General features: G+C 37.2%; 3 protein-coding genes and 1 long non-coding RNA gene across 4 annotated transcripts in view; all 4 read right to left on the bottom strand.

The window, feature by feature from the left end:
- Positions 1–729: 729 nt before the first annotated feature.
- On the bottom strand, positions 730–12270 carry LOC121413622 (lambda-crystallin homolog). The gene is made up of 7 exons (XM_041606525.1): positions 12120–12270; positions 10861–10942; positions 10034–10186; positions 8346–8507; positions 6891–7085; positions 2070–2175; positions 730–1033 (listed from the first exon to the last, which is right to left on the bottom strand). Exons 1-7 carry the CDS (start codon positions 12149–12151, stop codon positions 813–815), a joined length of 951 nt encoding a protein of 316 aa, XP_041462459.1. The 5' UTR covers positions 12152–12270; the 3' UTR covers positions 730–812.
- An 8424-nt stretch (positions 12271–20694) lies between these two features.
- LOC121412601 lies at positions 20695–25005 on the bottom strand. Its single transcript, XR_005969641.1, has 3 exons — positions 24748–25005; positions 21802–21921; positions 20695–20710 (listed from the first exon to the last, which is right to left on the bottom strand). It is a non-coding gene; the product is annotated as an uncharacterized LOC121412601 (long non-coding RNA).
- Positions 25006–55589: 30584 nt separating this feature from the next.
- On the bottom strand, positions 55590–64297 carry LOC121413623 (lambda-crystallin homolog). The gene is made up of 7 exons (XM_041606527.1): positions 64159–64297; positions 63320–63401; positions 62480–62632; positions 61381–61542; positions 59949–60143; positions 58106–58211; positions 55590–57058 (listed from the first exon to the last, which is right to left on the bottom strand). The coding sequence occupies exons 1-7, from the start codon at positions 64188–64190 to the stop codon at positions 56838–56840; spliced, it is 951 nt and encodes a 316-aa protein (XP_041462461.1). The 5' UTR covers positions 64191–64297; the 3' UTR covers positions 55590–56837.
- Positions 64298–66131: 1834 nt separating this feature from the next.
- LOC121413624 (juvenile hormone acid O-methyltransferase-like) overlaps positions 66132–72089 on the bottom strand; it is a 6319-nt gene continuing 361 nt past the window's right edge. Inside the window, exons 2-5 of the mRNA XM_041606528.1 lie at positions 69799–70026; positions 68334–68434; positions 66805–66940; positions 66132–66356 (exon numbers count right to left, since the gene is read on the bottom strand). Of these exons, the coding sequence (XP_041462462.1) occupies positions 66181–66356; positions 66805–66940; positions 68334–68434; positions 69799–70026 (641 nt within the window). The 3' untranslated portion in view covers positions 66132–66180. The remainder of the gene's footprint in view (positions 66357–66804; positions 66941–68333; positions 68435–69798; positions 70027–72089) is intronic.

Consider the following 72089-nt stretch of genomic DNA (forward strand, 5'->3'; position numbering starts at 1 on the left):
GAATTTTTAAAAATTGCTCCTAGCCAATCATATGCAAGGATTTCAGTAGATTAAAACACTCAAGATCACTAGCTGTTTCATGACATGCCCACCAGGAGCCAACAATATGGTATACAAATAATGAATGTGTATGCGTGCAATGGGCAGAATATTTTCATGAGATGAAAGATGTAAAGTTCCATTCAACGAGGCGTTAGCCGAGTTGAATGGAACTTTTAACCTTTCATCGAATGTAAATATTCTTTCCATTGCACAAATATTTACATTCATTATTTGTTTTATATAACTCATATAAGTTACGAAGTTTTTAAAATGTAAAAAAGGAATAAAAAAGATTAGGTTGGCCTATTTCAAACACCTTTCAACCAATCATATGGCAAGAATCTCCGTTTGAGTTATATAAAAGTTAATCAAGCCTGCTACAGCCATTTAGATTTAACATTTTCACAGTATTCCCAACACCCTTTCTTAATTTGTCCTTTTTATTTCATAATCATGTAGAATATCATTGAATTATGGCACTAAAGTCTAGATTCTCTACAGGAAAAGATGATCCGAAATCACTATTCCATATTCATCACAGTGAATATAACAATTCATAAAATTTGAAATTCCATAGATGTAAAAATTAAGATTCTTCTTATTTTTCATCAGTTAATAATCCAATTTTGATTCTTAGGTGTTTTTTTAACAGCTTTATCCAAGCCGTCTTCAACATTTTAAGATTAAAATGGATTAAATGCTTTAAAAGCTCACCAATTATAAGGGAATCAAAGACTTTGGTAAGCAACAGGTTCATAATTTGATAAGGCTTATTTTCCTTCTCTTTCCAAGTCCTTCTTCAGCTTGGCAAGGGCGGCAAGTTTGGTATCTCTACCTTTGCGGTGCTCTTCCAGTTTATCCAGTGGAATCTTGGCATTCATTTCCTTCGCGATTTGTTCCAGGCCCTTCCCAGTGAAAGTTGGGGTGGGGCCGAAGTCACCGAGAACATCGTGCATGCCTTTAGTGTATCTGTCCATATAACTGTGCATGCCTATATAAAATTGAAATACAATCAATTTTTGTTGTTTATTTAATGACATTATACATAATGGAATTTACTGGGCAAACCCTTTCCTCAAGGAAAATGGTCTGAATAAACAGCCTAACATTCCTGCCAATGGCTTGTATAAAGAGGATCCCTCTCATTCAAAGAAATTGTATGAAGAAAATATATAAAAGAATTGGGAATAACGACTCATAGTTGCAACGTTTCGCCAATCGTCTTCTTTGGGCGAATGATGATCCAAATGGAGGGGAAGCCCTTATAATGTACGATATTCTAAACGTTATAAATGTATGCAACTGATTATTTATGTCTGGGACAGACGTCCAGACCTACAACATGGGGCTTGAACCTCAAAACTGTGGATCAATCTGTAACTTTCTTTAATTTAATCGAATCCCACCATGGCCTAGCGTCTTTTGGCAAGGCGTCAATCCACAATTTGCCACTCTCCACCCTGGTACTAAATGGGTACCCGGTAAAATGCGAAAGCCTATATAGTATGCCTAGCAATTGAGTCTTGGAACTCTCGTTGGAATGCTCCCCAGGGAGTGGAGAAGGTGCATACGTTGTATGCACGCATGCCAGGATCCGATGACCGGGGTAATAATATATCTGTAAAGCGCTTAGAGATGTCGCTCGCTACATTAAAATAAGCAAAAGTGGATTAATTTGTAACTTCCTAATGTAGCTTTGGCTTACAGGCACACACTACAACACCCTGTTTACAGAGACTAATACAACACATAATTCAGAATACAGATTGGTCTGTATTCTCAAAAGAGATTTCATTTGTACCTTGGTAGAAAAACATGGAGCATGCCTATTCCTTGCATTATTGTGCATCAATAAGATGCCCTTGCCAAAAGCCTGCATTCAAAATTGGACTTTTATTGAACTTTTCTTAAAAATATTGAAATAGGCGTAAGAATGCACACAATTCCGAATACTCCATGGCTTCATACCATCGCACAATTAAAACCTCTTTTGACAATACGGGCCATAATGTCTAGTTTCCGCTTACCCTCTGCATTGAGTTGCATGACTTCTAATGGACCAAGGAATGCATATCTTAAACCTAGACCAGCAGACATTACTTTATCCACATCATCAGCTGAAAGCACACCTCCCTGGAATGCAATAAGAAAATATCAAAAAGCAATGGGGAGCAGGGCACTTACATTGACGAGTGGATACCATGCGCGACCAAAAAAAAAAAGTAAAAAGGATGTCTTTTTTAAGAAAGGACATCGTACGTAGCAAGGGTAACAAAAACACTGAAATAATGAAAAAGGGTATCTATTTCGCTAGGAAAGCTACGTGTTTAGGGTAAGATTTTCGAGGGTATAACTTTTTGCCCCATCAACACTAGATGTTGACCGGGCATGTTGAGTCCGATTTCGCGCAAGGTGTGGGAGGTTGGGCCTACACCCAATGATGTTAAAACAGACGACCGACGTCGGTGACATAACTTAAGTATTGCTGTACTTGTTTAGGGGTTCAATTCAGGGAATATTTGCCAAGGGTATCATTTTGTTCCCAATACTTGTTAAGGGTAGGGTTTCACATGCCAAAACTTGTTACGGAGTATTAGGCAGGAGTAAGATTTCCAAAGAGGGGGGGGGGGGGCATTTTTTTTCAAAAAACAGATCGATAACCCACAAAACATTGGGGGCAAGGCCCCTCCCTCCTCACTTGTATCTGCTTCTTGCTCTGAGTGCTATTATGCAAACAACATAATCAGAACTATTTTGCAATCTTCAAGATGGATTCAAGTTTTAAAAAATATTAAAAGCATTCTAATTCTTGCCTAACAGACAACCATTATCTGAATTTGAATTATTTTGGATTTAGGCTTTTATGCTATAATATAAATTAGGGCAGCAGATAACTTGTGATCTGTTAATGTGTTTGCCTTGTATCTAAAGGGGGAATTTCACAGAGTGGGGAATGCTTAGGAACGTTGCACATTTTGAATTTGCCAACTTTTCTGACGAATGTGTCAAAGTCTTATAACAGTTTGTTTGCGATGTGCAAATTTATTTGCGAACTGCTTCAAAATAGGATAAATATGTCTGTCAGCATTCAATACACATTTTTGATCAGTGGGTCTAATTGATACAGGATCCATGTGGTCATTTGGTCGCTCTCAATGGAGAATAAAAAAGAACTTGTGTGATATTGCCTTACAACCATTTATCAACTATTTTGTGAATGCAAGTAACTGTTTATAGATTTGAAAAGAAATTTAAACATGTTCAAACTTTCTCGGTGAAAAGAAAAACTGTTTGCAATACTGATTACAGTTAACAAACTTTCTTGCAACCTTTTACGAACTCTGGTAAAATCTCAAATTTGCTGTGTTCGCAAGTGTTTCCCACTCAATGAGATACCTCCGTTAATCCTTTAATGTCTTACAACTCAAGTTTCAATTATGGTAAGACTCAACGTTTTAACGGGCATTTCGGTTCAAGATAATACAATGAAGACCAGGGTTCTATTGAAATTGGGGTAAGATTTCATACTCGTGTATCACATTTGCAACAAGAGCGCTTGTCAGCAGAGAAAATATCACAAACTTGAAATAGTGAATCGTAATTTTGTGATTTTGGAGACTGCTTATCTTGTGAAATACATCTCACCTCTGCTAACGGCCTCAGTGATATATACACAACAAAAAAAGTCCCCCCTAAATCAAATTGCTGTAACTTTTGAACCGAATTAGTTTGAGATATGATAATTCATAGGTGGTTTTCTGCACTCATTAAGCAACTCCTGGGGAAAAACGAGATCGATCGGTTGAGTCTTGCATGAGTAATTAATTAAAGATTGAATTAAAAATGACCATTTTTAAAAGTCACAAGAGTCATTTTTCAGTTTGTTCAAATACAAAGTTGGGCAAAAGTTGTTTTCAGGTGAATTTTATAGTGTTATGCAGGATAGGTTATGCTGTTTTACTATCCATCATTCCACCACTTCAGACCAGATTTTGATATTGTATGTTCATGGTTAAGTGAGCACAATGTATTGCAGGGGCTGCGGAAGCAGGGGGGGCGGGCTTCAGCCCCAACTTTTTTCCAAAAGCATGTACAAAAATGTAAAAATTACCATATGATTTGGATTTTTTTGCATGATCACCCCCCCTCACTTTTGGCTCAGTAAACCCCCCCCCCACCCACTTTGAAAACCGTTCCGCGGCCCCTGAATTGTGACGTATCATCATAGGGGTTTAAGGTAGTATCCTCTACAACTTGTTAGATCATGTTAAAATTTGAAAATGTTGGTGGCTCCCCCGAATATAGGCCCCTCCCCCATTTTAAAATTCTGGATCCGCCACTGATTTGTCCATTCATTCAACTGATCCTGCGAAATTGCTAGGAAAAGAATACATTTATGCTGTATAGAGAGTATTCATTCCTAAGTTTTCCGTTGTGCTCGCTCAACCATGAAAATGTTTAAAGTTCGGAAAGTGTGTGGTGATAGAAATGATGGATGATAAAACAACAGCAATTAAAGTCACATTTGAAACCGAATTTCTCCCCAATAATCACTTTATTACCCTTTAAAATGCGTCTGTGACATTGAAAATACCAATTTTCCCACTTTGATGCGTGCTCACTCATCCATAAATAAACAAAATCGATTTCATTTTTGCACAGAATTTTGCCCATAGGTTGATAAACAATACTGCCAAACGACATTGGTAAAGACAGCTTTGAAAAAAAGTTCCACCATATTGAATAAGAGGTTACTTATTCGTAAACATATGCATCCATAATGTACACAAGTCTATGAGAGAGGAAGTCAAAATTTTGAATTGAGGGTTTGTTTCATGGACGGTTTTTTTTACTTCTGTCAACAGTTATTTCATGAAACTTCGCACATGGCTTCAGAGTAACACTATCCAAAAGGTGCGCACACCAAAATAACCCTTCGATACGGCACAGAGTGGGGTCAAGGCCTTGAACTTTCTTCTCATTTGCATAATTTTCGAGTATTGTGTGCGCACTGATGCATCGGGATTTTAACAAATATCAAATTAAATGAACTATGCAAGGTGGTTTGTGGCAGATATCCATAGTTACAAATTGCATTTTTTCCAATCAGAGCTAATCACATTCAACATGTTCATTCAAGCGTGAATGTTTAATTAAACGCCTTTGAATCATTGAAGCATGTTAATTGGTCAAGAACACAACGAAAAGGTTGAGAAAACATCATTTTCAGTTACCAAAATGAAACAATACTTGCCTATATTTTAAAATCGTATTTTTTGTTTTCAATAAATGTTCACTGAACCGTGAAACGATGAATACTGTTGAAAAATCTCTCCCCCAAAATACCTGTCATCATATTCTATCATTTTTATTGATAGAAACGTGTAAAATATCCAATTATAGCAAATTTGGAATTGTGTTTATTCAACCTTGAAATTTAGCCAAAAAAGTTGTATCGTCTTTAAGAAAGTACCTTTTATAAGCCTTCTGACTATTTCCCAGGATGAGAATGCGGAATAAGTTCCAATAAAATGGAATCAAAGTCATGATACTTGGCTTGTGACTTTTGAAAAGTGACATTTTTGCCATTTGACGGTGCTCACTGAAGCATGACGTAAAATACGGCCATAACATTTACTCAGAGGGTAGCTTATAAAATTACCTTCACGCTCATGTAAAAATATATTAAAAACTCGCATTGGTTTGGAAATTATTGATGTTTGTTTAACCCTATATAGCCCGGGCTATTTTGAAATTGCATAGCCTCGTGATATATGAGCCATTTATCGACCGATTGCGACCAAATTTGGTGTGTGGGTGTCTCATTATGTATTTTACAAGAATGCGTTGTCAAATTCACTATCATTTTTTATTTATCTAATTAATTATGCAAATATTCCAATTTCTTCAAGGAATTTTCATTTTTTGTAGATTTCCCCCATTTTTTGAGAAAATGCAATGGAATCAAGCATGTTAGTAGCCAGTCATGTAATCTAAAAGACAGCTCACTCAACTGTATTGAAATTGTATAATTATTAGATTATAATAGTAATTAATTATGCGCATATGCTAATTTTTCTTGATAATATTCTTGTTTCCTTCCGTGTTTCCAAATTCTTATGTATTTCTTTGTTTTTGATTTATTACGTATTTCTTTGTTGAAAATTAAAATCTGAATTTATTTTTTTTTTAAATCTAGAATAGTTGGTTATAGCCCAAAAGAAAGATTCATCTGACATTCATCTGACAACACTTCTTGTAAAACCCATACATTGTACACCAAAAAGTCGATGGAAATTGCCATTTTCGTGACATTGGTCACGAATATGTGCTATATCTCCGCAAGTGTACCCCCGATTTTCGCAAACAGGGTCTCAAAATGTGCGGGAGATGTGAAAGAAAAAAGTCATGAAATTTCAGCATATTGTTTTTTTGCATTTAGAAATCATCGCGAAAAATGTCGAGGGGGGCCTTTTAGGCCCCCCCCCCCCCGGGGCTATATAGGGATAAGGGGGGACTTACTCTTTTTGTTGTGTATATAATCTATGGGAGAAATTCACATCTATAAATACTTATATAATGATGATAGTCAATTGCAGAGCATGCCCTATATGCACAATATACACACACAACTTGGAACTGAAGTGAAACTTCAACAGTGTTTCATGAAGCATCTAGTCAATGATTTTCAATGACAATTCTTTTTCTTAGCCAATCAAATGCAAGGATTTCAGTAGCTTATAATAATTCTCAGTGAAAATCATTGACTACTTGTTTCCTGAAATGCTCCCCAGTTCACACTTAATTCTTAAAAGGAAAATCCCCTGGGAAGACCGACCAAACCATACCTCAACAAGCCTCCACACCTCAGCAATAATAGCATACTGGATCCTATTGGCAGCGAATCCTGGGACCTCTTTCTTCAGAGTGACCGGTACCTGGCCAACGGCTTCCATGATGGTCCTAGTCCTATCAATCACGGACTGGTCAGTCCAGGGGGCAGGAATGATTTCTACCAAGGGTGCATAGTATGGTGGATTAACCTTTAGATTACATGAGAAAATCAAACAGTTAATTTCACTACTTCCAAGAATTATATGATGGAGAAGTAGAAGAAATAGGCTATCATTAAAAATAAATATTATACTTAATGGGCCCCTGTACCTGTTGCATATAAATTACCATAGTAACAATTCTTAACATCAAGTAAAAATAAAGGAATTCAAGAAATTAACAAGCTAATAACTTTGTGCAACAGGGCCCAGACCATGAAATTCATCCCACCACTACCACAAGAAAATCATCATTTCAATATTGCATAACTAAGATATTCACAGGAGATTGTGTGAAATTTTACTCATGACTTTTGGAGGAATTCACTCAAGATTTATGGTGGGTGCAACACAGAAAAGTTACTTTCCGACCAATGAAAGGCCGCTTCAAGCCACATACTACTGGATAAATAGCTGACATGTTTCTCATTGGTCTTTAAGTATGGGCAAAGGCCGAGTTGCCAAAACACTTGTCATCTAAGTCAGGTGCAGATCAACTAGATCATACACAAGGGCCCGTATTCTGAAGTCGGGTTAACTTAGACCATGGTATAACTCTGTGCTAAAATTATGGGAAACCAAACGTTTCAAAATTTTGTTTCCAGTGAATGCTTCTCATGTTAACTGTGCTCTTCACTAATTACTTAACGGTAAAGAAAATTCCTTCCCAGGCAGTTAATAATGTTTTGAGAGTCAAATGACCTGATATATTGAACCTCTACTGTTAGAGATTTATGCAACAACTGGCCTTCCATAGTTAAACCACAGCTTAAAACCAGAGTTCAAATTGAACCCGATTTCAGAATACAGACGAATGGGTTTTAGTTTAAAGGGGCCGACTATTAAGCGAAACCAAACTGCCCCTGTAATGGAATTGTGTTATTCCAGGCTAGATCAGCCAATGATCTAAAAAAAAACAATAAGCAACTGGAAATAGATTGTCCTTTGTGTTTCAGTTTCTATTCATCAAACTTGAAAAGGAAGAAAATCCAAAGCAGCTTTTGTTTTGCTTTTGCCATTCTACAATCCAGAGCTCAGTTTCATAAAGACTTGTTATAATAAGAAATGCAAGATTTCTATAAAAAATTTAGTATCAGCCAATCAGATCGAAGGATTTCAGTGGCTTATAACTGTCTTTGTAAATTTGTTATTGTAACAAGTTTTATGAAACAGACCCCAGATGTAAGAAACTCTTGATACAATGGGATTTTGGGGGCCTATCAAACCATCTTCACTTCTTATAAAACTTACAGGATGGGAGATGATACACTGATTGCGACGTTTAAGGTTCTCTGTGAATTTGGACGGCAGGATACAAGATGTCGAGCTACTCAATATGGTGTCGTCCCCAACATGTTGCTCCATCTCACTGAACACCTTCTGCTTCACTTCAAGATTCTCAAAGACACATTCCTGGACAAAGAACAATCAATATATACCTGATCTTGCATTACAAATTACTTAAACACATGAATATGAACATAATCTACTTCCGGTGGGTGTTTCATAAAGCTGTTCGTAAGTTAAGAGCTACTTTAAGAACGACTGGTGATCCTTTCTTACGCGCTAAACCATCGCCAATTCAATATACATCTCACCGCAAGAAGGGATCACCAGTCGTTCTTAAAGTCGCTCTTAACTTACGAACAGCTTTATGAAACACCCACCAGGTTTGGAATTATTTCCATATGTAGCAACAGTCTGCAAGTGAAAACTTCAAGAAGTTGAACTTCAGATAATAACAATCTGCCACAAATTTTATGTTTGTACTGTAATACTCATTTATTTGAGAATCTATATAAAAATTATTAAAAAGTATTAAAGCTACAATGCTTGCCTAGTATTTGTACAGCAAATATAGGAGGGGTGTTCTATTGTGTTATTTTTTCACTTAAATATGGTGATTTCCGAAATCTCCATTGTGATAGTCTTCCTATTTGAGTCATTCCAACAGGTTAGGTCCATTTTTGTGACATACCAGAACTAAAATAAAAAAATGTTTCATTTAAACTACCAGTAGGCAAATATCTTCCAATGACCACTTAAGCAAAAAGAATTGGTGTCCGATTAATTTACTAAATAACATCATGTTGTACTGCAATTACAGACCTGAGAGTCTACTGCCAGTGATATATGAATGTAATGTCCATGTAGTGCTGTTAAAAAAGTTGAATTGAAATACATCGATTCCAGAAAAGATTTCACGATCAAACATGAATTAATATGGTAGGAGACCATCCTCACATTAACAAATCAAAACCTACTCAACCCTGAATTGATCTTCACTGTGAAATATAATAGTTGATGACTATGGACATCTTGTATGGTCAGTTCCCCCTATGTCTGCGCTGTCTCCCTAGTCTGCGCACCCGCGTATCTGCGCGATTCTAGTAAAAGAAGATACGCAACGAGCACAAACTTTACTCATGCAATACATAGACAGGTATTCATTAAAAAATCCGACTCAAAATGGTGGAAAAATAATGAATTCAGGGCACTTCATGTGACGGCCTCAAAATGCAGCCTTTCTCATCAAAATCCCCAAATTGTGTGCAAAAGTGAATGAGTGCGCAGACATGGGGTACCATTTTTTTTCAATCTGAAAATGACTGCCCGAGGTTTTTCCAAGAAAATCATATATTTCTTTCAAATGTTTATGAGATATTTGGCACACTAACTCATTATGATGTAAGGAACATTATCAACTGAAAGATTTTGTGAAATAAAAGAAGAAATTCATGTTAAATCTTAACTAAAATTGTTAGGTGCGCAGACTTGGGGCCCACCATCATAAGTTTTGGACCAAACCAGATGGAATTATGCATAAACCTGTCATGGACCTGGCCACAGAGGATTGTCTATTGTTCCAGGGGTGCTGTGACAATGCTCTGCACCCTCAGTAACAATAGAATAATCCTCCGTGGACAGGGCCCTCTTACCTGTACAAATGATGCTCCTGATAAAGCTTCCTCCATGCTATTACTTCCTTTAAGTAGAGCATATTGGGCCTCGGCAGACAGGGTACCTCTTAACATCCCTGATGCAGTCAACTCCTCTAGCTGTTCCTTGATCAACTTCAGGGCATTGCTCACCTGCAAGAAAGAAAAAAGAATTTGAAAATAGACTTAGGACTGGAAATAAGAACATTTTGATTTTTCTATTAAAAATTATCATTAATAATAATATACATACCATGTTAGATACAATCGAAACATCCATATAAAGGGTTAAGTTTTAAGTTTTTTTGTCTTTCCTTACTGTTAAAATTTGTTGGTTTCAATATCCCTTTAACATTGTTTGGCATTGTAACATAATCAACATATTTATTCAGATTGTCCTTTTCATAGGATATAGAAGTACAAGTCATAATAACACAAAAGGAACAACAACTAATTAATTACTGATAATATCAATTAAACAAATTAAAAACAAGGGCTATATGCAAAATTATTAACATTATAATGTATTGGGTGCCTGATTTTAAGACTTATTTTGTCTTCTTTGGCTCCCCCACAGTAATTCACATTTCTTTGTATTACTTTTGATTAACTAGGTTAATTCACTTCCCTTTTTCAATTATGTTGTTTCCTATTTTGTACATATTTATAATTTTTTTATATCTTTGTGGAAAAAATAAAATAATCATAATTTATTAACAATAATGGTAATTTATTTATAAATAAAAAGCAAAACAAAAGCAATGTTTAGATTGAAAATTTTCCTAAAAAGAAAAGCATTGCTGCATATTCACAGCAGACCAACAAACCTGAGAGGGCTCTATATCAAATATTGTGACATTGTATCCAGCACTGGCAAAGATCATCGCCCAGCTCCGCCCTATCAATCCACTATATTGAGGGAGAAAACAAAAAGGGGAAAAATTGTATAGGCTTTAGCTGAAATCAAATGACGTAAAAATTAGCTTGCTGATCGTCGACAGCTAGACTCAAGGTATACTGTGCGCGACGTTTACTGTGATTATTGCCTTTGACGATCGACAGCACATCGATAGAAACTGATGAGCGTCACAATATGAATGAGTATAACATTGAAAAGAGTCATGGAACATGCATTTAAGTTTTAACAAGAAGAAATTAGTTAGCAAACACAAATTTATTATTACCAACATCTACTCAGATTCCAGATGAAAAAAGCAAATAATAATAACTTAGAATTTACGCATGACACAAGAAAAAATCACACAAAGTCTTTCTTACATCTGTATTAATCAAGAATATCGACCCCGGTGGGGTCACTCAATATGACTTGGGGACCGCATGACCGTTACCAAAATCGCGGGAAAAGGGGTCAATTTCACGGAACGTCCGCGGACAGAACACTCCTCGAAGTAGTGAAAATAGGGGTGCTCACCGTCCTCAATCTGATGGAAATAGGGGTCAGGAAAAAGGGGAGAACGATTACGAGAAGTAAAATCCGTCGCCGAGTCACAAGCCGCAGAGGGTGCGCGCATCCCGGGCGCGCATCATGCTCTGTATACATTTGTTACTTTTCTTATTTTTCAAGAAAAATAAAGTTCTTTTGGATTATTGTATCAGTATGACTTGGCTCTTGGTCATCTTTAAGGACTGAGCACTCTGACGCCTGTGTTGCAATTTCCTCTAATGAGGAAAGGGTGTTTGCCCTGTCCTTGAAATATGGTAAATAGGGGTAAATTTGCGAAATGGGCAAGTGTCCTTACAATCTTATAATTAGGGGTGTTTCAAGGTACCATTTTACCGCAATTTTGTCCTTGTTTTGCGTGAAAATAGGGGGGTAAATTTCACAAAATGTCCTTGAAATTGACTGCAATAGGGGGTCACTTGCATTTGTGGTAACGGTCATACGTGTCCCCCTCTGCGGCTGAGTGACCCCACCGGGATATCGACACCCGTCCAGAATCATGATGTAATTCTTCATGCACAAAAATAATTGTGCTTCGATTTTGTGGAGGGGAATGCGGCATGCAAAGCCAAATCGCGCGTACACTCAAACGTATTTTTTAATATAATAAAAAAAACACTTTACCTTCCCACTATGCCAATTTTCTGATTTTCCATTTCGCTTGATATTGAAGCTTTATTTAAACACAGAGTGCAGAAAGAAGGAAATTCAACGTGACTTCTAACGTTACGCGTTCACTGCATGCACCGTACCCACCACCAGTCTCTGGATCGCTCGCTGTAAATGTTTTGTCTTGTGTGGAAATTCAAGTATCATAAGTTTTTTTTTTTGTTAATACTCACACAGAAAACAGGGTCAAAAAGACTAACAAATTGATTAGAAACGTGAAAATAATATTTATTGAAAAAATAAAATTTTCATATCTAAAATACTGTTTTACAACGAATAACTTGAACAAATAAAACATCCGAATACAGAAAAAAAAATTATAGCTATATCTCAATAAAGACTAAATCTGACAACACGATCAGCTGATGGTTAACGCCCACTTATTAATGCCAAAGTTATAAAGCCCACCAGAATCAAGTGAATATAAACTTTATGGCACTTGCATACCTCCCCCAAAGAAAAGAAGCTTCCCTAAATTATTATTCAACGTTATGCTTTTCATTGAATTTCTTAGAATAGGCCTATGTGACTTTTAATTTCAGTATTTTCCGCTAGTATACATACGGCCCGACATACGGTATAGCCAGTGGCGTAACTACGGGGGGGGGGGGGCATGGGGGGCACGTGCCCCCCCAATTGATCCAATACAAAGGACTCTGGTGGAGACTTTGGTATGAACGTATATACAGGTTACAGGTTTATTATACAGGCCAGCTAGGCAGGTCAATCAACAGGCATGGTATCCATGTTGCGGGAGGTGTATGGAGTGCTTAGATATCCATACTGATATCGTAACATCCCCCTTCTTCTGATAAGATTGAGAATTTCAAATTTCAATGATATTGTTTTCAAACAATACTTTTGGTAGTCTGCAAATTTTGGTAATTTGGCTTATTTATGATTTATCAGATAATAATATAGAAACTGTTTGGTTTGTGAGAATATCAGTTTGTGATAAACTGTATGCATCTTCAATTTTACATAACTTCAATCTTGTGCAAAACTGAAAATAATTTGGATAACCGGATTGATCCTGAAATCAATATTTCCAAACAATAAGTTTTGGTTATAGTGTCTTTTTGATAATTTCGTGAACACTATCTTGACATACCAAAAATAATGTACAATGATTATACATGCACATAACAAACTTAAAACTACACTAATGTCTTCAGTGTTGTCTTCTTTCTTCTCTTTCTCTTCTTTATTTGAGAGTTTAGAGTGTTCATAATGTTCAATCGTCGAACATGAATCTCTCTGGTTTGCGAATAGTGCGTCCAGACCTCGTGGTTTGTGAGTGTGTCTGTTGAGATTGATTAGAGTTGGACATTGGTGTTCGTTGGACGTTGTCTTCCTCTGGTTGAGTTTCTGTGGAGTGGTCTTCTTCGTCGAACCTCACACGCTTCGGAGTTGGGTTGGTGGATGGAATTTCCCTCAAGTGAGATCTATTTCTCCTCAAGATTCCTCCATTCGGCGTTGAAACTTCATAGGATCGAGGTTCTTCACAGATTTTGGATACTTTGGCTGGTATCCAAGTGTTGTCTCTTGGATGCAGAACTCTCACTGGCTGTCCTACATGCAGTGGTGGCAGATCAGAACTTGCATGTCGATCATGCACTTCCTTCATCTTGTCTTGCCTATTCAAGAGAAACTCGGTAGCAGCAGAATCTCTCGAAAGATAGTGACTTGGCAATGTGGTTCGGATGGGTCTTCCAAACAACATCTCTGCTGGTGATCTCAAGTTATTGTCAACTGGTGTTGCTCTCAGGTGCATCATGGCTAGTTGACTGTCTTGGCTAGTTTGAGAACACTTTGTCAACAGATTCTTGATTGTACGAACCATTCTCTCAGCTAATCCGTTGGATCTTGGATAGTGCGGTGAAGAAGTGATGTGCTTGATATTCCACTTCTTGCACATGTCTTGGAATGGTTTTCCGACAAATTGTGGACCGTTGTCGGACACAATCTCTCCTGGTGGACCAAACAGACTGAAGATTCCCGTCATCTGTCTTGCTATAGCTGCACTGGATGTGTCGGTTAGCTTAGCAATGATCGGATACTTGGAATAGTAATCAGTAACGAGTAGATATTCTTGTCTATTGAGCATGAACAAGTCACTTCCCAGTCTGGTCCATGGTGCTGGTGGTACATCATGGGGATGCAGTGGCTCTTTCTGCTGTCTTGCTTGGTGTTTCTGGCATGTTTCACACTGCTTTATCAACTGATCAATGTCCTTGTTGATGTTTGGCCAGAACACTGTCTCACGAGCAAGTCGTCTCGTGCTTTCGATTCCCATGTGTCCTAGATGAAGCTGTCTAAGGATGTCATTCCTTAGTGTCTTCGGTATGATGACTTGACTTCCCTTGAAGAGTACTCCGTGTGATACACCAATTTCATCTCTGTAAGACCAAAATTGACGAAGGGATGTCGGCAATTCTTGGATGGTCTCAGGCCATCCCTGAGTGACTATTTGCCATAGTGATCTGAGAACAGGATCATTAGCTGTTTCTCTCTGAAGCTCTGTTCTCTTGTGTTGTCCGAAGTATATCAAGTCAATCTGGTGCGAATCTTCGGCTTCAGAGCAGATGGATTCCACTCTGACATCTAGCGGAACATCGCGTGCTTCCTTGGGATTAGGAAGTCGGCTCAAGGTATCGGAAAGAATCATGTCTTTTCCTGGTCGATACTTGACTTGAAATCGGTATCCTTGGACTTTGATAAGCAATCTCTGTAGACGTGGTGGTGCACTTCTAAGAGGTTTCTTCCATATCATTTCCAATGGTCTGTGGTCTGTTATGACGGTGAATTCCTTCCCAAACAGATATGTATGGAAGCGGTTGATACCAAACACTAGGGCTAAGGTTTCCCTCTCTATGTTGCAATAGTTGGACTGTGCAGTGGAAAGACTTTTGGATGCAAATGCAACTGGTTTGCCTTGCTGGAGCAGGCATGCTCCTAGCCCTTTCATCGATGCATCTACCTCAAGAGTTGTCTCTTTCTTTGGGTCATAGAATTGTAGACATGCACCTGATGATACTGCACTTTTCAGGCTGTTCAAGGAATGTTCATGATCATCGTCCCAGATGAATGGTACTTCCTTGTGTAGAAGTTCTCGAAGTGGCGCTGACTTCTCTGAGAAGTTAGGAATGTATGCTGCTAGGTATGTGAATAATCCTAGGCATCTCTGAACATCTTCTTTGTCCTTGGGTGATGGCATCGAGGTGATAGCTTCTACCTTGCTCGGATCTGGGTAGATACCTGATCTAGTGTACTTGGAACCGAAGAAGTTGATGGCTTCCTTCTTGATAGTACATTTGGAGCTGTTGAACACTAAGCCTTCTTGCTTTGCTGTCTCCATGAGTAGGTAGAGATTCCTATCGTGTTCCTCCTCCGTTCTTCCTACGATCGCTATGTCATCTGCGATGCATATGCAGCCTGGCACATTTTGGACAATCCTATCCATATGCTGCTGGAAGATATCCTGACTAGTACATAACCCAAATGGTAGTCTTTGGAAGCAGTACCTTCCAAATGGTGTACGGAATGTGGTGAGATCCTGGCACTCCTCTGCTAGGTGAACCGACCAGTAACCAGCCTTCGCGTCTAACTTAGAGAAGTACTGAGCTCCTGCGAAGACAGGTTGGACCTCTTCCAAGGTTGGTACCTTATGTGGGCATCTCTTCAAGGCATCATTTAACCTCCTGGGGTCAAGACAAATCCTGATGGATCCATCTTTCTTCACAACAGTGGTCATGGAGCTGCACCAATCGGTGTGGTACTCAATTTTTCTGATGACTCCTTGCTGCTCCATATTGTCCAGTTCCGCCTTGATTTTGTCTTTCAAGTGTACGCTGCACTTGCGGGATGCGTCTATGGTAGGTTCAGCATCATCCTTGACATGAAGCATTGCCTTCCCTCGGAAACTACCAATAGCGTCAAACTGATTTGGATATGCTTGTTTGAGATCCCTTACACTTGTGATAGGTGTTTGTTTAGGTTTAGGATTGGTTGTAGGTGTTTCGTTGTGCATTGTGTGAATTGTGATAATTCCAAGGTCAGTGCAACCTAACAACCCTAGGATCGCTGGACCCTTGACATCTGCTACATAGAATGTATGTGTTGACCATTTTGTACTCTTGTATCTACACTTTATATCTAGTGTACCCTTACATGGAATCTGTGTCTCTCCGTAAGCTATAAGTTTTATTGTTGTTTGTTTCACTACTGATTCCCACTTTGGACCGTATATTGCTTTGGCGGTACGTACTGTGATAGTGTTAGCACTTGCCCCCGAGTCCACTTTTAGGTAAAGCTTATGTTGACCTACTCTCTGTGGGCATATTATGTCAATGTTAGCAAATGCTACAGTACCTTCTGGATTTACAACTGTGTGTGGTCCATTAGTGTGTATGGTGTCGAATTGTGCTACGTTGAATGGACTGTCTGTAGATTGATAATGATCATGATCTGTGGTAGTATCATGTGTTATGTCCATTTCGCTTATTGGTTTACTCTTTCGACTTTTCGACTTTGATCGTGTTTTGTTTTGTTTTGGTTTACGATCATCAGATACCGTGTCTGATCCTTGGTCATCTGATCTACGATTCTGTTTACGACTACGATAATTTTTCGATTTACGACAGCCCTTATAAAAAAAATTGAATGGTATACCATTGACTACCATTTATCATACACCATTGATATACCATTGGAATACCATTCGCACAGCACCCACCATACACCAATGGTATACCATTCAAGCCTCAATGGTATACCATTCAAACTAATTTAAATAATTCGGACCTTACTATTACCATATTCATGAGCACCATTTACCATTCATATACCATTGATCAAACACCATTCACCATTGATCTACCATATGGCCACTATAGACAGGTTTACCATTGACCACCATTCACCATTCAGCCACCATTCACTGGCCTACCATTTACCATTCAGCCACCATTCACTGGACACCATTGGCCTACCAATTACCTTACACCATTCACCATACACCATTCGCCTACCATTCAACATACACCATTCGTGTACCATTCACCATTCGTGTACCATTCACCATTCGTGTACAATTCACCATCCGCGTACCATTCATCGTACACCATTCATCGTACACCATTCGCGTACCATTCGCCGTACACCATTCGTGTACCATTCACTGCTCACCATACACCATTCAACTACCATTCGTCGTACACCATTCACGTACCATTCACCGCTCACCATACACCATTCAACTACCATTCGTCGTACACCACACACCATTCACCATTGATTGACCATTCACTTTACACCATTCTACCATACACCGTATACCATTGACCTACCATTTACAGTACACCATTGGCCTACCATACACCATTGAACTACTATTCACCGTACACCATAGGCTTACCATACACCATTGGCTTACCATACACCGTACACCATTGACCTACCATTTACCATACAACACTGTCATACACACTATACTATTAGTCAACCATTCAAATAACACCATTGGTCATACACTATAGACCACAAGTTCAATGGTAGACCAATGGTTTACACTGAATGGTAGACAGTAGAACAACGATGTGCAATGTATAGTAGGCCAATAAAGTACAGTGAATGGTAGACCATTGGTGAACAGCATATCTCTGGGGTTAGTGGTAGGCTTAATAATGGAATAAGTATACACAAGAAAAAAAATGAAAACAGTTACTTATTTCAAGAACGTCAATAAAATGTTTTTACTATAAGAAGTTTAAGTACAGCATAAATGGCACAGAGTATTCACAAGTATAGACTTTATAATTAAAGCACATAAGTTATTAATATATATGACTTAGCTACTCGTTGATATCTATACTCTGTCAATCTTGTTATCTAAAAGTAAACATGCATCAAGACAGAGTTTGATTGAAAAACACAACAAATGAAGGCTAACATTTCCAAGAATAAACCTGTTCTCTCATATTGCTTTTTACATGGATTGAGTACTTGGCAAAACAACTGTTCTGCATACAACCCTGATACTTGTAATACAATAAACTTGATGTTAAATTTGTTGTGTGTAATTGCTTTCAACGACATTAATAAACATTTTTTTACTAATAAGTTCAAGTACAAAAGAGTATTGACAGGTATGGCATAAAAGCACCATATTATGAATACATGTGACTGTGTGACTCCACAAGAGATCAATGATTGCACTCCACATAAATATTATGTTAATCTTCCTATAAACAAATTTACATGTAAGACAGAGTTTGGACAACAAACTAATGAACACCAAATTTCGAAGATTAAACTCAAAATGTGTGATAGCCTTCACATGGCCAAATGAATAAAGGGTACCACACCTAGAAGAAATGAAATATCCCCAAAAGGGGGGAAAATAGTACTCCCAAATTGGTCTCTTTTTTCTTTTCACCTAAAAAGATATATCAATGGCATGTTTCTACATAGAATTGTTAAAAGGTATTACCCGCCTAAGTATCCAGAATCCCTGATAACTTTCCTGTAGAAACAGACGCGATGCGGTTTATTGATAAATTGCATCGCGCAAAATACGGTTTCTCATAACCATCTCTCTGAGAGGTGGTTATTGCCATGTTAATCCGTTTAACTTTTCTGTAAAAACACGGGGCAAAATAGCATACGTGTCTGGCTTAAGTGCTTGAACCAAGAAGTGCGATCTCACAGTAAACATATATTCTGGCCGTTTTTTATCTCGCCAGCTGATCGCGAAACGTGTACCTGCTACAATGAGTGAGATCTACCATGAATTTTGAAAATTTTCCTAACGAGATGCAATTTTTGACATACCAAAATGCAATGTGAGGTTATAGGTTGAATTTTCCGATTTCCACCGTATTTGCGACGCGAAATGCAAGTTAATCAGATTATTCAGTCTGTAGAAACAGGTTGGTTTAAGAACGATAAGGTTATTCAAGTCCGGAAAAGATAAACTGTTTTTAATGATTTACTGTAGAAACACGCCAAAAGTTTATCATAAATACAATAATGATACATTAAGAAATAAATAATATATCACACATAGAAAAAAATAATGAAAATAAGGAAAGAAAATTATTCAATTTGGAACACTAAAAAACAGAAGAAAAATAGAGACCTTTTTTGCAAAATATATAGAAAATAATATATACAAGATACCCACTTATTTCTTTTCTGTCTATTTTTGTTGTGTTATATTGTCTTACACAGTAAATCAGTAGTCAATCGTAATTTTTTACAACCGAGCTTGGACAAAATTTAAATTCATATAATACAAAAAATATATAAATTGTGATCTTGTATATTCATGAGGACTTGCAGAGAACAGTTTTAGCAAAAAATAACTTTAATTCGTCAAAACTTTGTTAATCCTAAACAAATTTGGATGAGATTTTCAGTGTTTTTTGTTTGTCTGATGTACACTTTGAATTATATCACATAGCTTTCAGTCTCGAGTGCCTCTAGCCCTTCAATCAAATTGGTTGGACGACCGGTTACACTTTACATATAACATAGTTATAAGGAGAATGAAGGGGACCATAGAAAGAAAGCATGAGAAAAGGGGAGATTTTGGTAGGGAGAGAATGAATCAGAAAAGGATCATGCTGAAAATTTCATTAAAATCTGATAATAACAAAGTTATTGAATTTGAAATTTAACAACATTTTGGTAAAAAATTAACCCAATGTACACACGATCGTCAGGAATATTTGTTAGGCTTATTCTATAAAATGAAATAATTATTTCATATTTTCATACATGTGTGTATGATATGTCCCAAGTATCATATCATTATTTCCAGCAATGCATATCTTCACATTAAAGGTCTAGTCCACCACAGAAAAGATTGTTTTGAATCAACAGAGAAAATCAGGCAAGCATCATGCAAAATATTTCATCTAAATCGGATGCAAAATAAGACCCTCACTTTTTGTTTTGGTTTTCATTGTTTGAATTGTACAATATTTCAATTTTTTTACAGATTTGACAATAAAAAATAAAAATAAAACTTTATTTCATAGGACAATGAGGAGAAAATTATAATATTTCATATTTAAAAAACAAAGAAAAGTGAATGAGTGATGTCATCAGTTCCCTCATTTGCATACCGACCTGGATGTGCATGTAACTATTAAGTGAAATTGAGCGAAACTTAAAAATGTCATACCTTTCTTATTTTTCATCCGATTTTTATGTTTGATTTTTCTCTTTTTAATCAAATCAACTTTTTTGTTAGGGTGGACATGTCTTTGAAATAAATTTTCACTCCATTTTTTATAGTTCTCGGAGGACAAAATGTAAATTAGCGCGACTTTTTGTAATAAAATACAAAAGAACAAGTGGGGATATGACATCAGCTGGGAACGTCGTGGTCTAGTGGTTCTGACTCTCACCTTTCAAACAGAGGGTCGTGAATTTGAGTCCTAGCCATGGTGTGTTTTCCTTCAGCCCGAATTTCATCCACACTGTGCATCACTAGACCCAGATGAAGTGAATGGGTACCCGGCAGGATTAATTCCTTGAAGCTGTAATAAGAAATATTGGATGAAAACAATGCAAAGGACAGTATATTAGCTAAGGGTTCAAAATATGAATGCTTGTCATGTGTGTAAGCTTTCTTTAGAAGTTCATATATTTTTTATATATTGAGAAATTTGCAGTATACTCTACCATTCAATTGAATGATACCAATTAACAAATATCAACAAAACATTTTGTAAAATATGATAAATAAATTTATGTTTAACCATAGATGGGTAGAAAACCTATTATATTACATAGGTCATGTAGATTCGAATCAGTGATAGGTCAATACGCCATCACGTGACCATGGCTGCGAGGATCGCATTTGTTATATTCTAGGTTTTGACGTCACCTCAGGGAATATACCGCGTTGTATTTTCAATTGCGGCGTTATATCCACTAAGGTGACGTCACTCGCTGCATACAAGTTGCGCAACAAGGTAGTTGATGTACGCGCTAGTGTTAACGCGTCGATTGCATGAAGAACGCGCTTAATATATTAAAAAAAAACTATTATGACGTAGATGGATCAGAGCAGTTGCAAGAATTTCGGGTTTGAGTCGGATAATGAATACAATTTCTGATGGCGAATCCACATATACTATATAATATAACAGATATTGCCTGGTCTATCGTTTTAATAAATAACATTTCAACTCCCCTCCGAAGCTATATTTTTCCCTCGGGATAATATTTTCCCTCAGCGCTGCGCGCTTCGGGCAAAATATATTCCCTTGGGAAAAATATAACTCCGTCGGGGAGAGGAAATGTTATATTCAAACTCTAGGTAGGCAATATCTGTATAATATAATGGGAGGTTGCCCCAATGATGACAAATACCACAACAAATGAATACCTGGGGAAAAAGTGTCCACCCTTCCCCCCTCAGCCAACATACTGATTTTTTTCTGGGGGGGGGGTGTCAGAAAAGACGTGTGCTCCTCTAAATAGGGATGACATTTGTCCTTTCTAAGGATTTTTTTACCATTCCTGACAAGGTTTTTTTTTCAGCTATGCCACTGCAGGAATACAATCTGTTTTATCTCATGAAGCTTTGCATTTTTTCTACTGAAGAAAATTCTTACACACCTACCTTTCATAAACTTCAATTGTTTCTTGTACACGGTACGTTTTCTGTGTTCAACACCCGTCGTGTCATTCCAAGATAAGGCTGGATCATCTACCTTATCATCCAGTGTATCCGTCGTCCAAACTTTGAAAATGAAATAAAATCAATTTAAGTGTTGTAAAATCTGCATGTATGTGCAGATACAAACAAAAATAGAATACTAATATAGTAATAGAAAAATAATGATCTTAGAACTTTAATGTTAAAGATATTTTTCATAGACCTCTGATTACCAGCCCAGAATTTAGGATAAAAATAAGGAAATGTGATAGTATTTCAGCGTAGTTCAGACAAGGCTGTATTATAACTGTGCATGCTTTATACTAGTAATAGCTATGTCATCTGAAATCAAATTTCTAGAGCAGCAATTTTCAAGAGGGTAATCGATGACATAAATTCCATTTTTCTGGTATTGGCAATCGCAGAAGCAGATCCAAGTGGGCACATTTGACCTGTGCCCCCACCTTGAGAGCAATAGTTGATGTGTTTGATAAAAATGTGGCTTTCTTACACAAGTGTTCTCCCCCCCCCTTCGAAAGTTACAGCAAATATTTATATTAAAAATATTGTCTCATACAAGAGGATCTCCTTTTTGGTTTGCTTGTTATTTAAAGTTTCCTTGGGAAAATGTGCCCCACTACCCCCTTTGAGAAATCATGGATCCGTTCATGGACAATCATATGCCAGTGGATGAACTCCAGACGTTTTTTAGGCAAGTTTTGATCAGTAAATAAATAAAAACAGATAAAATGTGATCACAGGACAAACTTAACTTTAAAAGAGGATAAAATTTACTTTAAAATTGATATGCCTAGCCCCATGAAAGGTTCTAAGAATACCCTCCGGCACTAATGCAGTTTCACACCAGCCAACTCACAGTGAACAATTGTGTACAACGGATAGCGGAGCGTGAACGTAGCGGTCGTGTACATTTTTGCTTATTACATGACGTCATCCAGCCACTGCCGAGAACCAATTTATGAATGAAAATATAGTAAGCATGCGCAGTGCAAGCCTTTTGTTTCCCCACACAGAATTCCACCAAAACAAGTGTGCAATTACCCTCCGGCACTAATGCAGTTTCACACCAGCCAACTCACAGTGAACAATTGTGTACAACGGATAGCGGAGCGTGAACGTAGCGGTCGTGTACATTTTTGCTTATTACATGACGTCATCCAGCCACTGCCGAGAACCAATTTATGAATGAAAATATAGTAAGCATGCGCAGTGCAAGCCTTTTGTTTCCCCACACAGAATTCCACCAAAACAAGTGTGCAATTCCCTATCACCTCGTACCAAAATTGACCTAGAATTTCAATTTTCCTATATTTTATATGAATTATGAAAGGTATTCTCGGAGGATCTATTTTCTCACCGATACCGCACAGGTAAGCAAATTTGAATACTTCTTGCTTTTCCGTCAAAATCTTACGAATTAGCGTCTATATGTCATCGTGTTCCTTGGAATTTGTAGAGTCTATCGCAACGTGCATAAAGTCAATTGGCTTCCGGGTTTTGGAGCGTCGCGTGAATATGCATGAAATTGCAGTTTCGATAATTTTCGATCGATACCGGAGCGATCCGATCACGAACCAAGACCATTTACCGTGTACACAACATGACCGGATATCGTTATCGATACTTCCGCACGCAGTCCAAAGGAATTATTTTTGGGACCACGTGGTCATGACGTGATCTGCGCTATTGACCAATCAGCGGTCTTCGAATCGCTGTGCGGAGACGATCTATCCGTTGTACACAGTCTATGGACAATTGTTCGTTGTGCATGCAACTTCAAGCAAAACTCCCCACCAGAATTGTCTACACACATTTTGAGATCAATACACAATATGCCCACCATTTTTCAAAATATTGCGGATCGCTTGGATTCGCCGTCATGTTGATATGGACCGAAGTTATGCGATCAAAAGATTCGCATGCGGCATGCTGGCAGTTTGTTTGCCACATGTTAGCATGATTTGGTTGCTAACTTCAGTCCATATAAATATTACGGCGAATCCGAGAGATCCGCGAAGTGATGTCTACGGATTAGATCAACGACGTTGAGATCGAAGACTAAATACAGCCATTCCCAATATTTTGAAAAACGGTGGGTATATTAACATCGAAATGTGACTGAGAGACCTGTCATGACATTTGGGAACAAGTTTTGGTGATGAGGTATGCTGGTAATCGGCCGGTGCAAAACTGCATTAGCGCCAGTTTTCTCTGCATATTTATTGCAGCCTCTGTAGAAAAATTGAATAGGAATCGTTTGTCACTCCGTCCAGTCACAGTTCCACACACAAAGTGCACATTTTACCATTGAAATAGTATGTGCAATGAGTGGTGTGTACAGTGTAACAAAGTTATAGACCTGCGTAGCCTTTATCATTTTTTAAACTTTAGGACCCTTACCATGTTTCACCTCCATTTTATCTCATTTACCAACATCTATCAACAACAACAACAACAAATTATAGGCCTAATTTCAAAGTAATATTTGTCGGCAAGTTTTCAATTTCAGTAAATTAACGTGTGCAGTAACGGTCTATTTATTCACAATTAAAACTTTGACAGTCTTGACATTAGCATTAACAAATCATTCATTCACGAATTCAATGTATTCAGAGATGGTTTTTGTAAAACATTGACAATAAACATCAGGCAATATGAGCGAATTACTATTCAATGCTCGCCGATCTTAACTCTGCCAATACAAAGCATAAACCATAATAAGCACTCCCTATCGTCAAAGCCACGTCCCGGCCCGTAGAGCAGCGGCCAGCGCCAACGGGGCAGTGACGGTGGCAGTGCAGTGGTCGTGCATGTCGTGGCAGTACAACGACATCTAACATTTTGAGACAATTTGAGAAATAAATCAAAGAAAATTGTTATAGAACTTACTGTTATAGCCTTCTACAAATGACTTTGAAGTCGCTGTCCGAATCTGACCCGTGTTCCTTTAGTTTTTGATGAATTATCGACGGACTTATCAACAGCAAAACGGTAGTACCGGTAGATCGAGTTTTCTTATTCAAATATTGCACTTGGCGGTTAGACGTTCGCGCGTGCGTAGTGCGAGAACAACACGTATAATAGAGCTACCTGGCAAGCAGCCAAGCGGCCCCTCTCGCCAAAGCATATGGGGGGGGGGATAAATTATGACAAAATATGGGGGGAGGGGACTTCTTCGCCAAGATAAATACACATCCCGATATGGGTGGGGGGTGAATTAAAACCAAATCAGGGGTGTCTTCTTTTTCCTCTCGATTGGTTCTGGGTTGGAAACCATGATGGCGTGAGTGCATGCCACTGTTTTCCTTGGATCTTGGAATCTATGAAAAAAGTTTTCGATCCCTTCACTTTTTTTCCTGTTCCTCTATGTTATTTTCTTTTTTATTTTCGTTGTCTTTTTTTCTTTTCTGTTAACCTTTCTTTTCTTCTTTGCCTTTTTTCTTTTCTTGTTTTTTCCCCTTTATATATATTTTTTTTACTCACTCCTCTTCCCTTTTAATTTGCTTTTGTAATGATTGAAATTGAGATTTCATTCAGTAGATTTCTTTTCTGTTACATTGTACTATACCCTGTATGGCGGCAGGGAATTTTGATAGGGGTGAGGGAGCAAGACCATGTGGATAAATCATTTCAATCAAGTAATGCCGGCCTATAGAATAGCTCTCCTCTTTATAAACGCCGTCCACAAGTGGGAAAGAATATTTAGAGCCTAAAATAGAATTAGAATTTTGGAAATATCATTTGTAAAAAAAGGGTGAAATAATTCATGATTGGAAGCAGCTATAATAGCGTACAAATGGGTCAGATGGGGCTTTTGACGTTGCAGACAGACCAAATCAGGGTTTGCGGATGGGAATTTGATAGAGGTTGGGGGACCAAGACAACCAACAGTGAATTCATTTTTAGCAAAATATGGGGCATTGCAAGAAACTTGCAATCGAAGCAATCGAACGCAAATCAATTTCAGACTCCAAAATCATGAGAGTCATACTTTTCATTGCAAACTTGCAACTGATCCACAAAAAAATCCAAATTGATATGTTCTAGATAAATTTAATGTATCATCACCTGTAAATTTGCATCTGATCGAATTTTGGGATTGATTGCAAATATCTTCTTGGAACACTAAATATATAGTTCTTTTTATAAAAAGCGGCCATAAACAAGCAAAATGATTATAAAAATAGAATAAAACTAATTAATTGAAAATTAAAACCCTTTTTATCAAAAAAGATTTCATTGACCGATTGATTTTATTTTTGCATGCACCCATTGCATCAGATTTAAATTTATGTACAATAGTAAAATATAACAAATTTATAATATTGTATCATAACCACTGGATCAATAATATTTAAACACATATAGACCTTTTACTTAATAAGGACAAAGACAATTTAAAAGAATGCAAGAGATCATGAGCGATTACACTTGATTTGGGGAAGCTGCTCGCATAAAAGTCACAGGTCAAATATTTAATTAACTCTAAATACCTTTTAATCTTTGATATATTTTCTTTAAATCTTCGGAATTATGTTAATGGGTAATGCAATTGGGCATATCATTCAGCATTAACACAAATGGCATTCATTAGGCAAACACCACTAAGCCACTATAGCTTTACAATTATCCAACATGATTATATTATATACCACTAGGCACATACTACTAAGACACCATATTGATACCAATCATACCATTATAGAGGCACATACTACTGAGACACCATTGAATACCACTGAGACACCATTGTATACCACTGAGACACCATTGGGTATATAATGGTATACCATGCAGTCATACCATTAGAGGCACATACTACTCAGACACCATTTGACACCACTGAGACACCATTGGGTATATGGTATACAATTCATCATACCAGTCATACCATTATAGAGACACATACTACTGAGACACCATTGAATACCACTGAGACACCATTGTATACCACTAAGACACCATTGGTGCATGGTATACCATTCATTATACCGGTCATACCATTAGAGGCATATACTACTGAGACACTATTGAATACCACTGAGATACCATTGTATACCACTGAGACACCATTGGATGTATGGTATACTATTCATCATACCAATCATACCATTACAAGCACATACCACTGAGACACCATTGAATACCACTGAGACACCATTGTATACCACTGAGACACCATTGGGTATATCATGGTATACCATGCAGTCATACCATCAAAGACACATACTACTGAGACACCATTGAATACCACTGAGACACCATTGTATACCACTGAGACACCATTGGTGCATGGTATACCATCCATTATACCAGTCATACCATTAGAGGCATATACTACTGAGACACCATTGTATACCACTAGGACACCATTGGTGTATGGTATACCATTGATCATACCAATCATACCATTACAGGCACATACTACTGAGACACCATTGAATACCACTGAGACACCATTGTATACCACTGAGACACCATTGGATGTATGGTATACTATTCATCATACCAATCATACCATTACAAGCACATACCACTGAGACACCATTGAATACCACTGAGACACCATTGGGTAAATGGTATACCATTCATCATACCAATCATATCATTAGTCACATACCACTGAAACACCATTCGGTATATGGTATACCATTTACCATTAAATAAACTACCAATTACCATTAAGAACTTACCATTGAAACACCACTTAAATACCATTCGCGTACCATTTACCATTCAGATTACCATTCAACTACCATTCGGCACCATTCAAATACCATTGGCGATTTTTATAAGGGAGAATTTGGCCCAATGGCCCTTGGTGCCACAGGCACGGCACTCATCGTCATACGCAGGGCACTGACGAGGTTTGTGGAAACGTCCGCAGTTACCACATGCTTTTCGTCCCTGGTTACGCTTGAACGAATCGATATTCTGTTTAGGGTCTAGTGTCTCGAGACATTGTCGGCTCGCAGCAACTGCCTCGTATTTACGACCTTCTACCAAAATTTGTTCGACCTTGTAACCTTTCGGTTGATCTAGCAATGACTTTTGGAATTCGAGACTTGGAGTTGACGCAATCACTAGCTCCATGATTCGCTCATTTAACTCAGCTTCCTCGAAATCGCAATTTTTGGCTTTGTCCCTACACCTGGTTACGAATTCATCGATCGTTTCATCCGGTTTCTGCCTGTACCGCATTAGCTCTAAGCGGTGTATGCGAAAATTGATATTGACCTTTAACTGTGCCTCTAATAGTCTCCATAGCTCTTGCGGTTTTTCTTTATCGGTCTCTGATAGCCCCGATGCATTGATTCGACGCAAGCCTTCATTGCCTACAGCAATCTTGATTTTTATAGCCATTTTTCTCTGATCAGTTATGTCTTGGTCTGCTAGAATCAGCTCCATTCTTTGTCTGAAAAGCTGGAACTCTTCGGGTAGGTCTGTTGCCTCCCAGTTCATTTCTGGATATTTTCCACTACTCATTGTGTATGTTCGCTGTACGTATTAGGTATTTAAATGAATGAGTGTAGATATTAATGTCTGATTATATCCACGTGTGAACGCTCCTTACAGTCACAGGTCGACTGGTGATGATACCTGTAACGCACTCACAGCCCTGTGTGAATGTCATTAGGTGTTTCATGCAGTGAAAATGCTGGTCACTCCCACTCACTTCTCACACTCCAGATTTACAATTAATATTAGGAAAATATTAATTCATTGTTCACACTCTAGTCCAGAACATTAAGTAATTTAGGTTTTATCAACTTTTAGTGTATGTTGATCTTATGATGCAGACCTCTGTGCCAGTGATTGAACACAGTTATAACTTATTCAGGCTATATTTGATTGTTTACAGTTACCGTTAGCATCTCGCTCCTTCTCACAACACGGTGATTTGCTGTGACAGTGCATTGGGTATGCACAGTACGGTACATGAGCGATGCGATAGCCGGGGCTAGCGGGCACCCGTTGGGTTAGTAAGTAGGTTATGAAGCATGCGAATTTCGGTAAAAAGACATGCAGTTTACTTCCCAACAATACAGTATCTGGTTACTTGATCCCTGTCATTTCAAAGGCGATCACTGGTTTCAGCTGCCACCATGATCCAATACAAATTCGGCTGGCCAAAAAAAAAAAAACGGGGATAAAAAGAGAAAAAGAGGGAGAAAGTGAAAGAAACATAGTGGGAAGGAAGAAATTATTGTTAATTATGTTATATTATATTATAATTATGTTATGTTATATTACATAAAAATAAAAAAATATATATAACTTTATGAAACATAATTTGCTCAGGGCCTATGTCTTCATTGTTCCTGATACTCGCATTGTCTGTTTAACGAGATATATAATCCTGTTGTACTAAAGCCTCCCGTATTCAAGTCAATTTACACCGAATATATATTCTCGCACTTCGAATTATTATTGTTTTATGTAGTGACATATCAATTTAAGATCTTAATATAAAACATTTCCCGTCCGTGCTTACGTTCGCATTAGTGGATTAGTGAGATAATATGTCTGCTCTTCATGATTTCCTAAAATCAGTCCTTAAAATGTCAATTTTTTTAATCTAAATATCAAAGATTTCAGCTTGCGCTTGCATCATTTGGTTAGTGGTCTACGTGAATTCCTACAAACAAGCCTTAGAATACCCCTCTTCAGGTGTGAATTTCCAAATTTTTCAGCTCGCGCTCGCAATATTTGACTAGTGAGATGCGTATGATAATCATGACTACAATGACTACAAAAAGTATGTCTTTAGGTGTAATTCTAACAAAATCAGCATGCGCTTGGCACTCGCACTAGATAACTATGGTGAGATATGTGTACTCTTAATGGATTCTTTTAAAAATAGTCCTTAAAATATCCATGTTTGGGGTCAATATATACCCAAATTTCAGCTCGCGCTTCGCGCTCGCTTCATTTTGTTAATGAAATACGTAGGGTCGTCGTGAATTCCTACAAAAAAGCCTTAAAATGTCCCTCTTCAGGTGTGAATTTCCTAAATTTTTAGCTCGCGCTTCGCGCTCGCAATATTTGATTAGTGAGATGCGCATTTTAATCATGATTACAATGACAATTGCTTTATGTGTTTGGATGCATATAATTCTAACAAAATCAGCAAGCGCTTGGCACTCGCATTAGAATACTATGGTGAGATATGTATACTCTTAATAGATTCCTAAAATATAGTCCTTAAAATGTCTGATTGGGATCAATATATACAAAAAATTTCAGCTCGCGCTTCGCGCTCGCATTGTTTGTTTAACGAAACAGGTACATATCATGATTACAAAAATTTGCTTATAATTTCCCCTTCAAGTTAGGTCTGAATATAAAAAAAATTCAGCTCGCACTTCGCGCTCGCATTAAGTGATTAGTGACATACATATCCGTTTAATGACACTGTCCTTTAAGATATCTTTATTAGGTCAGCATAATTAGCAACTGAGTGCGCTTCGCGCGCTCACTTGGTGACACAAAATTTTTGCTGGTGCCCCCCCAATGCCGTGACCCACGGTACGCCACTGCATATAGCATATAGGACGAAATACTGTATATTTATTCCCGGATTTTTTTTCATTCAATTTGATGCGAATTTGAATTTATTGTCGATCCGAGGAGCAAATGCCAAACACATGGGGGCAAGATGAGGCAAGATTATAAGGGGTGTCGATCCATTTTTCAGATTGGGGGGGGGGGGGCAAAATCATGAATCAATTTTCCAAAGGCGCTCGATCACACAAAACAAACAAACTCACACACAAACACACGCACCTATGCCTATATATATATGTTTACATATATATATGTATATATATACACAAACACACACACACACACACACATATATATATATATATATATATATATATATATATATATATATATATATATATATATATATATATATATATATATATATCCCATCAGCAGATTAATTGAAAATTTTGATATTTCGATATGAAAAAAATTGAGTTTTTAGTGGACGTTTTTAATAAAGAACAAGATATATGTATCCAACAAAAGATTATTGCAAATCGAAGTAGGAGTTCTTTTGAGGTTTAGAACTGAAAACGGGACCACATTCACCTATTTAATCATGGAAAGTATGGGTTTTTGTTACAGAAATGATGCGAGGGCGAAGCGCGAGCTGAAATTTTGTTATATTCCAAACTGAAAAGTGGACATTTTGAGCACGATTTTAGACGAAAAACGAGTTTTGTATCTCAATCTCGCTTGCTGATTTCTGTGCCGTAACATTACAATTATATTTTATTTATTGGGGGGGGGGGCAAAACGATATGTTTGCCCCCCAATAATTTCATTGGTGGGGCGATCGCCCCCCTGCCCCCCCCATAATCGACGCCTCTGCATGAATCAACGTTCCAAAGGCGTTTGATCACACGAACTCACACATACAAACACACACACATATATAAATATATATGTCATATATATATATATATACATTTTGATGTTTTGATCAGAAAAAAATGAGTTTAATGGAGGATTTTAATAAAGAACATGGTATATATTCAACAAAAGATTATTGCACATCAAAGTGAGAGTTCTTTCGAGGTTTAGAACTGAAAACAGGACATTTTTTCACCTATTTATCCATGAAAAGTATGGGTTTTGCTACCTAAATGATGCGAGCGCGAAGCGCGAGCTGAAATATTCTTGGTATTCCAATGTAAAAAGCAGACCTTTTTTAGCACGATTTTCGATAAGGAGCAAGTTGTGTATCTCAATCTCGCTTGCTGATTTCTGTGTAAAATTAAAATCTTATTTTACTTTTTTGCACATGCGGAATTATTGGGGGGGGGGGGCAAAACAATGTTTGCCCCCAAATATTTTCATTGGTGGGGCGATCGCCCCCTGCCCCCCCAGGATCGACGCCTCTGAAGATTGGTATTATATAACAGTACTACTCTAATATTTTTTGTTCTTTGTTGCTAATAAGGATCATATTTATGGGAACCAATCGGCTGCATGGTTCAATGTCCAAAAAGGTCACAAGAAAGCAGGGTTTATATCACGATGTATTTAGAAGAACAAATAAATACAAGCAGATGATATTACTACAACAGGCAAGGGTGGCCACTCCCTTTTGTATTTTTCAAATAGAGGAGGGAAAAAATAAAAGAAAGAAAGTGAAAGAGAGGGAGAAAAGAAAGAAATAAGAACATACAATAAAGATATGTGTCGTTTTATCCCCTAAAAAGTGAATCTCTCCAACGCCCCCCCCCCGGCTTGGTTGCCTCGCTCCCTCGCTGAGTTATTAGTATTCGCAAGAATGCCTTTAGTTAAGAGCTTATTCTTTTTATAGCACATTTCAAGTTTGGATAAATCCACACCGTACAAAGGGTTTTTTGTTTGACATTATTACATGAAACGATTATACATTGGTGATTACAAAAAAAGAAAAGAAAATGGAAATAGATCAAGCACACGCTTCCTGAAATGGAAAGAGCGGATAGGGAGATATAAAGAATGAACTTGAAGAAAAGATAGAGGAGGAAGTGACAAGCGAGAAGAATAGCAAGAAGACGAAGAATAATGATAAGATAAAAAGAGGAAGAAAATGGAGAAGCAGGAGAAGAAGAGATAGAAAACGAAGGGAGTGGAATAAAAAATGTTTCGTAAATTAGATGATATTACATTATAGGCATTTAATGGAAAAAAATTAAAATAAAAAAAAAAGCCTTTATGTTACTGCCATTTAGATATTTTTTCCATTACAGTATATTCTCCAGGTTAACTTTGATATTTTCCTTTGGCCTTGATTAACAAAAAAATTGAATCGTGGAGTTAGAATAAATACTAATTTCACTATGATACTACATCGGCATTACGATGCTCTTCCAAAGGTCTCATACTTTGAAATATAACAAAATAACAAAATTGTTTATTTAAAAGTTCATGATTATAAAAATATTCAAGATTTGCACTCAATGCAAATTTCGATACAAACGAATCTTCAGAATCTTCGGGAAACTTCATGTTGAGCACATGTTATTCAAAGACAAGGAGCACAACTGATCTGTGGGGTTTTATCAAATTTTCTCTTAATTTGATAACTGAAAACAATCCTTGGTTTTGATTGGTTGGTTGATTAGTTATCCGGCTATCACTTTGGTAGGCTTAATTAATAATATCAGTGCCGGATAATAACAATTCGTCAGTGCTGGCAACTGTCATAAAACTGTTTCCAGGATTAACTTTATACCCCTCAAATTTAGATTGCACTCAGCGGCGCCCCCCTTAAAAATTCATGACTAAGAAAAAAAAAACAGAGAAAAGCAAAGAGAGAAGGTAGAAAATGATATTATTTCGAGAATATTACATGTATTTCAAAATCTATCACAAGATTGGATTTTGTAATAGAAATGTCGAAATTTTTGCTCGCTCGTAAATCTTAAAAATTTTGCCCGATACTTCGATCTTGCGTCCTCAAAATTGTTGACTCATTACGCCACTGAGTGTTCTGAATTTATTCACACTTTATACGACAAATCAGGCTACATCTCCACAACAGTCGTCTGAAGATGGAAGAGAAAAAGCACGGGGGCAGGATCGGTGGGGTTCCGGTTTCGCGTCCTACATACATGCAGGATGTAAATGGGGAAATGCGTAAATGCGCGAATCGTCTATTACTTTCGATCAAATCGCGCTGATATTTATGGTTTCCGCAATCACCGCAGAAAGCAACATTTTGCATGCAATCAAATAGGGATCTCAGCAAAATTTTGCCATGCCCGTCGTTAAGGGGCGAGTCAGGGGGCAACGGGCAGAAACCTTGTTAACTATGCCCGTTGCCCTTGGTTACCACATAAGTTTTGTTGTTTTGAAGGCATGGTCGTTTACATGACCTCAGTTTTGACCAATCAGAGGAACGGATTATTCGACATTCTTAAAGAGAGGTTTATAATACGTACTGTCTAAGTTATGATGTCATTTCAAAAACTTAACCTTATAGGTTAAGATTTGATGTTGAGGCCGTCACCGCCGGGGACGGGACAACTCGGACCACGGGACATCTCGGACCGCGGGCCGAGTTGTCCCACCCAGTACGAGATTTTTTTTTCCACAAGTTTGCGTCTATTTTTCCGTAATTTCGAAATTTCTTGTAGGGATTTTTTAGAGATATGGTCTGATGGTAATGTTCTTCACATGTTATTACTTTTTTTTCGCTGAAATAAAAAAATAAGTGTAATTTTAGGCGTTTTTCGACAGCTCGCGATTCCCATAGGCGCGCGTGTATTAACTGTGTCGGTGCTCGGCTCGGCCCCGCTCAATAACTGACTTGATTTTGTGATCATTTCTCCTCAAAGTACCACTTTTATCGCAGAAGATGGACTTTGTTGTATTCCATTACCTCCATTTTCTCATCACAAGGATAAAATTTGGTGTATTTGCACGATTTTGTTCAAGTTTTTCACCTTTTTCTCTCTGGTCGCAAGAAGCGAACAACCGATGAACGGTCCGCTGCTCTTCATCGTAATTCTCCGTAGCTCGGCCGCCTAAACTGGCGGGGTGGGATTCAGACCGAATCCACAATGGAAGTGGGCGTGCACAGCAAAGAGCTGAGCTTGACTGAGTGAGAGAGAGTGAACTCGAGTTTGAAGCTTGGCAGTGTCGTATAGGCTCTGCCTTTTTTGTAAATATATATTTTTCAATTTTTTCTATATTGATTTTCCCTGGTTTCGAGCTCTAAGATTGTAATGATATAATTATGCTTCAATTTCTTTGACTGAGTGTGACCACTCATTCAATGAACAAGGTTATGATATAACCTTGTTCTCAGTTATATCTCCATGTGTGGCAAAATAAGGGTGGCAATGTTTGGCTAATTTTCTCCTTTTGTTTGGGGCAAATGCTTGATGTTTTTACACTGACAGTTTCCATTACACCTATTATTCATACAACTTGGCTCTTATTCAAATTTGATACTTTAAATCATTTTTTTCTTAATTAAAAATAGAGATCAAAAAATGAAAATTTTCTTGCCATATTACTTTCCACCAATAGAGGGCGTACACAAAAATATGCCCAAAATTCAAGTTTTTGAGCGCTCTGGTGAATACAAAAATTATTCCAAAGTAACTAATGAAAAATAAATTGCAACTCTAAGGAAATTAGTAATCTTGGTCACAAAAGTGACATTTTAATGACTTTTTAAAGTGCGCTCTGGACAACAATGGCATACCATAGTCCTACCTGTAGATTCCCCACAGGCAGGGTGGTAGCAGTGAACAAGTGAGTGTGACTATGGTGTGGATGTTTGAGTTGCTCAAAAATTTTTACGTGGGTGGGGGCTCGGGGCGATTTCACTCTTGCCCCCGAAATGCGAAAAAAAATGTTTGGGGTGTAGCTGTGTGGGCATGCCGGGCTGAGGGTAGCCCTCAATAAAAAAATGTTTTTTTTTTGGGGGGGGGGCTTAATTTTTCACTTTAAATTTATTATTTTTAGGCCTATTTTTTGTACATTTTATTTTTCATATTGAGTTTCCCTGGTGTAGAGAGTTGAGTTTTAAGTTGCAATAATTAATATGCTTCAGTTTCTTTGATTTTGAGTGTGACTGTGGTGTGGATGTTTGAGCCGAACAAAAAATACGTGGATGGGGGCTCCGAGCATTTTCACTCCTGCCCCCGAAATGTGAAAATGTTCTAGGTGTATCTGTGTGGGCATGCCAATTTCATTTTTAATTTTTATATTGAGTTTCCTTTGTGTAGAGAGCAGAGTTTTGGATATAGGGTAAAAGGGACGATGTGAGGGATGGCGATGATAGCATACCGGCGATAACGAGGGATGGGCCTTGATGAGAGGGACAAGGAGGTGAGAGATGGTGATAAGAGGGATGAGGATCTTTGATGACTCTTGATGAGGGGGGGGGGGATGATGAGAGGGACAAAGGGAAAGAGATGGAGATGAGGATGTGAGGGATGGCGATGATAAGGGGTGGGCCTTGATGATGAGAGGGAAGAGGAGGTGCATGAGGGATATAGATAAGAGAGATGATGATGATGATGACTCTTGATAAGAGGGGTGCATGAGATGGTGAGAAGGACGAGGATGTGAGGGATGATTATGGGAGGAAATCGGGGGGGGGGGGGACGTGTCCCCCTACCAAAAATAGGGGGACACAATACCAAATGTCCACCCTACTATTTTTCTTCATGGAGAACAAAATAATGAATCATTCACAATTGAAATGATACATGTGTTTAGGACTAAATGACCTTTTATTATTGAAAACCCCCTCTTTTTTCTTGTCAATTGTTTTGGGGTTAAAAATTACCCTACATTTGGGCGATAACCTTTTTTTAAATGTTTGTCAACTTTTGCAGCCTGTGGTCCCCTCTACCTTTGCGGACAGTTTTGCGCCCAAGGGGATGATGATAGGGACGAGGATGATGGGGAGGGATGGGGATAAGGTGAATAGCCGGCAGAGATAGATTTAAGAAGAAAAATCCGTCCCACGAATGCCGCCATGTAGATTCCGTCCCACATAACCCAAAAATATGGCTTGATTTTTGTTCAAAATCATGTCATGTGATAAAAAATCATATTAGGCCCTACCAGTATTTTGGTTACATTGAAAGAAAATAGGGGTAATCCTTTTTTCCAATTATAAATAAATTAAATTCTTCATTCAATAAAAATGACGAATTTATGATTTTAAATTTAATTTCTTTTACATAGCATGTGGTTTTTCTTTTTGATTAAATTCATTTTATTGCTTTATTTTTCATCACTGTGCATGTCATGATTTTTGTCTCACCTGGATGGCAGAGTGAGACTATAGCTAGGCGCCGCTTTTCCGACGGCAGCATCAACATCAAATCTTAATGCTGTCATTTAATAACCGAAGGTTATTAAATGACAGCATAACTTATATCACTGAACATCCTGCAGCGAGTTCCAGGTCACATTATCAAGGTCAAGGGTCATGTAAGGTCAATGAACTTTGGCCACATTGGGGGTATTTGTTGAATTACCATCATATCTCTTTAAGTGTATTGGTATATTTCATAAGACATGGAAATAAGAGTAACCCAGTATCACTGAACATCTTGTGCGAGTTGTATATAGTAGTTTTCAAAGTCAGCACTACTGTTATATTGAATCACGTGATGCAGGTGAGACCGCCAGAGGCATTCCACTTGTTTTATTGTAGAGACTATACTCTTTCTCGAGAAAAAGAAATAATAAATAAATCATTTAAAGGGATGCTCCGGGATGAAAATATTTATATATGAATAATGTAGACATAGCAACATTCACATATCAAAGTGCTTATTTCATAAAAATCTGATAACAAATAGCGGGGTTATTGAATTCAACTTTAAAAAATTAATCTAATTTCACATAATAAAATACAAAGAACAAGTGAGGATATGACATCATGTATGAGGTTGCTGATTAAATATCCATGAAGAAACGCCAGACCTGTTTCACCAGAAAAATACAAATCATTCTTTAAAATGCAGCGATATTGTTTTTCCTTATCCGATTTTGATCAAATTTTTATTGTTTCTTTGCTCAAATCATATCATTATCAGCCTCGGGTTCCGCATTGTCACTTATATATTTGAATTTGAATATATAGCTCATTAATCTTGCCACAATTTGGTCCAGTTGTTCAAATTATCTAGTAAATACAATATATTTTACTAATTGCAGAAGCTTGTCTTAAGAGTCATTGAGAAGGTGATCATACTTGCAACTTGCATGATTAATGTAAATATATACCAAAAGTCAACAATTTTCTAACTGGTACAACTTAAATGATTTCATCCATACATGATACAAGGAACTAGAAAATGTAAATTGGAAAACAACACTAGGGCAACTTAGTGTTAGATACAAATTTCACTTTCTAGAATGGGTGAAACAAAAACAACATCACTCCAAAGGAACTGCAAAAATTATTTGATAAAAACCAAACCCTCTTCATAGTTGCTATTTGCAATATTGTATTGACGACTCTTCTCCTGTTTTTAAAACCCAGACAAGAATGACTTGTTGTTACCCCCCCCCCCTCCTTGTACCTGTCATTTTTTTTATTTTCCCTCTTTTTCTTTGTTTTTTTTCTATTGATCGATGTTTCATTGTTGAGTATTGTCTTTTTTTATTCCAGTAATAGAATATAAATTTAATTGAAATGAGAGTGATGAACATAATGAGAAAGGGAGACAATGATAAGATAAGAATGGAGATAAAATATGATTTGAAAATATTACAATTTACAGAATATAACATATTATTTTCTATTTATTCAAAGTTCATAATTCATTTTTATTCAGGTTTGCATTTTAAATTCAAACAAGTTAATTAGGTGATGCATTTTGGAACAATACTAAATTAAATACATTTTACTTGAATAAACAATAATTGGTAAAAATGCAAAACATAAAACTTATTTAATTTGGTATTCTTTCCTCCTGTAAAAATTAAAACTAAATAATATGGACATAAGTTCTAGTGGCGAATCGAGGGAGGGGGCACATTCGCCCCCCTTAAAAAGTACTGAAAAGGCAACTTACAACAATTTTTTTCTTTTTTTTTTTTTTGCTTGTCAAATTTTTCCTGAGAAAAAATTACTGTGATTTGGCAGTAAAGACCTTTTGTCAAAAATTCCTAGACAAAATGCCCCCCGGCCCTGTAGGGAAATTTTGGATCCGGCCCTGATTATATTTCAAATGGGAATAAGACTGAGTGGCCTAAAACTTGATTAAAAAATATTCTAAGCTGTAGGGCAAGGCTTCAGTCTCCAAGCTCACGACTGTACAAGTATGTCCACTTCCATTGGCAATTGTGGCTGAATTCCATCCCGGCAGCCTAGCCATCCACCCTTGAGACCAAGAAATGAAATTAAAGAAAGTAAATCAGTTTTATTTTAAATCCTGTAAAAAATACAAATAATTAATTTAATTAAAAATCAAGCCCCCAAATAAAACATTTTTTTAATTGATGGCTACCCTCAGCCTGACATGCCCACACAGATACACTTAGATCATTTTCACATTTCGGAGGCAGAGTGAAATCGCCCTGAGCCACCACCCTAGCTCGTAAAAGTATTTTGTTCGACTCAAAACATCCACACCACGGTCACACTCAAAGTCAAAGAAATTGAAGCATATTAATTATTGCAACTTAAAACTCAACTCTCTACACAAGGGAAACTCAATATGAAAAATAGAATGTACAAAAAATAGGCCTAAAAATAATAAATTTAAAGTGAAAAATTAAGCCCCCCCCCAAAAAAAAAACAACATTTTTTTATTGAGGGCTACCCTCAGCCCGGCATGCCCACACAGCTACACCCCGAATATTTTTTTTCGCATTTCGGGGGCAAGAGTGAAATCGCCCCGAGCCCCCACCCACGTAAAAATATTTTTGAGCAACTCAAACATCCACACCATAGTCACACTCAGTCAAAGAAATTGAAGCATAATTATATCATTACAATCTTAGAGCTCGAAACCAGGGAAAATCAATATAGAAAAAATTGAAAAATATATATTTACAAAAAAGGCAGAGCCTATACGACACTGCCAAGCTTCAAACTCGAGTTCACTCTCTCTCACTCAGTCAAGCTCAGCTCTTTGCTGTGCACGCCCACTTCCATTGTGGATTCGGTCTGAATCCCACCCCGCCAGTTTAGGCGGCCGAGCTACGGAGAATTACGATGAAGAGCAGCGGACCGTTCATCGGTTGTTCGCTTCTTGCGACCAGAGAGAAAAAGGTGAAAAACTTGAACAAAATCGTGCAAATACACCAAATTTTATCCTTGTGATGAGAAAATGGAGGTAATGGAATACAACAAAGTCCATCTTCTGCGATAAAAGTGGTACTTTGAGGAGAAATGATCACAAAATCAAGTCAGTTATTGAGCGGGGCCGAGCCGAGCACCGACACAGTTAATACACGCGCGCCTATGGGAATCGCGAGCTGTCGAAAAACGCCTAAAATTACACTTTTTTTTTTAATTTCAGCGAAAAAAAGTGATAGAAAGTGAAGAACATTACCATCAGACCATATCTCTAGAAAATCTTTACAAGAAATTTCGAAATTACGGAAAAATAGACGCAAATTTGTGAGAAAAAAATCTCGTACTGGGTGGGACAACTCGGCCCGCGGTCCGAGATGTCCCGTGGTCCGAGTTGTCCCTGATTCTCACCGCCGCCGCCGTCGGAAAAGTGGCGCCTATAGTCTCGCTCTGCTACGCAGGCGAGACAAAAAACATTGGGTAAAATTTTAACCAGCACGATCGAGGGTATATGTCCAACCAATTTGGGGCAGTACTTTACCCAATGCAGCAATTACTTTAGAATGGGCAAAATTTTCATCACACTATATTAACAAATATGCCCCAAAGAAATGCCCAATGTTGGCTGGACACATAATTACCCTCATGGAGCATAATTTTTTTTAGAGTGAATGTCGAACGAGGTGCAAACCATAAATACAAATGTATGTCTAATAGTGATACCAGGAACGCAAATACATAGGAATAACTTGCGTGTGATATATTTATACCATCAGAATTTCTACATCCGCCACAGACTAAAGCCAAAAGTAGACAACATTGAACGAAAGTATGGGGACCGCACACTCATCGAGCTGTGGCCGCGTCTTCTAGCGGTTATACCGAGGTTGTACCGCGGTATTGACAGCATCGTTCCTGCCTTACTTCATGGTGACCTCCACGGGGGTAACGTCGCAGAGACAACGACGGGGCCAGGTGGGATACTTCGAAATGCTCATAAAGTTCATAAAGTTTATTTCACATTCGTACATGAAAGATGTCAAAGACATCACATTAGGAAATCACAAAAACATCAGAATAGAAAGCATAGTACAATATATACATGTATATATATATTGTAAAGAAATGGATGAAGAGAACAATGGTAGGCGTAGCTTAAATCAAGGTTCCCAAGAGCTATCTACCCTTTCCAAAGGGTAGATAGCTCTAGGGAACCTTGATTTAAGCTACGCCTACCATTGTTCTCTTCATCCATTTCTTTACAAGGGTAGATAGCTCTTGGGAACCTTGATTTAAGCTACGCCTACCATTGTTCTCTTCATCCATTTCTTTACAATATTTAAATAAAAAGCTTTATCTTGTAATATCCATGTATTCCTACCCCGGGGGGGGGGGGGGGGCACTTACATTGGCGAGTGGATACCATGCGCGACCAAAAAAAAAAAAACACGTAAAAAGGATGTCTTTCACGATAGGGCACGTTACGTACGTAACGTGATAAGGGTGTCAAAAACACAAAAATAATGAAAAAAGGGTATCTATTTCGCGAGGAAAATTACGTGTTTAGGGTCGAATATTAGTCGATTTGACATTTTCCGAACCTAGAAATGTCCTTTCCGAACCTAGAAATGTCCATTCCGATGAATTTTTTTTCTTGATTCGTGTTCCTATGGGGTCCTAGAACAAATTCAGCTTGGTTGCCCAAAGTTGCCGTTTGAGCAATTTTGCTAATTTGCATAAATCCAAAATGGCCGCCAGATGCCATTTTGATCGAAAACCTAACTTTTGAACCCCTGTCCACAAAATGATGAGTAATAACTCGTTTTAAGGGTTTAGAGATGTGTAGAACCGATTTCTGTAATCATTTTTGCAATATAAGGTCATCTTCAGGTCAAATCCAAGATGGCCGCCATATGCCATCTTGAAACCTGACTTTTGTTCCCCTTGCTCCAGAATGACGAGTAATACCTCTATTTAGGGGTTTTGGGGTGTGCAGAATCCATTTCTGCTTTCTATTTTGCAATATAATGTCATCTTCAGGTCAAATCCAAGATGGCCGCCAATGACACCATCTAGAAATATCAACTTTTGAAACCTTTGCCCCAGAATCATGCGTAATAACTCTATTCATGAGTCATTAGGTATGTTGATTCAATTCATGTAGTTATATATTTTGCACAAAGGATAATCTTCAGATCAAATCCAAGATTACCGCCAACCGCCATCTTGAAAAATTACTTTCCGAGGCTTATAAAATAAGATATGAACTATGCAAGGAGGTTTGTGACAGATATCAATAGTTACAAATTTCATTTTTTCCAATAACGTAAAAAAGAGCTAACTAATCACATTCCACATGTTCATTCAAGCGTGGATGTTTATTTGAATGCCTTTGAATCATTGAAGCATGTTAATTGGTCATGAACATAACAAAAAAGTTGAGAAAAAAACATTTTCAGTTACCAAAATGAAACAATACTTGCCTATGATATTTGAAAATCGTATGTTTTGTTTTCAATAAATGTTCATTGAACCGTGAAACGATGAATATTGTTGAAGATACTCTTCCCCAAAATAACTGTCATCATAGTCTATCATTTTTATTGATAAAAATGTGTCAAAAATCCAATTATAGCAAATTTGAACTTGTGTTTATTCGACCGTGAAATTTAGCCAAAAAAGTTGTATCGTCTTTTAAAAAGTAATTTTTACAAGCCTTCTGACTTTTTTCATGATGAGAATGTGGAATTAGTTCCAATAAAATGGAATTAAAGTCATGATATTTGGCTTGTGACTTTTGAAGTGACATTTTTGCCTTCTGACGGTGCTCACTGAAGCATGACGTAAAATACGTCCATAAAATTTCCTCAGAGGGTAGCTTATAAAATTACCTACACACTCGTGTAAAAATATATTAACAAGTGGAATGCCTCTGGCCGTCTCACCTGCATCACGCGGTTCAATATAGCAGCAGTGCTGACTTTGAATACTACTCTAACTCGCACAAGATGTTCAGTGATACATGGTTACTCTTATGTCCACTTTTTATGAACTAGACCAATAAACTATGATGGTTATTCAACAAAAAACCCCAACATGGCCAAAGTTCTTGACCTTACATGACCTTTGACCTTGATCATGTGACCTGAAACTCGAACAGGATGTTCAGTGATACTTGACTACTCTTATGTACAAGTTTCCCCTTATAAAAATCGCCAATGGTATTTGAATGGTGCCGAATGGTAGTTGAATGGTGATCTGAATGGTAAATGGTAAGCGAATGGTATTTAAGTGGTGTTTCAATGGTAAGTTCTTAATGGTAATTGGTAGTTTATTTAATGGTAAATGGTATACCATATACCGAATGGTGTTTCAGTGGTATGTGACTAATGATATGATTGGTATGATGAATGGTATACCATTTACCCAGTGGTGTCTCAGTGGTATTCAATGGTGTCTCAGTGGTATGTGCTTGTAATGGTATGATTGGTATGATGAATAGTATACCATACATCCAATGGTGTCTCAGTGGTATACAATGGTGTCTCAGTGGTATTCAATGGTGTCTCAGTAGTATGTGCCTGTAATAGTATGATTGGTATGATCAATGGTATACCATACACCAATGGTGTCTCAGTGGTATACAATGGTGTCTCACTGGTATTCAATAGTGTCTCAGTAGTATATGCCTCTAATGGTATGACTGGTATAATGAATGGTATTCAATGGTGTCTCAGTAGTATGTGTCTCTAATGGTATGACTGCATGGTATACCATAATATACCCAATGGTGTCTCTGTGGTATACAATGGTGTCTCAGTGGTATTCAATGGTGTCTCAGTGCATGGTATGTGCTTGTAATGGTATGATTGGTATGATGAATAGTATACCATACATCCAATGGTGTCTCAGTGGTATACAATGGTATCTCAGTGGTATTCAATAGTGTCTCAGTATGCCTCTAATGGTATGACTGGTATAATGAATGGTATACCATGCACCAATGGTGTCTTAGTGGTATACAATGGTGCTCAGTGGTATTCAATGGTGTCTCAGTAGTATGTGTCTCTATGATGGTATGACTGGTATGATGAATTGTATACCTTATACCCAATGGTGTCTCAGTGGTGTCAAATGGTGTCTGAGTAGTATGTGCCTCTAATGGTATGACTGCATGGTATACCATTATATACCCAATGGTGTCTCAGTGGTATAAAATGGTGTCTCAGTGGTATTCAATGGTGTCTCAGTAGTATGTGCCTCTATAATGGTATGATTGGTATCAATATGGTGTCTTAGTAGTATGTGCCTAGTGGTATATATAATCATGTTGGATAATTGTAAAGCTATAGTGGCTTAGTTGTGTTTGCCTAATGAATGCCATTTGTGTTAATGGTGAATGATATGCCCAATTGCATTACCCATTAACATAATTCCGAAGATTTAAAGAAAATATATCAAAGATTAAAAGGTATTTAGAGTTAATTAAATATTTGACCTGTGACTTTTATGCGAGCAGCTTCCCCAAATCAAGTGTAATCGCTCATGATTGTAAACATGGTCTCTTTCATTCTTTTAAATTGTCTTTGTCCGTATTAAGTAAAAGGTCTATATGTGTTTAAATATTATTGATCCAGTGGTTATGATACAATATTATAAATTTGTTATATTTTACAATTGTACATATTACCGTCTAAATTTAAATCTGATGCAATGGGTGCAAAAATAAAATCAATCGGTCAATGAAATCTTTTTTGATAAAAAGGGTTTTAATTTTTAATTAATAAGTTTTATTCTGTTTTTATAATCATTTTGCTTGTTTATGGCCGCTTTTTGTAAAAAGAACTATATATTGAGTGTTTCAAGAAGATATTTGCAATCAATCCCAAAATTTGATCAGATGCAAATTTACAGGTGATGATACATTAAGTTTATCTAGAACATATCAATTTGGATTTTTTTATGGATCAGTTGCAAGTTTGCAATGAAAAGTATGACTCTCATGATTTTGGAGTCTGAAATTGATTTGCGTTCGATTGCTTCGATTGCAAGTTTCTTGCAATGCCCCATATTTTGCTCAAAATGAATTCACTGTTGGTTGTCTTGGTCCCCCAACCTCTATCAAATTCCCATCCGCAAACCCTGATTTGGTCTGTCTGCAACGTCAAAAGCCCCATCTGAACCCATTTGTACGCTATTATAGCTGCTTCCAATCATGAATTATTTCACCCTTTTTTTACAAATGATATTTTCAAAATTCTATTTTTAGACCCTAAATATTCTTTCCCACTTGTGGACGGCGTTTATAAAGAGGAGAGCTATTCTATAGGCCGGCATTACTTGATTGAAATGATTTATCCACATGGTCTTGCTCCCTCACCCCTATCAAAATTCCCTGCCGCCATACAGGGTATAGTACAATGTAACAGAAAAGAAATCTACTGAATGAAATCTCAATTTCAATCATTACAAAAGCAAATTAAAACTAAGAGGAGTGAGTAAAAAAAATATATATAAAGGGGAAAAAACAAGAAAAGAAAAAAGGCAAAGAAGAAAAGAAAGATTAACAGAAAAAAAGACAACGAAAATAAAAAAGAAAATAAGAGAGAGAACAGGAAAAAAAGGTGAAGGGATCGAAAACTTTTTTCATAGATTCCAAGATCCAAGGAAAACAGTGGCACTCACGCCATCATGGTTTCCAACCCAGAAGCAATCGAGAGGAAAAAGAAGACACCCCTGATTTGGTTTTAATCCACCCCTCCCCCCCCCCCCCCCATATGCGTTGGCAAGCAGGGCCGGGCCGCTTAATTGGCTGCTTGCTAGCTAGCTCTATTGCACGCGCGCGCACGTACGTGCGTCTAACCGCCAATTACAATATTTGAAAAAGAAAACTCCATCTACCGGGACCGCCGTTTTGCTGTTGATAAGTCCGTCGATAATTCATCAAAAACTAAAGGAACATGGGTCAGATTCGGACAGCGACTTCAAAGTCATTTGTAGAAGTCTAAACAGTAAGTTCTATAACAATTTTCTTTGATTTATTTCTCAAATTGTCTCAAAATGTTAGATGTCGGTGTACTGCCACGACCACTACACTGCCACCGCCATTGCCCCGTTGGCGCTGGCCGCTGCTCTACGCGGCCGGGACGTGGCTATGACGATAGGGAGTGCTTATGCTTTGTGTTGGCTGAGTTTAGCTCGGGAGCATTGAATAGATTAGTAATTCGCTCATATTGCCTGATGTTTATTGTCAATGTTTTACAATAACCGTCTCTGAATACGTTGAATTCATGAATGAATGATTTGTTAATCTAATGTCAAGACTGTCAAAACGTTAATTGTGAAACACGTAGGGCCTATACTGCACAACGTTAATTCACTGAAATTGAAAACTTGCCGCGACAAATAATGTTTTGGAATTAGGCCTATAAATTTGTTGTTGTTGATGGATGTTGGTAAATGAGATAAAATGGAGGTGAAACATGGAAGGGGTCCTAAACTTAAAAAAGTTTAAAAAATGATAAAGGCTACGCAGCCCCTATAATTAGTATAAAGTTACACTCTACCACTCATGGCACGTATGGCGAAATGTGCACTTTGTGTGTGGAACTGTGACTGGACAGAGTGACAAACGATTCCTATTCAATTTTTCTACAGAGGCTGCAATAATTATGCAGAGAAAAATGGCGCTAATGCAGTTTTGCACCGGCTGATTACCAGCATACCTCGTCACCAAAATTTGTTCCCAAATGTCATGACAGGTCTCTCAGTCACATTTCGATGTTAATACCACCGCTTTTCAAAATATCTGGAACGGCTGTATTTAGTCTTCGATCTCGATGAGTTGATCTAATCCGTAGACATCACTTCGCGGATTGCTTGGATTCGCTGTAATGTTTATTGGGACTGAAGTTAGCGAACAAATCATGCTTACATGTGGCGAACAAACAGCCAACATGCCACATGCGAATCTTTTGGTCGCATAACTTCGGTCCATATCAACATGACGGCAAATCCAAGCAATCCGCAATATTTTGAAAAGTGGTGGGCATATTGTGTATTGACCTCAAAATGTGTGTAGACAATTTCTGGTGGGGAGTTTTGCTCGAAGTTGGCTGGTGTGAAACTTGTGAAGCATTAATGCAGGAGGGTATTATTAGATTTTTTCATGGGGCTAGGCATATCAATTTTTAAAGTAAATTTTATCCTTTTTTTTAAGTTTGTCCTGTGATCACATTTTATCTGTTTTTATTTATTTACTGATCAAAACTTGCCTAAAACAATGTCTGGAATTCATCCACTGACATATGATTGTCCATGAACGGATCCATGATTTCTCAAAGGGGGTAGTGGGGCAGATTTTCCCAAGGAAACTTTGAATAACAAGCAAACCAAAAAAGAGATCCTCTTGTATGAGACAATATTTTCAATATAAATATTTGCTGTAACTTTCGAGGGGGGGGGGAACACTTGTGTAAGAAAGCCACATTCTTATCTTGCTCTCAAGGTGGGGGCACAGGGGTCCATTGCAGAAAGAGTTGCGTTTAAACGCAGGTAAAAAAATCAATAGCAAGTCCCAAATGCGCGCTGTTGATTGGTTGAAAATCAAGTTGCGCATGATATTTAGAGTTGCGATTTATTGCAACTCTAAATATACAACGGACCCCAGGTCAAATGTGCCCACTTGGATCCGCTTCTGCGATTGTCAATACCAGGGAAATGGAATTTATGTCATCGATTACCCTCCTTTTGAAAATTGCTGCTCTGGAAATTTGATTTCAGATGACATAGCTATTAGTAGTATAAATCATGCACAGTTATAATACAGCCTTGTCTGAACTAAGCTGAACAATATCACATTTCCTTATTGTTTTCTTGAATTCTGGGCTGGTAATCAGAGATCCATGAAAAATATCTCTAAAATTAAAGTTCTAAGATCATTCTTTTTCTATTACTATATTAGTATTCTATTTTTGTTTGTATCTGCACATACATGCAGATTTTACAACACTCAAATTGATTTTATTTCATTTTCAAAGTTTGGACGACGGATACACTGGATGATAAGGTTAATGGTCCAGCCTTATCTGGGAATGACACGACGGGTGTTGAACACAGAAAACGTGCCGTGTACAAGAAAAAAATGGAGTTATGAAAGGTATGTGTGTAAGAATTTTCTTCAGTAGGAAATATTGCAAAGCTTCATGAGATAAAACAGATTGTATTCCTGCAGTGGCATAGCTGAAAAAAAAATCAGTATGTTGGCTGAGGGGGAGGGGTGGACGCTTTGTCCTCAGGTATTCATTTGTTGTGGTATTTGTCATCATTGGGGCCTCCCATTAGATAATTGGTTATTTTCTTCCCATCTATGGTTAAACATAAATTTATTTATCATATTTTACAAAATGTTTTGTTGGTATTTGTTAATTGGCACCATTCAATTGAATGGTAGTGTATACTGCAAATTGCTCGATATTTAAAAAAATATATGAACTTCTAAAGAAAGCTTACACACACGACAAGCATTGATGTTTTGAACCCTTAGCTAATATACTGTCCTTTGCATTGTTTTCATCCAATATTTCTTATTACAGCTTCAAGGAATTAATCCTGCCGGGTACCCATTCACTTCACCTGGGTCTAGTGCAGCACAGTGTGGATAAATTTCGGGCTGAAGGAAAACACACCATGGCTAGGACTCAAATTCATGACCCTCTGTTTGTAAGGTGAGAGTCAGAACCACTAGACCATGACGTACCCAAGCTGATGTCATATCCCCACTTGTTCTTTTGTATTTTATTACAAGAAGTCGTGCTTATTTACACTTTGTCCTCTGAGAACTATAAAAAATGGAGTGAAAATTCATTTCAAAGACATGTCCACCCTAACAAAATGTTGATTTGATTAAAAAGAGAAAAATCAAACATAAAAATCGGATGAAAAATAAGAAAGGTATGACATTTTTAAGTTTCACTCAATTTCACTTAATAGTTATATGCATATCCTGGTCGGTATGCAAATGAGGGAACTGATGATATCACTCATTCACTTTTCTTTTGTTTTTTTGAATATGAAATATAATTTTCTCCCCATTGACCTATGAAATAAAGTTTTATTTCTCACTGAACATGTGGAGTTACCATTGCTTAACATTATTTGGTTCAGTCCAGTTGGTCCTTATTGTCAAATCTGTAAAATTTGAAATATTGTAGAATTCAAACAATGAAAAACAAACCAAAAAGTTAGGGACATCATCGATTCTCTCATATGCATGTGGGTAAATTGTGCATATAACTATTTTGTGAAATATAAGCGAAATTTCAAAATGTCATAACTTTCTTACTTTGCATCCGATTTTGATGAAATATTTTGCATGATGCTTGCCTGATTTTTCTCTGTTGATTCAAAACAACCTTTTCTGTGGTGGACTTGACCTTTAATGTGAAGATATTCATTGCTGGAAATAATGATATGATACTTGGGACATATCATACACACATGTATGAAAATATTAAATAATTATGATTTCATTTTATACAATAAGCCTAGCAAATATTCCTGACGATCATGTACATTAGGTTATTTTTTTTACCAAAATATTGTTAAAATTTCAAATTCAATAACTTTGTTATTATTAGATGTTAATGAAATTTTCAGCATGATGCTTTTCTGATTCATTCTCTCCCTACCAAAATCTCCCCTTTTCTCATGCTTTCTTTCTATGGTCCCCTTCATTCTCCTTATAACTATTTTATGTGTAAAATGTAACCAGTCGTCCAACCCATTCGATTGAAGGGCTAGAGGTACTCGAGACTGAAAGTTATGTGATACAATTCAAAGTGTACATCAGACAAACAAAAAGCACTTAAAATTTCATCAAAATTTGTTGAGGATTAACGAAGTTATGACGAATTAAAGTTGTTATTTTTTGTAAAACTGTTCTCTTCAAGTCCTCATGAATATACAAAATCACAATTTATATATTTTTTGTATTATATGAATTCAAATTTTGTCCAAGCTAGGTTGTAAAAAATTACAATTGACTACTGATTCTGTGTAAGACAATAATCATATTATTTCTCACACATACTTGAGTTATTCATCTGATTCAGCACAGCAAAAATAGACAGAAAAGAAATAAGTGGGTATCTTGTATATATTATTTTCTATATATTTTGCAAAAAGAGGTCTCTATTTTTTTATGTTTTTTAGTGTTCCAAATTGAATAATTTTCTTTCCCTATTTTCATTATATCTACATTCTATGTGTGATATATTATTTATTTCTTAATGTATCTTTATTGTATTTATGATAAACTTTTGGCATGTTTCTACAGTAAATCATTAAAAACAGTTTATCTTTTCCAGACTCGAATAACCTTATCGCTCTTAAACCAAGCTGTTTCTACAGACCAAATAATCTGATTAACTTGCATTTCGCTTCGCAAATACGGCAGAAATCGGAAAATTCAACCTATAACATCAACATTGCATTTTGGTATGTCAAAAATTGCATCTCGTCAGGAAAATTTTCAAAATTCATGGTAGATCTCACTCATTGTAGCAGGTATACATGTTTCGCGATCAGCTGGCGAGATTAAACAGGCCAGAATATATGTATACTGTGAGATCGCACTTCTGGGTTCAAGCACTTAAGCCAGACATGAATGCTATTTTGCCCCATGTTTACAGAAAAGTTAAACGGATTTACATGGCAATAACCACCTCTCAAAGATGGTTATGAGAAACCGTATTTTGCGCGATGCAATTTATCAATTAACTGCATCGCGTTTGTTTCTACAGGAAACTTATCCAGGATTCTGGATACTTAGGCGGGTAATACTTTTTAACAATTCTTTGTAGAAACACGCCATTGATATATCTTTTTAGGTGAAAAGAAAAAAGGGAACAATTTGGGGGACGGGGTACTATTTTCCCCCCTTTTGGGGATATTTCATTTCTTCTAGGTGTGGTACCCTTTATTCATTTGGCCATGTGAAGGCTATCGCACATTTTGAGTTTAATCTTCAAAATTTGGTGTTCATTAGTTTGTTGTCCAAATTCTGTCTTGCATGTAAATTTGTATATAGAAAGATTAACATAATACCTATGTGGAGTGTAATCATTGATCTCTTGTCGTGTCGCGCAGTCACATGTATTCATAATATGGTGCTTTTTTGCCATACCTGTCAATACTCTTTTGTACTTGAACTTATCAGTAAAAAAATGTTTATTAATATTGTTGAAAGCAATTACACACAGATTTAACATCAAGTATCAGGTTTGTACGCAGAACAGTGGTTTTGCCAAGTACTCAATCCATGTAAAAAGCAATAAGAGAGAACAGGTTTATTCTTGGAAATGTTAGTCTTCATTTGTTGTGTTTTTCAATCAAACTCGATCTGTCTTGATACATGTTTATTTTTTTCATAACAAGATTGACAGAGATATCAACGAGTAGCTAAGACTAAGTCATATATATTAATAACTTATGTGCTTTAATTATAAAGTCTATACTTGTGAATACTCTGTGCCATTTATGCTGTACTTAAACTTCTTATAGTAAAAACAATTTAATGACGTTCTTGAAATAACTGCTTTCATTTATTTTTCTTGTGTATACTTATTCCATTATCAAGCCTACCATTAACCCCAGAGATATGCTGTACACCATTGGTCTACCATTCACTGTACTTTATTGGCTTACTATACATTGCACATCTTTGTTCTGTCTACCATTAGTCTACCATTGAATGTACGCTTGTGGTCTATAGTGTATGACCAATGGTGTTATTTGAATGGTTGACTAATAGTATAGAGTGTATGGTATGACAGTATTGTATGGTAAATGGTAGGTCAATGGTGTACAGTGTATGGTAAGCCAATGGTGTATGGTAAGCCTACGGTGTACGGTGAATAGTAGTTCAATGGTGTATGGTAGGCCAATGGTGTACTGTAAATGGTAGGTCAATGGTGTATGGTAGAATGGTGTAAAGTGAATGGTCAATCAATGGTGAACGGTGTATGGTGGTTGAATGGTGAGTGTCGAATGGTACACGAATGGTGTACGTTGAATGGTACGCGAATGGTGTACGGTGAATGGTGTACAGTGAATAGTACGCGAATGGTGTACGATGAATGGTGCGCGGATGGTGGATGGTACATGAATGGTGTATGGTGTATGGTCAATGGTAGGCGAATGGTGTATGGTGAAAGGCAATTGGTAGGCCAATGGTGTCCAGTGAATGGTGGCTGAATGGTAAATGGTAGGCCAGTGAATGGTGGCTGAATGGTGAATGGTGGTCAATGGTAAACCTGTCTATAGTGGCCATATGGTAGATCAATGGTGAATGGTGTTTGATCAATGGTATATGAATGGTAAATGGTGCTCATGAATATGGTAATAGTAACGTCCCAATTATTTAAATTAGTTTGAATGGTATACCATTGAGGCTTGAATGGTATACCATTGGTGTATGGTGGGTGCTGTGCGAATGGTATTCCAATGGTATATCAATGGTGTATGATAAATGGTAGTCAATGGTATACCATTCAATTTTTTTTATAAGGGTCATGAATCAGATCCATAAACTTTCAAAGTTATGATGGTAATTCAACAGATACACCCAATACGGCCAAAGTTCATTGACCTTTGACCTTTGCCATGTGACCTGAAACGCGCTCAGGATGTTCAGTGATACTTGATTACTCTAATGTCCAAGTTTAATGAACTAGACCAATAAACTTTCAAAGTTATGATGGTAATTCAACAGATACCCCCAAATTCGGCCAAAGTTCATTGACCCCAAATGACCTTTGACCTTAATCATGAGACCTGAAACTTGCACAAAATGTTCAGTGATGCTTGATTACTATTATGTCCAAGTTTCATGAATCAGATCCATAGACTTTCAAAGTTATGATGGGAAATCAACAGATATCCCCAATTCGGCCAAAGTTCATTGACCCTAAATGACCTTTGACCTTGGTCATGTGACGTGAACCTCATGTAGGATGTTCAGTGATACTTGATTAACCTTATGTCCAAGTTTCATGAACTAGTTCCATATATTTTCTAAGTTATGATGACATTTCAAAAACTTAACCTCAGGTTAAGATTTCGATGTTGATTCCTCCAACATGGTCTAAGTTCATTTACCCTAAATGACCTTTGACCTTGGTCATGTGACATGAAACTCTGATAGGATGTTCAGTAATAATTGATTAACCTTATGGCCAAGTTTTATTAACCAGGAAGGTGTTTCATAAAGCTGTTCGTAAGTTAAGAGCGACTTTAAGAACGACTGGTGATCCTTTCTTACGCGCTAAACCATCGCCAATTCAATATACATCTCACCGCAAGAAGGGATCACCAGTCGTTCTTAAAGTCGCTCTTAACTTACGAACAGCTTTATGAAACACCCACCAGGTCCATATACTTTCTAAGTTATGACGTCATTTCAAAAACTTAACCTCAGGTTAAGATTTGATGTTGACGCCGCCGCCGTCGGAAAAGCGGCGCCTATAGTCTCACTTTGCTTCGCAGGTGAGACAAAAACTCGCATTGGTTCGGAAATTATTGATGTTTAAGGGGAGAGTTACTTTTTTTGTTGTGTATATTTAGTACCTTTCTCCCAATCGCCTTATGCATGCTGATTTCTAGTAGTTATTATTATTAGTTAATATTACTACTGATGTAACAATAATCAGCACTTCCAAGGAGTTGCATTACCTACAACATACAGTATTTAGTAACACTCAAATATAATTATATCAATGTTAAAAAACATGAGACAGTATGAACTATTTAATACTTCCAATTTAAATACCAGTTTATTTGTCCATGAAGTTTCAAAAAGTGTTGTTAAAAGCATTCATTAAAAAATTTGAAGAGCCCCTGAAACCCTAATTCAAGTTGATTACCATTACTGCTCAATCCTAAATGTATTGCTGTTTGAATATCCAAATATGTTTCATAGATTTTAAAGATATTTTTGAAAGAACATTTCTTAACTATCTAAGCGCCACCCTTTATTCAAGGATAGAACTTAGCAAGTTGAAAAATATTGATTTGAAAATCGTATAACTCTAAAAACCCTATTTAAATACCGGAGTACCATTATTCACCAATAGCATCAACAAGAATCAATTTTAATTTGGGTTGTAGGGACGCTTTAAGTATGATCATATTTCTATGTTACAAGAAATAAATTAATCAATGCTTTACATCAAGAGGCATTCTTCAATATTGCAATATATTGCTAGTAACAAAATAAGAACAAGTTCCAATTGTGCCATGGTACATAATCATGGTTTATGCAAAAAAATCACTGTGCTTCCCGTTTAGCACTATTTATGCATTGAATTGTATTGTCTTAGTGTAGGTGATAAAATAAACGTAATTAACAACAAAAATCAGCATAGTCCATGGTTTTGTACCATGGTTCAATTGAAACCTCTTTAAAGTATACAGGCCTATATCACACACATAATACATGATTCCATGGTGTAGTATCACAAAAATAGGTTTGACTGGCAGTCATGTGCTTGTACAATGGAAATACAATAACTATAACATAATCTGTGCATTGGATAGACTATCAAATTAAATAATACTGCTTAGAATTTCATGGGACCCAAAATGCAGAATATTAACCTTAAAAAAAATCATTCATTTTATTTCATTTACATCTGAAAGAAGGAAATTGGAACCCAAATGCTATATCTAACATTCTAAAGCTTGGTCAATGATTTTAGAATATACATGTATGGAAAAGAGTGAAAACATTGAGAAGTTTGTGCGTAGCCACATTTCCATGCAACCCTTACTTTAATACGGTAAGTAAATATGGATTTGTTGAAGTCTAATCCTAAGTCACTTTAGTGAAGAGGGTGATCAATCTCCAACAAACATCATTATTACAGGTAACATTTTTAGGATTGATATAATAAAAATAATACTCAGTTTTTATATAGCACAATTACAATTAGACTCTTAGCACTCTAAAAAGTGTAATAAGACAGAAAGAAATAGATGAAGTAAAATGATGTATTACACTGATAATGAATTTCTAATGACAGAATAAAATCTTTTATGTAACTTGCACATTCCAAATCAAATGCATCTCTTTGTGGTATGATAAAGGCTGGGTAATATATTGCATGAATGGATACTGAGTATTCATTCATCACCAACTGTAATATCACAATCATATAACTCCCCATGAATACTTGCCTGGCGACAGGAAATGTGCTCCTGCGACAATTGCTCCAGTATCTATTTTGTCTAAGATGTAGGGTTAGGATTGGAATATGGTTAGGTTTATGGTAGGATACAGTATTAAATAATAATAATAGGCATTTATATAGCGCCATCTATCTAGAAATATTCTATTCCGAGGCGCGTTGTTATTATTACCCCGGCTTTAGCTCGAGCTGCCTTTCAGTGCTCATGCATTCAAGGAATTAATCCTACCGGGTACCCATTCACCTCACCTGGGTCGAGTGCAGCACAGTGTGGATAAATTTCTTGCTGAAGGAAATTACCCCATGGCTGGGATTTCGAACCCATGACCCTCTGTTTCAAAGTCAGAAGGCTCATCCACTGGGCCACGACGCTCCACGGTTAAAGTTTGATACCTGTGTGAAATTTATAGCAGAGCAATGGTCGCCAAAGCAAATGTCATGGAACCACTTGTCTAACATTGTAACAGAACATGTTCTTGACTTACGGGTAATGATTAACCAATTGACTACTGAACGTTTGTAATTCCCATAGGCTTTTTACAGGGATCACCAGGTTCCAGTAAGCAATGGGTTAATATCGCGCAGGTGTATCGAAAGGGACATGGGTAAGAAATGAGAAGTGATATGGTCTGCATCTTATCTCTTCCAACCCCCATGAGTTGGATTAAATTAGGGAGGTATGCTTTTTCACTTGCATATACTGCAGCAGTTTGGATAGGATCTGATCGAAACCGTCATTCTTCAATATGGAAAAAAATATGGTCTGCATCTTTTCTATTTATACCCCTGTAAGTTGGATTGAGATAGGGAGGTATGCTTTTTCACTTGTACACACTGCAGCAGTTTGGGTAGGATCTTTTGTTCGAAAAGGATCAAAACTGCCATCCTTCAATATAATATGAATATTGATAAATTGTGTACCTGATCATCTATTCCAATGTAAATATATCTTCATATTGTGTCATATATTGCAAACCTACATAAAACCAAACACCAATGTCCACAAAAATCGCACAACATAATCAATAACCTGAGTGGAATCATAAGTTAAGTTGATAATCAACTTTGGAAGCAGAAAATTCAGAGGAACAGACTGATTGGAATTTGAAAAAAAATTGCTCTTAGCCAATCAAATGCAAGGATTTCACTAGCTTAAAACACTCGAGATCACCAACTGTTTCCTGAGATGCCCACCAGGAGCCAACAATATGGAAGTTAATCAAGCCTGCTACAGCCATTTAGATTTGACATTTTCACTGTGTTCCCAACACCATTTCTTAATTTGTCCTTTTTATTTCATAATCACGTAGAATATCATTGAATTATGGCACAAAAGTCTAGATTCTCTACAGGAAAAGATGATCTGAAATCACTGTCCCATATTCATCACAGTGAATATAATAATAATTCATACAATTTGAAATACCTTAGATGTTAAAGAGAAATGCCAGTAGTTGCAGTAAACGATCTAGATCTGGTACAGTTACATAAGCTGAACTTTGTGAAATCTTGAAATCTACGCTGAAAAACGTTCACACTGAAGATCACCAACACAGATAGGCATACGTGGGACAGTGTATTATGCTGGAATAAAGACGCGACGGAAGTGACAGAATCCGTGCTTATTTTGCTTATTTCTCAGCAATTACACAATTATTCCCAGAATCCTTTTATTCATACAAACAGACACTTGGGTGGTCATTATATTAGATTCTGTAAAAAGTCATTTTGAGATCGTAACCAAAACTGGAATTTATCTTTAAAATTAAGATATTCTGATTCTTCATCAGTTTATAATCCAATTTTGATTCTTAGGTGTTTTTTTAACAGCTTTATCCAAGCCGTCCTAAACATTTTAAGATTTTGGATTACACTGCTTTAAAAGCTCACCAATGATAAGGGAATCAAAGACTTTGGTAGGCAACAGGTTCATAATTTGATAAGGCTTATTTTCCTTCTCTTTCCAAGTCCTTCTTCAGCTTGGCAAGGGCGGCAAGTTTGGTATCTCTAGCTTTGCGATGTTCTTCAAGTTTATCCAGTGGAATCTTGGCATTCATTTCCTTCGCGATTTGTTCCAGGCCCTTCCCAGTGAAAGTTGGGGTGGGGCCGAAGTCACCGAGAACATCGTGCATGCCCTTAGTGTATCTGTCCATGTAGCTGTGCATGCCTATATAAAATTGAAATACAATCAATTTTTGTTAGTTTATTTAATGACATTATACATAATGGAGTTTACTATGCAAACCCTTCCTCAAGGAAAATGGTCTGAATAAACAGCCTAAAGTTCCTGCCAATGGCTTGTATACAGAGGATCCCTCTAATTCAAGAAATTGTAAGAAGAACATAATCAAAGAATTGAGAATAACGACTCATAGTTGCAACGTTTCGCCAATTGGCTTCTTTGGGCAAATGATGATTCAAATGGAGGGGAAGCCCTTATAATGTATGATATCCTAAACATTATAAGTGTATGCAACTGATTATTTATGTCTGGGACAGTCGTCCAGACCTACAACATGGGGCTTGAACCTCAAAACTGTGGATCAATCTGTAACTTCCTTTCATTCAATCGAATCCTACCATGGACTAGCATCCTTTGGCAAGGCGTCAATCTACAATTTGCCACTCTCCACCCAGGTATCAAATGGGTACCCGGTAGGATGCGAAAGCCTATATAGTATGCCTAGCAATTGAGTCTTGGAACTCTTGTTGGAATGCAAGCGTGCAAGCGTTGTATATGAGCATGCCCGGATCCGATGACCAGAGTAATAAAATATCTGTAAAGCACTTAGAGATGTCGTTCTAATGTATTGGGCGCTATATAAAAAAAAAGCGAAAGCGAATTGATTTGTAACTTCCTAATGTAGCTGTGGATTACAGGCACACACTACAACACCCAGTTTACCGAGACTAATACAACACGTAATTCAGAATACAGATTGGTCTGTATTTTAAAAGAGGTTTCAACTGTACCATGGTTCAAAAACATGGACTATACCTATTCCTGCACTATCGTGCATCAATTAGTTGCTGTTGCCAAAAGCCTGCATTTATAATTGGGCTTTTACTCAACTTTTCTTAGTATGTATATTGAAATAGGCGTAATAATGCACACAATTCTGAATAGTCCATGGATTCGTAACATGGTACAATTAAAACCTCTTGAGAATACGAACCATAGTGTCTAGGATTGTACAGTCTAGTTTCCACTCACCCTCTGCATTGAGTTGCATGACTTCTAATGGACCAAGGAATGCATATCTTAAACCTAGACCAGCAGACATTACTTTATCCACATCATCAGCTGAAAGCACACCCCCCTGGAATGCAAGAAGAAAATGTCAAAAAGCAATGGGGATTAGGGATTTCTGATAAAACAAGTTCTAGGCATTAGGCAGGAGCAAGATTTCCAAAGTACCTTGACAGGGGCCGCGGAACGGTTTCAAAAGGGGGGGGGGTCCTGGCCATGCAAGAAATTACAATCATACGGTCATTTTTACATTTTTGTACATGGTTTTGGAAAAAGTGGGGGGCTGAAGCCCCCCCCCCCTGCTTCCCCGGCCCCTGCTTCCGTGGCCACTGCAAAATATTTATACTCCAAGACATTATCTGACAGTCTCCCCAATACCAAGAATGTATAGGTACAATCTAGATTCCTTTTAACAAAGTACATGTACTACAATTTTGTTATCATTAATATTGACTCTCGTTGTATTTTTGAGATCTTTTCAAATTTTGCCTGCGTTCCATATGAAACTACAAAAATTTGTTGGAATTAAATGCGCTCAAAATAAGGGCCAGATTGAACAAGAGAGCATCTAGGACCCCCGACCGCAAGGGTCTTTGCGCTTCACGCAAATTTTTTTTTCTAAGTATCCAATTCAACTTGGCCCTTTCAGGTTTACTTGGAGTCTCATCTGGCCCTACAAAGAAAAAGTTTGAGAACCCCTGCTATAATGTAAATTAGGGCAGCAGATAACTAATGATCTCTTAATGGGTTTACCTTGTATCTAAAGGGGGGATTTCACAGAGTAGGGAATGCTTGTGAACATTCCACATTTTGAATTTGCCAACTTTTCTGATGAGTGTTGCAAACTCTTACAAAGATTGTTTGCGATGTAAAATTTTATTTGCGAACGCTTCAAAATGGAATAAATATGTCTGTAAACATTCAACACATATTTTTAATCAGTAGGTCTAAGTGATACAGGATCCATTTGGTCATTTGGTCACTCTCATTGGAGAATAAGAAAAAAGTTATGTGATATTGTCTTACAACCATTTATAAATGTTTATGACTGTTTTGTGAATACAAGCAACTGTTTATAGATATGCAAAGAAATGTGAACATGTAAAAACTTTCTGTGTGAAAAGAAAAACTGTTTTCAATACTGATAACTGTTAACGAAATTTCTTGCAACCTTTTACAAACCCTGGTAAAGTCTCAAATTTGCTATGTTCGCAAGTATTTGCCACTCAATGAGATACCTCGTTTAATTTCTTACAAGGCAAGTTTCAATAAGGGTAAGAGTTTTTGAGGGTGTTTCAGTTCATCATAATGCAGTGAAGACCTGGGTTACATTGAAATTGGGGTCAGGTTTTATATTCATGTCATTTTTGTGACAAGAGTGTAGTCAGCAGAGAAAATATCACAAAGTTGAAATGTGAATCTCAATCTCATGATTTTGGAGACTGCTTATCTTGTGAATTACATCTCACCTCTGCTAACGGCCTCAGTGATATGTAATCAACGTTAGAAATTCACATATATAATTTATACTTATATTATGATAATTAGTCGATTGCAGAGCATGCACTATATGCACAATATATGCATACAACTTGGAATTGAAGTGAAACTTCAAGAGGGTTTCATGAAGCATCTAGTCAATGATTTTCGATGATAGTTCTTTTTCTTAGCCAATCAGATGCAAGGATTTCAGTAGCTTAAAACAATTCTCATTGAAAATCATTGACTATTTGTTTCCTGAAATGCTCCCCAGTTCACACTTAATTCTTAAAAAGGAAATCCCCTGGGAAGTCCGACCAAACCATACCTCAACAAGCCTCCACACCTCAGCAATGATAGCATACTGGACCCTATTGACAGCGAATCCTGGGACCTCTTTCTTCAGAGTGACCGGTACTTGGCCAATGGCTTCCATGATGGTCCTAGTCCTATCAATCACGGACTGGTCAGTCCAGGGGGCAGGAATGATTTCTACCAAGGGTGCATAGTATGGTGGATTAATCTTGAAGAATAAAGATTACATAAGAAAATCAAACAGTTATTTTCACTACTTCCAAGAAGTACATGACGTAGAAGCAGAAGAAATAGGCTATCATTAAAAATGTATATCATACTTTATGTTAATGGGCCCCGGTATCTGTTGCATATAAATTACCATGGTAACAATTCCTAACATCAAGTAAAAATAAAGGAATTCAAGAAAATTACCAAGCTAATAAAAACTGAAATTCATCCCACCGCTGCCACAAGAAAATCATCATTTCAATATTGCATAACTAAGATATTCACAGGAGATTGTGTGAGATTTTCACTCAAGATTTATGGTGAATGCAACAAAGAACAGTTACGTTCCGACCAACGAAAGGCCGCTTCAAGCCACATACTACTGGATACACAGCTGACATGTTTCTCATTTGTCTGGAAGTATGGGCGGAGGCCGAGTTGCCAAAACACTTGTCATCTAAGTCAGGTGCAGATAAACTGGATTATACACAAGGGCCCGTATTCGGAAGTCGTGTTTAACTCTGTGCTAAACTTATGGGAAGCCAAACGTTTCAAAATTTTGTTTCCAGTGAATGCTTCTCAATCTCATGTTAACGGTGCTCTTCACTAATCATTTAATGGTGAAGACAATTGTCATACTTATCCTTCCCAGCCAGTTAATAATGTTTTGGGAGTCAAATGACCTGATATATTGAACCTCTACTGTTAGAGATTTATGTAACAACTGGCCTTCCATAGTTAAACCACAACTTAAAACCAGAGTTCAAATTAAACCCGACTTTAGAATACGGGCCAATGGGTCTTAGTTTAAAGGGGCTGACTATTGTGCGAAACCAAACTGCCCCTGTAATGGAATTGTGTTATTCCAGGCTAGATCAGCCAATGATCTAAAAAGAAAACCAATAAGCAACTGGAAATAGATTGTCCTTTGTGCTTTATTTTCTATTCATCAAACTTGAAAAGGAAGAAAATCCAAAGCAGCTTTTGTTTTGCTTTTGCCATTCTACAATCCAGGGCTCAGTTTCATAAAGACTTGTTATAATAAGAAATGCAAGATTTCTATAAAAAAATTTAGTATCAGCCAATCAGATCGAAGGATTTCAGTGGCTTATAACTGTCTTTGTAAATTTGTTATTGTAACAAGTTTTATGAAACAGACCCCAGATGTAAGAAACTCTTGATACAATGGGAATTTGGGGGCCTATCAAACCATCTTCACTTCTTATAAAACTTACAGGATGGGAGATGATACACTGATTGCGACGTTTAAGGTTCTCTGTGAATTTGGACGGCATGATACAAGATGACGAGCTACTCAATATGGTGTCATCCCCAACATGTTGCTCCATCTCACTGAACACCTTCTGCTTGACTTCAAGATTCTCAAAGACACATTCCTGGACAAAGAACAATCAATATAATGTCCGATCTTGCATTAGAAATTACTTAAACACATGAATATGAACATACTCTTTTTCCAACTGTAGCAATAGTCTGCAAGAGAAAACTTCAAGAAGTTGAACTTCAGATAACAACAATATGCCACAAATTTTCTGTTTGTACGGTAATGCTCATTTATTTGAAAATCTATATAAAAATTATGCTTGAAATCTCCATCGTGATAGCCTTCCTATTTGAGTCATTCCAACAGGTTGTGTCCATTTTGGTGACATACCAGGGGGCCGTTTCATAAAGGTGTTCATAAGTTAAGAGTGACTATAAGAACGACTGTTGAACCTTTCTTACGCGCTAAACCATCGCCAATGGTGTATAACATTTACCAAAAGAAAGGATCACCAGTCGTTCTTAAAGTCGCTCTTATCTTACGAACAGCTTTATGAAACACCCACCAGAACTAAAAAAAAGGTTTCATTTAAACTAGGCAAATATCTTCCAATGATCACTTTAGCAAAAAGAATTGGTGTCCAACTAAGGTTTACTAATTAACATCATGTTGTACTGCAATTACAGACCTGAGAGTCTACTGCCAATGATATATGAATGTAATGTCCATGTAATGCTGTTAAAAAAGTTGAATTGAAATACATCGATTCCAGAAGATTTCAAGATCAAACATGAATTAAACTAGGAGACCATCCTCACATTGACAAATCAAAACCTACTCAAACCTGAATTGATCTTCACTGCGAAATAGAATAGTTGATGACTAAGGTACATGGACATCTTGTAAGTTTTGGACCCAACCCGATGGAATTACTCATTAACCTGTCATGGACCTGGGCAGAGGATTGTCTATTGTTCCAGGGATGCTGTGACAATGCTCTGCACCCTCAGTAACAATAGAATAATCCTCCGTGGACAGGGCCCTCTTACCTGTACAAATGGTGCTCCTGATAAAGCTTCCTCCATGCTATTACTTCCTTTAATGAGAGCATATTGGGCCTCGGCAGACAGGGTACCTCTCAACATCCCTGATGAAGTCAACTCCTCTAGCTGTTCCTTGATCAACTTCAGGGCATTGCTCACCTGCAAGAAAGAAAACAAAATTTGTAAATAGACTTAGGACTGGAAATAAAAACATTTTGATTTTTGTAGTAAAAATTATCATTAATAATAATATACATACCATGTTAGATACAATCAAAACATCCATATAAAGGGTTAAGTTTTTTTTGGTCTTTCCTTACTGTGTGTGTGTATTTGAGTTTTGTCAGACATGTTTCAATCAGATATGATTATTTATGTCTGGGACCGACCTTTAACGTCACCATCCGAAAGACGTGACCAGGGTTCGAACCGCGAACCTCTGCATCAATTTGTAACTTCCCCATGTAGCTTGGATTACAGGTGCACGCCACAATGCCCGGTTACTGTTCAAATTTGTAGGTTTCAATACCCCCTTAATATTGTTTGGCATTTTAGCAGAATTAACATCTTCATTCAAGATTGTCCTTTAAATAGGATAAGCACAAGTCATAATAACACAACAGGAACAACAATTAATAATATTAACCATACATTTACTGATATTGTGGATGAAACAAATTTACAAGGGCTATATGTGAAATTATTAACATTATAATTTAATCAAAATTTATCTTATCAACAATAATGGTAATTTATTTATAAATAAAAAACAAAACAGCAATATTTAGATTGAAAAAACTCATACAAAGAAAAGCATTGCTGCATGTTCACAGCAGACCAACAAACCTGAGAGGGCTCTATATCAAATATTGTGACATTGTATCCAGCACTGGCAAAGATCATCGCCCAGCTCCGCCCTATCAATCCACTATTGCAGGAGAAAACAAAAAGGAGAAAAAATTGTATAGGCTTTAGATGAAATCAAATGACGTAAAAATTAGCTTGCTGATCGTCGACGGCTAGACTCAAGGTATACTGCGAGCGACGATCGATGGCGCACTGATAGAAATTGATGAGCGTCACGATACGAACGAGCATAACATTGAAAAGAGTCATGGAAAATGCACTTAAGTTTAACAATAAAAACATTTGTTAGCAAACACAAATTTATTACCATTAACATCTGCTCAGATTCCATATGAAAAAAAAACAAACAATAGTAACTTAGAATTTATGCATGACACAAAAAAAATCACACAAATTCTTTCTTACATCTTTATTAATCAAGAATATTGTCGCCCGTCCAGAATCATGATGTAATTTGTCACGCACAAAAATAATTGTGCTTCGATTTCGTGGAGGGGTATGCGGCAAGTGCCATGCAAAGAAAACGGTTGGTAAACATTAACATCAAATAATATCATATTAATTCGCATAATATTTGAAATGGCAAGTGCAAATTCGTCTTGATTTTATTTCCTCTAAATGTCATTTTTAAAGCACTGAATTAAAGTTGTCCGGCAATTGGATACACTACCACAAAGTGTCGAAGTGTTTGTATTGTACCACAACATATTCAGCATGTGGGACCGAGCTCTTGCAAGGGCAATGCAAAGCCAAATCGCGCGTACACTGAAACGTATTTTTTAATATAATACGCATAATAATAAAAAATAACACTTTACCTTCCCACGATGCCAATTTTCTGATTTTCCATATCGCTTGATTTTGAAGCTTTATCATATACAGACTGCAGAAAGAAGGAAATTCAACGTGACTTCTAAGCCTTCACCGTACCACCAGCTCGGGCTCGCTCGCTGTAAATGTTTTTGTCTCGTGTGGGAATTCTGGGAATTCAAGTATCATAAAGTTTTTTTTTGTTAATACTCACACAGAAAGCAGGGTCAAGAAGACTAACAAATTGATAAGAAACGTGAAAAATCATATTTATTTTTAAAAATGCAATTTTTCATATATAAAATACTGTTTTACAATGAATAACTTGAAAAAATAGAACATCCGAATACACAAAAAATATAGCTATTTCTCAATGAAGACTAAAACTGACAACACGATCAGCTGATCGATGGTAACGCCCACTTATTAATGCCCAAGTAAATTATATAAGCACAAAAATATTTATCTCTCTCTCTCTCATGTGAATATAAACTTTATGGCACTTGCATACCTCCCCCGAAGGAAAGAAGCTTCCCTAAATTATTATTCAACGTTATGATTTTCATTAAATTTCTTAGAATAGGCCTATATGACTTTTAATTTATTTTCCGCTCTCAAATCCGTATAAATACGGTATAGCATAAGGACGAAATACTGTATATTTTTTCATTCAATTTGATGCGAATTTGAATTTCTTGTCGATCCGAGGAGCAAATGCCAAACACATGGGGGCAAGATGAGGCAAGATTGGTATTATATAACCAGTACTACTCTCATATTTTTGTTCTTCATTGTTGCTAAGGATCATATTTATGCGAATTACCAATCGATTGCATGGATCAATGTCCACTAAAGTTCACAAGAAAGCTGTGTTTATATCACGATGTACAAATAAACAAATAAATACAAGCAGGGGATATTACTACAGGAGGCAGGGGTTGCCACTCCCTTATATTATTTTTTTTCAAATAGTGGAGGGATATTAGAAAAAAAATAAAAGAAAGAAAGTGAAAGAGAGAGAGAGAAAAAAAGAAAGAATAAAAGAAAGATATATATGGGTCGCTTTACTACCCCCTAAAAAGTGAGTCTCTCAACCGACCCCCCCCCCCCCCCGCTTGGTTGCTCCGCTCCCTCGCTGAGTTATCAGTATCGGAAAGAATGCATTTTATAGTTAAGGGCTTTATCTTTTTATAGCATATTTCAAGTTTAGATAAATCCACACCGTACAAAAGATGTTTTTATTGTTATACGCTCTCCTTAAAAAGTCAATGTGCAAATCTTTAGCCTCAAGGGACGGGTCACGAAATGTTGAATATACAGACAATTTATGTAAAACCTATCATGTACAAAAACAAGATTAAAGTTTACGAGAGAGGAAATGATATATATATATTTTTTTCAAATCTTACAAACTATATACTTATAAGGTTATTCCATCTGTGTTATATAATGGTGATCCCTTCTCCTTCGATTCAGATTTTATTTCCAACAGAAATAACAAATATTGATACAAATCATTTTCATACATTTTAACAAATATTTACAATACATTAATGATAATCATGATAAATAACATATACAAAAATACAAAATATTTTGTAGAAAAAATTTGTTTGGATAGAAGAAAAGTATCTGTGGAAATGGGGGATTCACTCAAAAGCATAGCTTGTATAATGTGAATCCCCCTAAAGGAAGAGAAAAGAGGAGAGAGGGAGAAAGAGAGAGAGAGAGACGCAATGGTTGCTATTTGCCTACGGACATTTACAGAATAGATGATTTGGGAGTCAGAAAAATATCACCAATTATCATATTGATGCACGAGATATAACCACTGAAGATGTAAAAACCAAAAATATAAAAGGTAAAAACAAAAATAAAAAGTGAATTTGGTTCAGCAGAGTATAGAAATAAACAAACGGAAAACATCTATCTTACTACTGTATCATGAAACGTAAACATGGTAAAGGTTACTTGTGTTTCAAAAACCGAGGGCTTCATTCGTTTACATCGGGTCACCAACCTGACGAATGTCATTCTTTGGTAGCCAAAATGGTCATAATTTCAGCCCTTCCCAGTTCACTTTGGAAAACATTACCAGATCTCTTAGGTGTGATGTCAAACAACCACTTGTAGACGTCATCGACGAATTCTTCTTGGTGTTCCACAGGGATGTACTTTATCGGGTAAAACAAGCAACGTATTTGTTCTGGGCAATGAGAAATAATGTTAGATTCACCAGACTGTTCAAAGAATCATAATCTTCTAAAACGATGAAAACAGTTAACAAATATATAATGACTGAGGAAATATTAATTTTTCAACTTCACTATAGGGAGTATGAAAATTTCATTCTCTATAGCTAAGTTGAAAAATTATTATTTCCTGCAGTAAAAGCATTTATTGCTTTCAGGTTTCCTGCATGTATTACAATGAACATCCTTTTATATCACACAATTTGCCAACGATAAAAAAATCATTAGAATTGAATATTGGCCATATTATAACCACCCTGGCCATGACATTTGGAGTTGCTTAAAATCATTATTTAGGCTAAGCTTGATAAAAAAAACGCCACCCAGGTTCCTGAAGAAGTATTATCCTATCATCCCTTGAACCATGTTTAATCATCTAGGTAAAACACTGGCTGAACTTACTTTTGATGTCACATTCCTTCCATTCAACCCAAGGGGATTGTTTCACCTCTGAATGTTTAAGGATGAAACCAACTGATCTCATAAGGTCTAGAAAGCTCTCCGTACTTCTTGTTGCAAAGGTCTCGAAGTCGTAATTCTTTAGAAAAGAGGATAACAAAATATATCATTATTGGAACCGAAGTCTTGTAATTGTTCTCATCTTGAAATTGTCTTCTGCGAGATTCGCACAGTTCCTGATTTATTTTAAGGCTTCTGATGTAGGCCTATAGCCTGTCATGTTCTATTATACCTTTTACGTTCAAAGGTATCTATTTTTTTTAGAATATCGCTCTTAAAAAAAAACCGTCTGGAGAGAGTAATAACATAACCCCATTTCCTAATAATCAAGTCTACCCCCTTAATCGTTAAATGCCCTCATCTTCATCTACGATATCCATCATGCTCCCAGCGCATGTTTTAGATGAAAATTTCTCAAACATTTTTAAAATGTGATTTTTTTTTATTTCGCTCAGTCATTACGCCTTTCTCGCATAGCATTGGAAATTTTTTTTATAGGAAGGGGGATGGGGACTATCTGCTTGGTCGGTATAGACTACCCACAATAGGCCATTTTTCATTGCATTGAATAAACCAACGACGAAAATTTCTCAAGCCCCCAGAAGCCCTCATCCCCAATCAAAAAAATACCGCGCTTTTTCAGGTAATTGCTTAAAAAACAGACCAGCAATCAGGAGCAAATTTCCTATTACTTTTTTTTAACCCAAAGTTGACTTACGATTGATAACAAGTTTCTTGCAAAGTCCTATTAGACACCCTATACGCGTTTACTTTTCACAGATTTTCACAGATGATCTGCTTGTCTGAGAAATAGATTTCAGCGTTTAAAAGACATGAATAAAAATAGGGAGTCTTCACTCTCAAGAAGAATTTGGGAACATAGAGAATGTAGTGACAAGTGCACTTCATGACAACGGGCCTTTGTCGAAAGTTGATGAATTAACACCGCAGTTTTGTCCTGAAATCTATATACCAAATACTTATCAGTTTTAAAGTCTGTTACTACTGGTAACTCTCCTAACTCGGCAGGACAGCTTTCAGCTAGTATAACGCCAAGCTGGTGAAGTAACCATTTTCATAGGAAACATTTTACGTCTTAACCTGCAGTGATGGCTGACCTTATAGACGACATATATTACTCTCGGGTCTTTTTTATTTTTTATTTTTTTTGATCAAATTGGAGAATGGCAAGGCGGGGATTCGAACTCACAACATCACGATCATGAGTCCAATGCTCTAACCCCTAGACCACATGGCCCGTAATTCTCGTGAAATTGGCATGATCGGAGGGCATGCATGTGCCTAATAAAGCCTATAAAGCAAAATGAACGAAATGTTCATGAGAAAAAAAGATTCGCGTCTGGTGTATTTCACTATAAATATTTTTTAAAAAATAGGAAAGATTAAAACGGATGTTACGACGGGAAACTTTTTTTCTACGTTACTGAATCTCTCTAGATGCATGTACATACCTGTAGATATCGCCCCCATTTTGTATGTTGCCGAATCCACACATCACAAGTTTCACCGTAGGAACTCCACTCCGAATAGAGTTGGCACTGTGTACCGAAACCCCGGGGGGGGGGCACTTCCATTCACGAGTGGATACCATGCGCGACCATGCACTGTTTCCCGGGGGGGGGGGGCACTCAGTATATAATGCATAGTGGGTATGTGCCGCGGAGGGGACCCCCATTTTTACACTCAAATTTCCGTTCCGAGGCATAGCATTTTTGTCTTTTTGAGAAAAAGAACAAAGAAAGCCGCTCCAAGGCATATCATTTTCTTCTTATCGAGAAAAAAGAAGAGAGAAATCCGCTCCAAAGCATCGCATATTTTTCGTTACGCCGTTCCGATCGCATCGATCTGCTACAATGAGCTGCAATTTTGGTGAAAAACGGCCGCAGAGCTCACCCGGCGGAGGCCGCGCTAGCTGCATCATGCACGCATGACCGTTCCATAGGGATGCATACGCACTCACACGCTGGCGATCCGTTCCAAGGACCCCCGTTTTCACAAACATTTGTCGTTCCGAAGCCCGTTCCGAGGACCCTCCTTTTTACAATAAGCCCGCTCCAAGGCCCCCGTTTTTTGTCTCGCCCGCGGCACACCTCCACCACTTTTTTGGTCGAGTGCCCCCCCCCGGGAAAATTTGTCCTTAAAATAAAAGAAGTTCCTGCAGCAGAGTCTCGAGAACACCTGTAATCTTACCAAATTGCGCAATCTTACAGGAAATTGGTATTGGGTGTATGGAACCTTACAAATTTCCTTTAATAAAACACCCTTTTCCCCTTTTTAAACAGACCTGATCTGTTAATTGCAGAAAAATTCCTGTTTTATGAATTTACAGAATGATTCTGTGATTGCTCTTTGCAAAATAGTCTTTCTTTTTTCTGTAAAATCAGGTATTTTTAACAGTGTGGGGTCTCGAAAAGCACCCTAAACACGTAATTTCCATATTCTGAAAATGCACCCCTTAACAAGTATTGGCGTGTGAAACCATACCCTTAACAAGTATTGGAAACAAAACGATCCTCTTGTCAAATATTCCCTGAAATGAACCCCTAAACAAGTACAGGAATGTGTTATTGTTACGGGTCCTTCGGTGGTCGGCTTTACCTTATTTGGTTTAGTACGACCCCACCTTCTACACCTCGCGCAAATCGTACTCTAAACACGAACAGTTGGGGCAAAAACGACATCCTTTATAAAACATTTTAATTTTGTTTTATCATTCCCGCAAATGCGACCCTAAACACGTAATTTTCCTAGCGAAATAAATACCCTTTTCTAATTTTTTTGGTGTTTTTGACACCCTTATCACGTTACGTACGTAACGTGCCCTATCGTGAAAAGGACATCCTTTTTACGTGTTTTTTTTGGTCGCGCATGGTATCCACTCGTCAATGTAAGTGCCCCCCCCCCCGGGACCGAAACCAAGGAGGAATGTACCTCCTGGTTTAAGACACTGGTAGATATTCTTCAAGACACTCTTCTTGTCAAAGCACCAATGCAGAGCTAACATGCTCAGAATTTTGTTGAACCTTTCCCGCCAGTTGTTGAGATGAGAACCAAACGTCTGAGCGTCTTCTTGAAAGAATCGTATATTTGGCCCTGAGTTTTCAATTCTAGCGAATTTTACCAATCCGTGAGAGATATCCAAGCCTGAAAAAAAATCGATTTAGAACAGACTATCTAAGGTACAAGTATTGGTAGTCTGGCAGGGACAGTACTTAAGTGCAGGCGCGGATCCAGGATTTCGTATAGGGAGGGGGCCCAAATTTGACTTGATTTTGGCGTCTCTGTGTATGGATCCAAAAATGGCTTTCCCTCTCTCCCCGCCAGGGGAAAAAAATTAAGTGCCTTAAATGCATGTATGAATTTTCTTATTTCATGGCCACATGAAAAAGGCGACTGAAGAACACCTTTTTAATGATGTGTTAATGAAGAAAAAAAAATGAATATATAAAATCACTTAAAAAACAAGAATGAATGCCAGCGCGAAGTGCGAGCGATTTTCCCTTCTTTGATTTATGCATTTGGGGATTTCAATCTGGTTTAACTTCTCATTAGAGTAAGAGTGGGCCTTGCCATTTGTTTCAAATGCAAAAAAAAAACAAACATAAATACTAATGATTCCTTGTCCAAATCAACTGACGCCTTGCGCAAGAAAGAAGGAGAGAGAGAGTGAAGGAAGGAAACGGAGAGAGCAATAAACAAATACAAAAAATAATAATAAAACCGCCATATAAAAAAATGCAAACGAGACCAAAAACTACAGCTCTTCAAAATGTTAAATATTTAATGAAGTGGCATTTAAACAAAATTGCTCGTCGGGGAAGTAGTAATTGGAGGAAATTGCTATTAGACGAAGCGGCTTTGCACGAAGTGCTTCTTAGACGAAGTGGCTTTTGGAAGAAATGACTTTTAGACGAAGTGATTTTTTGATGAAGTGGCTATCGGACGAAATTACTATCGAACGGAATAATATTGGGCCAAACGGCATTAGACTATACATCTGGCATTGGACGTATAGGCAAATCACCCCCCCCCCCCCACACAGACAAATTACTACCACTGACTTTGTCTCTAACTCAATACCATAACCTATCAGTCTTTACTCTATTGGACGCCATTATACTCTTCAATTTTTTTTTTTCAGTTACCAAAATGAATTGAATTGAATTTATTACAGAACGTCACCGGCAATTGCCAACATTTTGTTCAAAACAAGAAAATATATACATAAACAGATAAACAAAAACAAAATAGTATTGTTTGTCAAACAAAAACAAAAACAAAATCAAAACAAAACATAACAAAGCAACTTATATATACAAATATACACTATAAACATAGGCATTATTCGGGTACTCATTTTAACAATGAGTAAAAAAAAAAAAGCTGATGTCCAAGACAGGACAAGGAAAACAAAAGGAAAGTGGGAGAGGAAAGGGAAATAAAGAGAAAAGAAGTTCGAAAATAGAGAGGGTGGGAGAGAGGAAGAGTGAGAAGAATGGCATCACACGTAAAATCACATGTAAAATGTACAAATCGTCCAAAATATGTATGCACACTGTCGCGTTTTAACTGCACATTTTAGTAACAAAAAAATCCTGTCAGGCATAAGTGCACTATCGACATATTTTGGTAACAAATTTCTTTTACCAAAATGTGCCGTAACAGATCGTGGCCCATTTATTCTGCCACTCTTCTAGTTTTGACAGATTGTTTTATTTCCTGTATGGAGCAGACCAGAAGTTCCTTCTCAGGAAACAGAGGACTCGGGAAGCGTTGGAGCAGACTTTGTTGATCTGGGCGTCCCAGCTGCAGCGCATCCTGTTACCCATTTCAACACCAATGTAAGGGCACATGTATATACATTTTTTTTTGCCACAGAGTGTGTCTCTTTCTGCATGTGTCTGTACTGGCTTTGGAGCAGACTTTGTTGTCGTTTGCTCCATCAGGCCCATGGGCATAAGTTAGTTAATATGATAGGTAAACATGAAAGAAAACGTAAAAGCTGTACATCGGGCTAGGCAGCTGACGCCCTCCATTGGAAACACCCCTTGCTTGTTATAATTTCTCCATGGAACTAATAGACAGATGGAAGTTATAATAATACATAACAGACTGTGTACGTAACAAACTATAAAAGCTGACGGACAAGGCAGTTGAAGAGAGTCAGCTAAAGCCCCTCTTAAACGCCCCTTCTGCGAAAAAAATGA

This window comes from Lytechinus variegatus, chromosome 4 (genome assembly GCF_018143015.1).
Source record: "Lytechinus variegatus isolate NC3 chromosome 4, Lvar_3.0, whole genome shotgun sequence".
Classification (NCBI taxonomy): domain Eukaryota; kingdom Metazoa; phylum Echinodermata; class Echinoidea; order Temnopleuroida; family Toxopneustidae; genus Lytechinus; species Lytechinus variegatus.

Coding starts and splice junctions, on each gene's coding strand:
- LOC121413622 (XM_041606525.1), bottom strand. CDS start 12,151: ATGGAAAATCAGAAAATTGGCATAGTGGGAAG. Junction 10,943..12,119: donor AAAATTGGCATAGTGGGAAG/GTAAAGTGTTTT, acceptor CCCTCAATATAG/TGGATTGATAGGGCGGAGCT. Junction 1,034..2,069: donor CATGCAACTCAATGCAGAGG/GTAAGCGGAAAC, acceptor AATTTTATATAG/GCATGCACAGTTATATGGAC.
- LOC121413623 (XM_041606527.1), bottom strand. CDS start 64,190: ATGGAAAATCAGAAAATTGGCATCGTGGGAAG. Junction 61,543..62,479: donor CAGGAGCACCATTTGTACAG/GTAAGAGGGCCC, acceptor TTCTTTGTCCAG/GAATGTGTCTTTGAGAATCT. Junction 57,059..58,105: donor CATGCAACTCAATGCAGAGG/GTGAGTGGAAAC, acceptor AATTTTATATAG/GCATGCACAGCTACATGGAC.